General features: G+C 51.7%; 1 protein-coding gene, 1 long non-coding RNA gene and 1 pseudogene across 4 annotated transcripts; 1 reads left to right on the top strand and 2 right to left on the bottom strand.

The window, feature by feature from the left end:
* Nucleotides 1–16,995: 16,995 nt before the first annotated feature.
* Nucleotides 16,996–35,031, bottom strand: AMDHD2 (amidohydrolase domain containing 2). The gene is made up of 13 exons (XM_065411739.1): nucleotides 35,013–35,031; nucleotides 33,316–33,434; nucleotides 31,574–31,678; nucleotides 30,741–30,877; nucleotides 28,729–28,868; nucleotides 28,018–28,072; nucleotides 26,766–26,978; nucleotides 25,087–25,175; nucleotides 24,425–24,569; nucleotides 23,203–23,310; nucleotides 22,394–22,462; nucleotides 18,748–18,849; nucleotides 16,996–18,101 (listed from the first exon to the last, which is right to left on the bottom strand). Exons 3-13 carry the CDS (start codon nucleotides 31,654–31,656, stop codon nucleotides 18,013–18,015), a joined length of 1,230 nt encoding a protein of 409 aa, XP_065267811.1. The 5' UTR covers nucleotides 31,657–31,678; nucleotides 33,316–33,434; nucleotides 35,013–35,031; the 3' UTR covers nucleotides 16,996–18,012.
* Nucleotides 35,032–35,195: 164 nt separating this feature from the next.
* Nucleotides 35,196–65,423, top strand: LOC135884569 (uncharacterized). Of its 3 annotated transcripts, none has more exons than XR_010561715.1 (5): nucleotides 35,196–35,259; nucleotides 47,325–47,534; nucleotides 59,595–59,749; nucleotides 64,184–64,343; nucleotides 64,760–65,423. It is a non-coding gene; the product is annotated as an uncharacterized LOC135884569 (long non-coding RNA). The 3 variants fall into 3 exon arrangements; XR_010561713.1 differs by having other exon boundaries at nucleotides 64,725–65,423; XR_010561714.1 differs by lacking the exons at nucleotides 35,196–35,259; nucleotides 47,325–47,534 and adding an exon at nucleotides 57,579–57,664 and having other exon boundaries at nucleotides 64,725–65,423.
* Nucleotides 37,893–48,303, bottom strand: LOC135884568 (matrix Gla protein-like; annotated as a pseudogene).
* Nucleotides 65,424–70,585: the final 5,162 nt, after the last annotated feature.

Genomic DNA, 70,585 nt, shown 5'->3' with positions numbered 1-70,585 from the left:
ACTGGGGGAGATACCCCTTGGGCCCGAGCGGGAGCTTTGGTGGGCCGGAAAGGAGGAGGGGCGGTTTCGGGCGCCGGGCAGCTAGGGGCGCCGGCGACGACGGGGCCGGCGCCCTGCCGGGGCTCGGGGGTCTTGGATGTCCCTCCGTGCCGGGCCAAGGGGCAGTCCCTCCGGACGTGTCCCATCGCCCGGCAGAGGTAGCACCGGGCCTCCCCTGTTGAATAATGCACCCGGTAGCGGGCCCCCTGGTAGGGGACCAAGAAGGACCCCTCAAGCGCCTCTCCGTCACGTGCCGCCGGCGGCAGTTGTAACTGTACCTGCCGGCGGAATGAGAGGACATGACGGAGGGCGGGGTCTTTGCAGCCCAATGGGAGAGGGCTGACCACAGAGATCGGCCTTCCCAGGGTAGAGAGGGCGGGTAACAGGGCGGCATTTGGAAGGAAGGGAGGGACAGAAGTCAGGACCAGACGGGCGCCCAGGTCTTCTAGCGGCTCCAGGGGGACGTACACGCCCCCCACCGCCAGGCCCTTCTCCACTGCCTCCTGGGCGGCGGCCTCCGATGCTAGGAAGAAGACGACCTTTCCGTACATCTTGGAGGCCGCCACAATGGCCGTGGGCCCCACCACCCTCGCCAACGCCCGCACGTAGGTCTCCACGTGGGGCGAGGCGGGTACCAGGAGGCAACGGACGCCGTGCTTCCTAGTCAAGGTGGGGAAGGGGCCCCGGCCGCTATAGATGGTAGCAGAGGCGGTGGATGGGGGAGATGACGTAGCGGCAGGCGGGGGGGCTGCCGCCACCTGGGCGTATGCCCTGGGGGCCGGGGGAGGGACACCCACAGAGCTGGTGGAAGGAACAACAGGGAGGGACGCCGCGGCCGGTTGCGGGGCCGTGGCAGTGGGGGCACCCCCTGCCATGGAGGGCCTGGCTTTTTTAGCGGGGCCTTTACCCTTCTTTGTGCCCTGGCCCTTCCTGCCGGTTGGAGGGACTCCCCCAGAGTCAGAGGGGGCGAGGGACGTGGCAGCAGCGGAGGTTACCTCGTTACCCACCGCTGCCGGTGCTCCAGCAGGGGTGGTAGTAGGTGGCTCGGCAGCGGCGGTTGAGGTAGAGGCTAGGGGGGACGACGGTGGGGTGGGTGGAGGAGGGGCAGCAGGGTCCGCCCGAGGGGTCTCACTCTCTTCGTCCCCTGCCATAATGAGGACGGGGGGAGAGCAAACACTGGAGGGGGGGTAGGGAAGGGGGAAGCAGGTCGACCACTCCTCCCCGCTAGGCTGTAGGCAGGGGAGGAGGGTGCCAAAAAAGGAGGGGTTGGATGGGGGGGGGGGGCTATCAAGGGCTAGGGGTCAGTCACCGACTCAGGGAAGGTTTCCGGCTCCTCTTGTTGCACCAAGGAAGGGAGGATAGAACAGCATAGGGGGGTGCAGTGAGACAGAATCAAACTAAAACGGGGAGGGGCACAAGCGCAAGGGAGGGGATATGGGCGCACGAGGGGAGGGGCTAATCAGGGCAAGGGGACTGCAGGGGGAAGGGAGCAACCAGGCGGGAAATGGGGCAGAGGAACCACGGGGCTAGCTTTAGAGGCTGGGGCGGGTCAAACAAACAAAGGCTGCAGAGGGAAAGGGCGGGGCAGGCAAACAAACTGGAGCTAGTAAGGGGCTGGGGCAAGGGGGAGGGGCAAAAGGCAGCAAGGGGCAAATGGGTAGGCAGCAGGGGCAAAGCTGGGGGCTTGCTGCACGGGGGGGGTCAGTCCAAAAGGGGGGGTACGTGCAGCCACGTGCGCTTGTAGCAAAAGAAAGTCTTTGGAAGCTGGCTGCTGTATCAGGCCCAATAGTGGCAACAGGGCGTGGCAAGCCTAGGTGAGCAGCTGAGTCCCAGAGGCAGGAGCTCGAGGCAGATGGTGAGTAGCCGGTGGGGGTGGTGGAGGGGGCAACGATGATGGTGGTGGTGGGGATTGGGGGGGGGGACACAGATGGACCAGGGGGCAGGCTCCACGCCACACCCCCTGTGTCCCCACAAACACAGTCTAGATCCCCACCACAAGAACACAGTTCAAAAGTTACTCAGTCCGGGAGGGCCCCCTCCATGGTGGTCTGTAGAATTCCTACGCGTTCCCCCACTGGCAGATGGTCCTCTTCTTCTCCTCAGGGCTCCAGCAGCTCCCCAGCAGCAAACGCAGCAGCTCCAGGCGGCAGTCTGGTGGCCAGCAGGAAAGACCCTTCTCAGGTGGTGGTCAAGGATGGTGGCATCCCCAGCAGCAGGAGCAATGGCTGGGGTCTCTCCCTCCCCTCCTCTGGGGAGTGGGCCAGCAGGCCCCTCCCAAGGGGCTTTAGCTGGAGCAGCAGCAACCAAGGGTGTGGGTGGGTCTAGCAGTCAGCCAGCAAGCAGGTAGTAGAGAAAGAGGAGGAGCAGCCCCCTATCTCCCTCCCTCTCTCCAGGCCAGAGGGCTACAGGAGAGTGATCAATTAGTCCCAGGTCAGACAGGGTTTCTGTTCTCTGAGTGACCAGACCTATTGGGATCCAGGAAGTGGGCGGGCGAAGCCCGCCCACTGCTAAAGGATCCCCCCCAGCCTAAGGGGGGGGTCCACAGGACCTGGAGACCAAAAAATTACGGGGGACAACTAATAAAAGAACAGGGACAGGAGTGAGGTCAAAGGGTCAAAAGAAGCGAACCAGACGGGGACACCGAGCAGAGAACCCCGGACAGCGCCCACTGCTCCTCGAAGGCGTCAAGGGAGCCAGTGGACGTCGCCCAGAGGAACTCTGCCCGGATACGTGAAAGAACGGAGGACCTGAAATACGCCCCACAGTCACAGGAAACTCCATCGGCCAACCTCCTCACTCTGGTTTCATAGATGGCCAGTTTTGCTAAGGCCAGAAGGAGGTTGACCAGGAGGTCCCGCAACTTTGTGGGGCGACGGATAGGGAGTGCATAAATAAAAAGGTGTGGAGAAAAGTGCAACCAAAATCTTAACAAAATATCTGTGAGGAGCCGGAATAGGGGCTGCAGCCTGGTGCACTCTAGGTAAACATGCGCCAGGGTCTCCCTCACGCCGCAAAAGGGGCAGGTGTCTGGGATAGGGGTAAACCGCGCCAAGTACACGCCCGTGCTTACGGCTCCGTGAAGGAGCCGCCAACTGATGTCCCCGGTGGGCTTCGGGATCAGAGCAGAATAAAGGCTGGCCCACCGGGGCTCCTCACCCTCCAGAGGTGGCAGAAGGTCCCGCCACTTTGTATCGGGGCGGGACGCGAGGGTGAGGACATGAAGAACATGTAGCACGAGCGTGTATAGATGTTTCCTTGGCGCGGTCCGGAACAGAACCGGCTGCAAATGGTGCAGCCGGCTCATGGCGAATGGACGGGGAGGGGGCTGGTTGGGTCCACGGGGCAAGGGCCCGATGAAAAAGTCTGGAGGGCTCGGAGTGGAGGGTGGGCGGGGCGTGCCCTCTCGCAGGACCCGGTCGAGATAGTCCCGAGCAGCGGGCGGCAAAGCGGCCCTCACCTCCTGAAGCACGCGCCGGGGAGTACGAGGTCTGGAGAGTCCCATGCGCTGAGCGAGCGTCAGGGGATCCAGCCAGTCTCCTCGGTCGTAGTCCAGGAGGTCTCCGACTTTGGTGACTTCTGCTAGGACCAACCTCTGGCGCACCATGGGGGACTCTGCCACCTGCACACGAAGCTGGGGGTTGTGTAGCAGGGGCTCCGCGAGGAGATCTGCCCCCACGGTGGCCGCCACGGACCTGGTCACTGAAAACAGTTTCCAGGTCCGGAGGAGGTCCTGGTAGAAGACCGGCAGCTCGGAGAGGCCTCGCGGAAGACCTCTCGGATGGAGACAAAGGAGCTGCCGGTCATATCGGAGCCCTCGGAAGCGGCGCAGGAAGGCGTGTGCCAATACGCTCCATGCCGGACTACCTGCACCATAAAGGAGCCTCTGCAGGGCCTGGAGGCGGAAGACGTGGACCTGAGCATGCAGACACTTCAGGCCCTGCCCTCCCTCCTCCAGGGGTAGATGGAGAACCCCCGCAGAGACCCAGTGCAGTCCTGACCAAAAGAACTCCAGAATCAACGTCCGGAGGGTGGTCAGGAAGCCCGGGGCCGGGACCAGGGTGTTGAGCCGGTACCAGAGCATGGACAGGACTAGTTGATTGAGCACCAGTGCTCTCCCTCGAAGGGAGAGACACCGGAGCAGTCCCTTCCATTTCCGGAGCCGCTCCGACACCCTGCCCTCTAAACCTAGCCAGTTCTCCGGCGGAGACGGATGTGTGGCAGAAAGGTAAACGCCGAGATAGAGCAGCGGACCCGCGCTCCACCGGATGGCCTGAAGCGCGGGTGGGAGGGAGCTCGCCTGCCACCCGTCCCCTACCACCAGGCCAGAGCTCTTGACCCAGTTGACCCGGGCGGAGGAGGCCGCCGAATAGATGGTCTGGCAAGCCTCCACCCGCACCAAGTCGCCCGGGTCCTGGACCACGAGGAGCACGTCGTCGGCGTACGCCGACAGGACCAGCCGCAGCTCCGGCTCCCGCAGCACCAACCCTGCCAACCTCCTACGGAGGAGACAGAGGAAGGGCTCGATCGCCAGAGCATACAGCTGGCCCGAGAGGGGGCACCCTTGACGTACTCCTCGCCCGAAGCTGACCGGTTCGGTCAGGGTCCAGTTGAGCCTGACCAAACACTCTGCGGAGGCGTACAGCACCTGGAGAAAACTCACAAACTGGGGCCCGAAGCCAAACGCTCGCAGAGTGCCCAGGAGATACCCGTGGTCCACCCTGTCGAACGCCTTCTCCTGATCCAGGGACAGGAGGGCGAACGACAGACCATCCCTACACCCGAGTTCCAAGAGGTCCCGGACCAGATACAAGTTGTCAAAGATGGTGCGGCCCGGGACGGTGTAGGTCTGGTCTGGGTGGATCACGTCCGCCAGCACGGACCCTAGCCGCAGCGAGATGGCCTTTGCTACGATTTTATAGTCCGTGCTGAGGAGCGAGATGGGACGCCAATTCCGTAAATCGCGGAGGTCCCCCTTCTTCGGCAATAAGGCGAGCACGGCTCGCCTGCACGAAAGAGGGAGGACCCCGCCCTGCAAGGACTCGGCCCAGACGGTGACAAGGTCTGGGCCGAGGACATCCCAAAACACGCGGTAGAACTCCACGGTCAGCCCGTCCATGCCTGGAGATTTATTGGTGGGCATGCGACGGAGGGCTTCCGAGAACTCGGCCAGAGTGAGAGGTAGCTCCAGCCAGTCTCGGTCGCCCGCGCTGACCGTCGGGAGTTCATCCCAGAGCATTCTGCAAGCGTTAGGATCGGTCGGATCCGGGGAGAAAAGGCCCGCGTAGAAGGCCCTGGCCCTCCCGCACATTTCCGCCGGATCCGTGAGGGGGGTGCCGTCCTCTGCTAAAAGGCAGGTGACGTGCTTCTTGGCCCCCCTCTTTTTCTCCAGGGCGTAGAAGAAGCGGGAGCCGCGATCCATCTCCCGAAGGAGGCGGATGCGGGATCGAACAAAGGCACCTCGGGCCCGATGGTCCTCGAGGGTCCGGAGCTCTTCCCGCTTCTCCCGGCACGCTCCGCAGAGGGATGGATCACCGGGGCTGGCAGCCAGACGCCTCTCCAGCTCTAAGACCTCCCGTTCCAACTGCCCTATCGTCGCATCCCTCCGTCGGCTGGCGCCCCGGGTGTAGTCACGGCAGAAGAGCCGGGCGCGCACCTTCCCCAGGTCCCACCACCGCCGCGCCGAGGGAAAGGCACGCCGCTGCCCTCGCCAGGCCAGCCAGAACTCCCGGAAGGACGCCACAAAGCCCACATCCTCCAACAAGCTATTATTAAAATGCCAATAGGCCGGCCCCGGCCTCTCCGCGCAAAGAGAGGCTGTCACGGTGGCTAGATGGTGATCTGAAAAAGGGGCCGGCCGGACGCTGGAGGAGTGGGCCCGGGAAAGATGGAAGCGTGACATATAGATGCGGTCCAACCGGGAGTGGTACGACCGATGGACCTCCACCCGGACAAAAGTGAATGTTGAAACGTCATCCGGGTGGTGGTCGCGCCAGACGTCCACCAGGGAGTGATGTTCGACGATCTCCCGGAGGACATCCGCGGCGGCCTGGTGCTGCTCGGTCCCCGAGCGGTCCCGTTCCTCAAGGGTGGCGTTAAAGTCCCCGCCCAGGACCAGGCACTCGCGAGGATCCAAGGTGCCGAGGAAGGCGGACGCCTGCTGATAAAAACACAACCTCTCCGGGCCCAATGTCGGGGCGTAAACGTTGACGAGATTAACCACAAGCCCCTCCATGCGGACCCGGAGGTGTAGCAGGCGGCCTGGCACAGCCTCGGCGACCCCCAGCACCTCGGGCCGTAGGTCGGGGGAGAACAGGGTCGCCACTCCAGCCCTACGAACTGTGAGGTGGCTAAAATAGACTCTGTCCCCCCACTCCAGCCGCCAGCTAGCTTCAGCGGCCGGATCCGTATGGGTCTCCTGCAGGAAAATCACAGAGTACCCCCCCTCCCGAAGAAAGGAGAGCACCTGGCTCCTGCGGAGACCCATCCTACAGCCCCGGGTGTTTAATGTTGCAAAGATGATCGGTGCCATGAGGAGGGCTGGGGGGGATCCTCGCCGGCAGAGACGCTCACGGCCTCCGTCGGGCCGCGCAACAATCCGTGACCTACCCCGTGGGCGATTAAGGAGTCACGGAAGAGGCGGACCCGTTGGTAGGCCGCAGCGGCCTGCCTCCCGGTCCTCTTACCCTCCCCCATGAGGGCCCTCGCGGCCCGGAGGATCTGATGAAAATCCCCCCATCGCTGGAGTGCAAGCTGTACCTTGTTGCGGGAGCCACGGACGTCCTCAAGGAACTCCCGTAGCTCCTCTCTCAGCGTATGGGGGGGTGGGGTTACTGATCTAAGGCTTTCCCCCAGTGGGGCCCCTGTCACAGCCCCGTGGCCCACCGAGACGGGCAAACAGGGGGCAGACCCTCGACGTGGCGTCCGATGGGCCGACGCCACGTGGCCTGCCTCAGATCCCGGCTCACTGGGGGGCGGCGGAGGGAAACTAGCAGCCCCTGGTGGGTCGGGACAGGGAAAAACAAAGGCCGCTCCTTGGGGGTCATCCTCTGGGATAAGGAAGGAGACAGCCCCAGGGGCGGCAAAAGCATCACGGGAAGTGGAGGGGACAGGGACAGGGTCGGTGTCAAGGGTAGGGCTGGAATCAGGAATAGGGACAGGGGAAGGGGTGATATTGGGATCGGGGGTCCCAGCAGCCAGGCCACTGGGTGGGGGGGGGTAACACCCCGCAAATGGGTTCAGGAATTTGCGGGGAGGGAGGTGGGCCCTCTGCGATGCCAGGCTCGTGCTCCAAGGCAGATGGTAAGGCCACGGCATCTGTAGGTGGAGAAACAACGGTGGGGCCCCCACCCGGGAAGGAGGTCGGCTGCCCCTCAGCCATGAGGGAGTCCCCTTGTGACTCAGGTCCCGGTTGCATGGCACTGGCCGTCGCCTCAAGAGGCTCGGCGACCGCTAGCGGGGTGCCATCTGCAGCCGGGTTGGTGGAAGAGTCCAGGGGCTCCTCGGAGGCGGGAGCGGAAGCAGTGGGTAAGGGGACGGAACATGGGGAAAGGGGGGCTGAGGCGAGGTCGCTCAGATCGAGGCCCGCTGGCAGAGGGTCGTCCTCCCCCTGGGTAACCGGGGTCAGACCCAGGGCCTCGATCTCCTCATAAATGGAGGGGAGATCACCTTCCACCACCCCAGGGCTCTCCCCGTCTGTACCCAAAGCAACGCTCGCCTTGGTGCATACAGGGGCTACAGATTGTAAGGGGGCGAGAGGGGCTCCATCAGGGGCTTCCATAGGAAGGGACACCGGAGGAGGGGTAGTGCTTTCCTCCGATGCTGCCACGTCTTCCCTAGCCGGTAATGGTGGACAAAACCCACCCGGGGGCAAAGCGGAAGGCTCAGCATCGGTGCCCCCCTGCCTGGTCTTCCGGGGGGCTACCGCATCAGATGGGAGGAGCGGAGCTCGAGCCTTCCGCTTGCCCCGCTTCCCCTGTACTAAGGACCAGCCCTCCATGGCATCATCTGGGGGCTGGCTAACAGGTGTTGGGTCAGGGAGCAAGGACGAAAGCTTAGGGACTCGGGGAGGTAATGGTGGGGTAACATGTAGGAGGGAGGATTCTCCCTGGGGCATGCCCTCTTCTATGCCCGGAGGTATCCCTACCTCACCCTCCTCTACAGGCCCTGCCAGAACGCAGGAGGCAGAGGCGTGGCCCTCCCGCTCGTCTAGGCGCACTGGGGGAGATACCCCTTGGGCCCGAGCGGGAGCTTTGGTGGGCCGGAAAGGAGGAGGGGCGGCTTCGGGCGCCGGGTAGCTAGGGGCACCGGCGATGACGGGGCCGGCGCCCTGCCGGGGCTCGGGGGTCTCGGATGTCCCTCCGTGCCGGGCCAAGGGGCAGTCCCTCCGGACGTGTCCCATCGCCCGGCAGAGGTAGCACCGGGCCTCCCCCGTTGAATAATGCACCCGGTAGCGGGCCCCCTGGTAGGGGACCAAGAAGGACCCCTCAAGCGCCGCTCCGTCACGTGCCGCCGGCGGCAGTTGTAACTGTACCTGCCGGCGGAATGAGAGGACATGACGGAGGGCGGGGTCTTTGCAGCCCAATGGGAGAGGGCTGACCACAGAGATCGGCCTTCCCAGGGTAGAGAGGGCGGGTAACAGGGCGGCATTTGGAAGGAATGGAGGGACAGAAGTCAGGACCAGTCGGGCGCCCAGGTCTTCTAGCGGCTCCAGGGGGACGTACACGCCCCCTACCGCCAGGCCCTTCTCCACTGCCTCCTGGGCGGCGGCCTCCGATGCTAGGAAGAAGACGACCTTTCCGTACATCTTGGAGGCCGCCACAATGGCCGTGGGCCCCACCACCCTTGCCAACGCCCGCACGTAGGTCTCCACGTGGGGCGAGGCGGGTACCAGGAGGCAACGGACGCCGTGCTTCCTAGTCAAGGTGGGGAAGGGGCCCCGGCCGCTATAGATGGTAGCAGAGGCGGTGGATGGGGGAGATGACGTAGCGGCTGGCGGGGGGGCCGCCGCCACCTGGGCGTATGCCCTGGGGGTCGAGGGAGGGACACCCACAGAGCTGGTGGAAGGAACAGCAGGGAGGGACGCCGCGGCCGGTTGCGGGGCCGTGGCAGTGGGGGCACCCCCTGCCATGGAGGGCCTGGCTTTTTTAGCGGGGCCTTTACCCTTCTTTGTGCCCTGGCCCTTCCTGCCGGTTGGAGGGACTCCCCCAGAGTCAGAGGGGGCGAGGGACGTGGCAGCAGCGGAGGTCACCTCATTACCCGCCGCTGCCAGCGCTCCAGCAGGGGTGGTAGCAGGTGACTCGGCAGCGGCGGTCGAGGTAGAGGCTAGGGTGGACGATGGTGGGGCGGGTGGAGGAGGGGCAGCAGGGTCTGCCCGTGGGGTCTCACTCTCCTCGTCCCCTGCCATAATGAGGACGGGGGGAGAGCAAACACTGGAGGAGGGGTAGGGAAGGGGGAAGCAGGTCGACCACTCCTCCCCGCTAGGCTGTAGGCAGGGGAGGAGGGCGCCAAAAAAAGCGGGGGGTGGATGGGGGGGGGCTATCAAGGGCTAGGGGTCAGTCACTGACTCAGGGAAGGTTCCGGCTCCTCTTGTTGCACCAGGGAAGGGAGGATATAACAGCACTGGGGGGTGCAGTGAGACAGAATCAAATTAAAACGGGGAGGGGTACAAGCGCATAGGAGGGGACATGGGCGCACGAGGGGAGGGGCTAATCAGGGCAAGGGGACCGCAGGGGGAAGGGAGCAACCAGGCGGGAAATGGGGCAGAGGAACCACGGGGCTAGCTTTAGAGGCTGGGGCGGGTCAAACAAAGGCTGCAGAGGGAAAGGGCGGGGCAGGCAAACAAACTGGAGCTAGCGAGGGGCTGGGGCAAGGGGGAGGGGCAAAAGGCAGCAAGGGGCAAATGGGTAGGCAGCAGGGGTACAACTGGGGGCTTGCTGCAGGGGGGATGGGGTCAGTCCAAAAGGGGGGGGTACATGCACCCACGTGCGCTTGTAACAAAAAAGAAAGTCTATGGAAGCTGGCTGCTGTAGCAGGCCCAATGGTGGCAACAGGGCGTGGCAAGCCTAGGTGAGCAGCTGAATCCCAGAGGCAGGAGCTCGAGGCAGATGGTAAGTAGCCGGTGGGGGTGGTGGAGGGGGCAACGATGATGGTGGTGGTGGGGATCGGGGGGGGGGGGACACAGATGGACCAGGGGGCAGGCTCCACGCCACACCCCCTGTGTCCCCACAAACACAGTCTAGATCCCCACCACAAGAACACAGTTCAAAAGTTACTCAGTCCGGGAGGGCCCCCTCCATGGTGGTCTGTAGAATTCCTACGCGTTCCCCCACTGGCAGATGGTCCTCTTCTTCTCCTCAGGGCTCCAGCAGCTCCCCAGCAGCAAACGCAGCAGCTCCAGGCGGCAGTCTGGTGGCCAGCAGGAAAGACCCTTCTCAGGTGGTGGTCAAGGATGGTGGCATCCCCAGCAGCAGGAGCAATGGCTGGGGTCTCTCCCTCCCCTCCTCTGGGGAGTGGGCCAGCAGGCCCCTCCCAAGGGGCTTTAGCTGGAGCAGCAGCAACCAAGGGTGTGGGTGGGTCTAGCAGTCAGCCAGCAAGCAGGTAGTAGAGAAAGAGGAGGAGCAGCCCCCTATCTCCCTCCCTCTCTCCAGGCCAGAGGGCTACAGGAGAGTGATCAATTAGTCCCAGGTCAGACAGGGTTTCTGTTCTCTGAGTGACCAGAGCAGGGGCTGCACTAGAGTAATCAGGAACCTGCTAGAACCAGTTAAGGCAGGCAGGCTAATTAGGACACCTGGAGCCAATTAAGAAGAAACTGCTAGAATCAATTAAGGCAGGCTAATCAGGGCACCTGGGCTTTAAAAAGGAGCTCACTTCAGTTTGTGGTGCGAGTGTGAGGAGCTGGGAGCAAGAAGTGCAAGGAGCTGAGAGTGAGAGGGTGTGCTGCTGGAGGACTGAGGAGCACAAGCGTTATCAGACACCAGGAGGAAGGTCCTGTGGTGAGACTAAGGAAGGTGTTTGGAGGAGGCCATGGGGAAGTAGCCCAGGGAGTTGTAGCTGTCATGCAGCTGTTACAGGAGGCACTATAGACAGCTGCAGTCCACAGGGCCCTGGGCTGGAACCCGGAGTAGAGGGCTGGCCTGGGTTCCCCCCAAACCTCCCAATTGACCTGGACTGTGGGTTCTTCCAGAGGGGAAGGTCTCTGGGCTGTTCCCCAACCCACATGGTGAATCTCTGAGGCAAGAAAATCCACCAATAAGCGCAGGACCCACCAAGATAGAGGAGGAACTTTGTCACACTGGTGTCAAGAGTGGGATCTTGGGGTGCACAGTGCGGCAGAAGAAGGAGGGTGATTTAAAAAACAAACAAACAAAAAAAAAAGGAGAGGGTTTATTTTTTTTCCCACCACAATGGAGGACGTAGTGCGGGCACTGATACAAGCTACGGCGGCCCAGCAGGAGGCTACCCGTGTCCAGACAGCCGCCCAACAGGAGCAGTGTGGCTGCAGCAAGAGACTAATCACCTGCTGATGGACCAGGCTGCTCAAGACCGAGCTATGTTGCGGGAACTGGTAAACCAGGTAAAGTCCCTTACAGAGCTGAATCGCGGCCATGATGGGACGCGGCTCATACGGGCCAGCCATTGGCTGCAGAAAATGACACGGGAGGATGATGTAGAGGTATACCTTCTGGCCTTTGAGAGGACAGCCCTACGGGAGGCCTGGCCTCGAGATCAGTGGTCTGGCATCCTTGCCCCATTCCTGTGTGGGGAGGCCCAGAAGGCCTACCATGATCTGCCTGAAGAGGCTGCGGCAGACTATTCCCAGCTGAAAGCAGAGATCCTGGCCAGATCTGGGGTAACGACAGCAGTGCGGGCCCAGCAGTATCACGGTTGGAAGTACCAGGAAGACAAAACCCCGCGGTCCCAATTGTATGACCTCATCCATCTCGCACGAAAGTGGTTGCAAACAGAGTCCCGGAGTCCGGAAGAGATACTAGCGGTTCTGGTCATCGACCGATACATGAGGGGACTACCACCAGACCTTCGTGCCTGGGTAAGCCAGAACGAACCCTCCACCTATGACGAGGTTGTCGCCCTGGTAGAGAGGCGAAGGACAGCGAGGGAGCTGACCCGACCAGTTAAGGAAGAGGCACCCCGGGTTAAACTAGCAGCACCAAGCCCTAAAGTTTGGGTGACTGGGCCACCAGGAGGGCCCAGGTGGAAAAAGAGAGAGGCTGAAGGCCCATCAGAGGCCACAAAGAGTCGGAGCTCTGAGGGAAAAGAGGATCGTGATGTTAGACTGCCCAAACCAAGAGACCGGGGAACACGTAGGGCTCCATACAGATGTTATGCCTGCGGGGAGTGGGGACACATAGCTGCACAGTGTCCCAATGCTGAGGAGCCTATGCAATGTAATCTGGGGAACTGGGCAGATCCATGCTCCCTAATCCACCTTGTGGGGGTCTCACTAACCCCACATATGTATACCAGACCACTGAAACTAAATGGGGTAGGGACCACGGCACTGGTTGATTCGGGGAGTGCTATCACGCTTATCTCAGGGAAGCTCGTGAAGCGTAGTCAGCTGCTGCAGGCTAAACGTACGGGGATAACATGTGTCCATGGGACAGTTAGTTACTACCCCACCATCCCAGTAAAAATCGAGATCCAAGGGAACACTACTGAGGTAGCAGCAGGTGTAGTCCCTAAACTCCCATACCTGGTGCTCATAGGGAGGGACTTCCCAGGGTTTGGAAACTTACTCCCAGTAGGGGGATTGGAGAAAGATGGGGACCCTAAAATTGATGAGGCATCCACAGCAGACTGTCAACCCCCAATCTTCTCTGAAATATCCCCAGATTTGTTCTCCACTCCCAGACAGGGTAGAAAGACAAAAAGGGAAAGAAGGGCAGCTAAGGCCTTGGGAACCTGAATACTGACCCAAAGCCAGAGGGTTGCTCTTGTAGGTAGGCGGACCCACGCAGCTGAAAAGGAGGCCACGCAGGAGGGAGAAGCACCTGAGTCTGACCCCCACCCTAATGCTTCTGAACCAGTAGAGGCAACAGAGACTGGGCCCCTAGATCTTGGGCAGATTAGCCCCGGGAGAGGAAATTTTGGACGGGACCAGGCAGAAGACCCAAGGTATGACAACATTAGGAAGGAGGTGACTGAAATAGATGGGGTCCCCATGGAAGGGAAAATCCAGGGACCAGGACCCTACTTCATAATGAAGAAGGATCTCTTATACCGGGTTGCACCAGTACAGGGGCAGAAGGTACAGCAGATCCTAGTACCTCAAACACCAGAACGCTGTATTAAGTCTTGCTCATAGTCCTCTATTTGGGGGTAGAGAAGACCCTGGCATGAGTCCTACGACGGTTCTTCTGGCCCAGAGTACATGAAGAAGTGCGGAGGTACTGTGCCTCCTGCCCGGAGTGTCAGGTGCACAGTCCCCGTCCCCACTTGAGGGCACCTTTAGTACCCCTTCCCATCATAGAGGTCCCCTTCGAGCGAATAGCCATGGACCTAGTGGGACCCCTGGAGAAGACGGCTCGGGGCCACCAATATATACTTGTTGTTTTGGACTATGCTACTCGCTACCCAGAAGCCGTCCCCCTGTGGAACACGGCCCCTAAAACTATAGCCAAAGAGCTGGTGGAGATCTTTGTCCGAATGGGGCTACCCGAAGGAGATATTAACCGACCAAGGAACCCCATTTATGTCGAAGCTAATGAAGGACCTCTGTACGCTGCTCCATATACATACCCTGAGAACTTCGGTCTACCATCCGGAGACTGATGGGTTGGTAGAAAGGTTTAACCGAACCCTCAAGGCTATGATAAGGAAGGTGGTAAGTCGGGACGGGAAGGATTGGGACACCCAACTACCCTACCTTATGTTCGCTATCCGGGAGGTACCACAGGCCTCAACTGGGTTTTCCCCCTTCGAGTTATTATACGGGCGTCACCACCATGGCATACTAGATATCGCCAAAGAGATCTGGGAAGAGGAACCCAATGAGGGGAGAAATATAATAGAGCATGTAATGCAGATGCGAGACCGGATAGCCCGGTTTACCCCTATTGTATGGGAACATTTGGAGAAGGCACAGGAGGCCCAGCGAACCCATTACAATCGCCAGGCAAAAGTGCGACAGTTCCAACCAGGGGATCGGGTTATGGTGTTGGTACCCACAGCAGAAAGAAAGCTTCTGGCCCAATGGCAGAGGCCCTATGAGGTGGCTGAACCTGTGGGGGAAGTAACCTACAAGGTGTGGCAGCCAGGACGCAGAAAACAAGAACAGATTTATCACGTTAACCTTCTAAAACCCTGGCATGCACAACGGTCCAAAAAGACCTAACCCAAGAAAACAAGCCTTCCAAACAGGTGAGAGTGTCTCCTGATTTAACACCAGACCAGAAGAATGAGGTGTCTGAGATGATCTTCCAGAACCAAGATGTGTTCTCGACAAAACTGGGTCGAACAACTGAGACATATCACCACATCGTCACGAACCCTGGGGCCAGAGTAACAATGAGGCCCTATCGGGTGCCAGCGGCAAAAAGGGAGGAAATAAAAGAAGTAAAAAAAAATGCTGGCATTGGGGATCATTGAAGAATCCCACAGTCAGTAGTCCTGCCCAATTGGGCTGGTGCCCAAACCTGATGGCACCACAAGATTTTGCAATGACTTCTGGCAACTAAACGAAGTATCCCAGTTCGACGCGTACCCCATACCTCGCATAGATGAGCTAGTGGACCGTCTGGGTAATGCCTGGTACTTGACTACCCTAGACTTGACAAAGGGGTACTGGCAGATTCCCCTTGCGGAGGACGCAAAGGAAAAGACTGCGTTCTCTACACCAGAGGGTCTTTTTCAATATACCGTCCTCCCTTTTGGACTACATGGGGCCCCAGCTACCTTCCAGTGCCTCATGGACAAGCTATTATGCCCGCATAAGTTATGCTGCTGCCTACTTGGACGATGTGGTCATTCATACCCCAGACTGGGAAACCCACCTGGAGAAGGTGGAGGCAGTCCTCGATACCTTCAGGCGAGCTGGCCTTACAGCAAACCCTGCCAAGTGTGCTGTAGGGTTTACAGAGGCCAAATATCTTGGCTACATTGTGGGAAAAGGTCTGGTAAAACCCCAAGTGAACAAGTTAGAAGCCATCCAAAATTGGCCCCGACCAAGTCGCAAGAAACAAGTCCGGGCGTTCCTAGGTGTGGTGGGGTATTACCGATGATTTATCCCCCACTTTGCCACAAGGGCAAGCCCCCTGACAGACCTAGTGAAAGCCTGTGGACCTGATCTGGTGAGATGGTCTGACGCAGCAGAGGAAGCATTCACAGACCTACGGACTGCCCTCTGCAATAACCCCGTACTGATAGCCCCTGATTTCACCAAGGAGTTTATCCTGCAGACGGATGCATCGGAAGTAGGGTTGGGGGCCGTTCTATCACAGATGGTTGGGGAGGAGGAACACCCAATTCTATACCTCAGTCGGAAACTCCTTCCAAGGGAACAAAAATATGCAGTGGTGGAGAGAGAATGCCTTGCTGTAAAATGGGCCATGGAAACATTGCGCTACTACCTGCTTGGGCACAGATTTGTCCTCGTGACCGACCATGCCCCTCTTCAATGGATGCAGCGGAACAAGGAGAAGAACACAAGGGTGGCCAGATGGTTCTTATCCCTCCAACCTTTCCAGTTCCATGTGCAACACAGAGCAGGGAGCCGTCATGGCAATGCCGATGGCTTGTCACGTGTGCACTGTCTGGCGTCCCAAGCTGCCCAACCCCTTGGCGTTGAGCAGGGGGGAGGGATATGTGACAGACCCAGACCAGTGGGGTACAGGAGTCTGGTAGAGGGCAAATATACTGGTCACTGGATGAGTAGTTTTCTGTTTCCTGAGTGACCAGAGCAGGGGCTGCACTAGAGTAATCAGGAACCTGCTAGAACCAGTTAAGGCAGGCAGGCTAATTAGGACACCTGGAGCCAATTAAGAAGAAACTGCTAGAATCAATTAAGGCAGGCTAATCAGGGCACCTGGGCTTTAAAAAGGAGCTCACTTCAGTTTGTGGTGCGAGTGTGAGGAGCTGGGAGCAAGAGGCGCAAGGAGCTGAGAGTGAGAGGGTGTGCTTCTGGAGGACTGAGGAGCACAAGCGTTATCCGACACCAGGAGGAAGGTCCTGTGGTGAGGATAAGGAAGGTGTTTGGAGGAGGCCATGGGGAAGTAGCCCAGGGAGTTGTAGCTGTCATGCAGCTGTTACAGGAGGCACTATAGACAGCTGCAGTCCACAGGGCCCTGGGCTGGAACCCGGAGTAGAGGGCTGGCCCGGGTTCCCCCCAAACCTCCCAATTGACCTGGACTGTGGGTTCTACCAGAGGGGAAGGTCTCTGGGCTGTTCCCCAACCCACATAGTGAATCTCTGAGGCAAGAAAATCCACCAATAAGCACAGGACCCACCAAGATAGAGGAGGAACTTTGTCACAAAAGGTATTGCAAGGAAGAAGAAACCTAACTGAAACCTACCAGATTTAAGGTTTCTTTATGAACGCCAAACTTGCTAAGATTCACCACAGTTTAAGTCCTATCATGGTCTGATTGACCTGAAGTATCTCAGACACGGTCTCCTCTACCTATGAGGGGGCATTTCAGATACATTTTCTTGGTGGTAAGTTCAGAATCAAGATCAGGATTAGAATGGAAACTCTCTCAGCCTTCTATAGAGTCAGAAAGCTAACTGACACATCAAGTGAAGATAATTATGAGAATGAGCAGATAAGCAATCATCTAATCCCATACAGAGCTTCTAGTGAGGACATAAACCCTGAGAGAACCCCGCACCTCAAGATGGAATGGTGTCCAGTTACATCACTGCCATTTTGGATACATTCCCTACAGCAAAAGCATCTCACCTCATCACTGACACAAAGAAACTAACAGACCAGCAAGCTGTGTAGCGTCCTCGGGAAGCTCTCCAACCATATTAGTTTAATAGAGATGGGAATATATACTAGAGCCTGTAAGACCCACTTTGCATGTGTATATAGTTCAAGAACAACATTGCTTTCTGTTGCAGAATGAAGTCCATGCACCCAGCAGACAAAATCACTGCCCACGCAGCAAGACAGCACAAGGAACCAGCAGCTCCTGCTTTTCATGGGTTTGTACACAGCCCTGAGGATTCAGCCCAGGAGGAAAGTTGGTGGTGAGGGTCTCATCCCAGGGAGCAACACAAGGCACTAGGGCTGCCCATGGCCTTAGCGAGGTGGTGAGTACTCTGCTTCGGGGTACAGGAGATCAGGGGTGTGACATGAACTCACGGCCCTTCGCTGACAGTGCCAGGTAGAGACATCGCCCCCTCCCCAGGCTCCCAGCCAGATTGCAGGCTGTCAGCAAAGCTGCTTCAAGGCCACTGGGATTTCTCTAGAAAATGGGCAGATGAACATTGGGAAGTCGACACTCTGGCATTAAGAGGCCTATTCTGGGAAGTGAGGTGTGTGTGTGTGTGAGTGAGAGAGAGAGAGAGAGATGCACATAGGCCTATGTGGGCACATATCGACACAGAACAGCGCATGGAGCAGCTTCCCTTTCCTCTACAGCAGGGCTCAAATCCAGTGCTCAAGAGAGAGGACAGAGACAGACAGGCACCTCATCCTTCAGGTGGCTCCATCGTAGAGTGATCCCAGCAGCAGAGCTCCACCCACTCTTTTACCTCTTGTCTAGCAGAGAGCTGACAAACTCATTGCAGGCAGGGCTGGCAACTGAAAGCAAGGGCTGCTCTGGAACACGCAGTTCTTTGGTACTTTCAAGGGTGACCCAGGAGGAAGAAACACCAAGGTCTTAAAAAAGCGTTCTTTGAGAGGGAGAGGACAATGCGGCTGCCAGCGACCACTGAGCATGACGCTTGGGGGAGCTAGTAGTTGGCACCAGGGTTGGGGGAGTGCTGCCAGTCCCAGGTGAGTCTCTGGTTTCATATAGTGAAGGTGTCCTGACTCCAGACCCGTTCACCTGCGATGTACGTGGCTCGCACCTGTAAGCTGTTGTCCAGCAGCAGGAAATCTGCAGCAGACAGAAGAGAGGAAGCAGGAATCAGAGGCAGCAGGAGGGGTGCTTGATCTGTTGGGGTTGTCATGGGAAAGGACTGTAAGGGTTACATTTCCTGCTGATGGAGGAATCATTCCAATACCCATGGAGACTGCAGAGGATTTACAGTAAGGCACGTACCCCAAACAGTGGTAGAACTGCCCCTACCCAGGCTGGCAACTCCGCCATTCTGGGGAGGGGCAGTTGCATCTTGAGTCTGTACAGGGGGAGTGACCTCCCCTGGTTTACAGACTGCCACAGGGACTAGACTGCACAAGAGGACTGGATTCAAACAGAGACAATAGGAACCAAAGGAGCCATTTCCCAATCCAAGTGCCAAGGCCAAGCTTGAGAGGGCATGTTACTGAGCCTCAGCCAGCAGACCCCAGCTATGCCAGACCCATCCTGTATCAGTAGGAGGCGCTGTAGGGAATGGTGTAGCAGCCCCAACGGTGAGGGAGCTCATAGGTACGTCAGCCTCAGCTCCTTCTAGGAGCCACCCCCATGGGGAATGGTGATGGTGGGCTGGGGAGCTCACTGCTACTCCAGCCCTAGCCTCAGCCACCAGACGACACTGTGGAGAATGGTGAAGTGGTGCATCAACCTGCAATCATACCGATACCTGCATCGTTGTCATAGTTCAGGGTCCCCTTTCGGTGCTCAATTCCCAGGAGCTGGGCAGGATGGAGGGATGCTGCCTCCAGGGCTGTCTCCACAGTGCATCCTTTGGGGAAGAACAGCACCTTGTTATGGCAGTTAACAGACATCTTCTTTCAGGACCTCTCCACTGCTTCCCACACCGGGCAGCCCTTCAGACAAGGCAGGGCTGCTGGAGCAAGGTGCCAGCTGAATCAGGGTCCTGCCAAGATACTGACAGCCATCTCTGTGGGAAATGGAACAGCAGGGGGCTGCTGGCTGCTAGCCAGCCACACGCTGAAATCAGACACACGGGGTCTGTTGTGACTACTGGGCCCATAACATTTACCCCCGTGGGAAGCTGAAATGTACAAAAGCACGTGAAAGCTCATAAGACGACACGCTAACCAACAATTTTTGCCTACTTGGAAATTAACCATGAGCAATAGGTTAAGTTGCCAATAAATGATTATAAACAAGTGCAAAAGAACCAGACAAAGAAGCTAGGCTAGTCCAGACAAAGAAGCTAGGCTAGTCCAAACATAAGGAGACCTGATGGTATGATTCAAGGACTGTGTTGAAATCATCCTTGGTAAAAACAGAAGATGTGGAACCAGAAGTTAATGGACCAAAATTGGTGTGAGGGATATTGGGTCTAATTGGTAGAGAAAATAATGGGGGGGGGGGGGGGAGATGAACTATGCCACCAACATTTCCCCTTGGGGGATTTCCTTTAAAAAAAAAAAAGACTCTCTCCCCCCCCCCCACCCTAGAATATCAGGGTTGGAAGGGACCTCAGGAGGTCATCTAGTCCAACCCCCTACTCAAAGCAGGACCAATCCCCAATTTGTGCCCCAGATCCCTAAATGGCCCCCCTCAAGGAGTGAACTCACAACCCTGGGTTTAGCAGGCCAATGCTCAAACCACTGAGCTATCCCTCCCCCGCGCATCTCATTTCATCTCCCCTCACCACAAGATAGAAGGAGCAAACCAGACTGAAATACTTTCTTCCAGGCAGAATGCCAGCTGGCCTTGCTCTCCATTAAGGAACTTGATTTTCAGAACTCTCAGGTGAAAATAATCACAGCATGATGACACCCAGTCCTCAGCCCATCAGTGGGGATACTTGATTGCCAGCATCGCAGAGATGCACAAGATCCTGTTTTGTCTCCCTTCCTTTCATGTTGTTCCCTGCACCGTCCCTCCTCCTGTCCTCTTTCTTATTCTCTTGGCTTTCTATCATCCTGAAATCAGCTGCACTGCATCAGCACAGCGAGATCAGCTGACCACAGCCTTGCCCCATCTAAGGAGAAAAGACCCAACCAGGTGACATCCCTGACCGGAAAGTGAACCAGGGTCCAAGCAACAGGGGCTGTGGTCAACCTGCCAGCCAAAGCATCCATTTGAGACTGACCAGCCATCCAGGATTCCAAAGACATCAACAAAAGCCGTTGTGACGTTGCTCCATATGATTTTATGGAAATATGCTGATGAGTGTGAATATAATGTAACTGGAATATGCTTTATGCAAAAGGTCTCTTGTAAGGTATCATTACAAAGCTTATAATCTACTGAGTGTGTTCATCCTACTTGTATGTATGTATCGTATCATTCCTGTATCTAAAACTAGAAATAGGAAGTTAACTCTGAGGTCCTATTGTAACTATGCAAAGTGTGGGCCATTAATGGTGGTTTAGAATCTTGATGGCACCCATTGACTAGGACAATTGGCTGTAGATGGTTTATTTACCTGCAAGCCTTCTTGTGGATGTGGGGACCAGCCTGTGGGTAATGAAGAATGAGGTTTTACAGTGACATGTGACCATATCACCTGATACTGTAATCCATCTTAAACCTGGTGCTTTTCCATTTAGAAGGAGGGGTGGGAACCCAGAGAGACACAGGATTCCCGCCTTGGGCCAAAGCTATAAAAGGGGGTGGAACAGAACAAAGGGGGCTGCAGTCATGAGAAATCCCCCAGCTACCACCTGAGCTGGAACAAGAACTGTACCAGGGGAAAGGATTGGGCCCAAACTAGGAAAGAGTCCAGTCTGTGAAAGAAGCTTATTGGAACATCTCTGAGGTGAGATTTTATCTGTAATCAGTTTCTTAATGTATTAGGTTTACACTTGCATGTTTTGTTTTATTTTGCTTGGTAACTTACTTTGTTCTGTCTATTATTACTTGGAACCACTTCAATCCTACTTTTTATGCTTAATAAAATCACTTTTGCTTATTAATTAACCCAGAGTAAGCAATTAATACCTGGGGAAGCAAACAGCTATGCATCTCTATCGGTGTTATAGAGAGCAGACAATTTATGAGTTTACCTTGTATAAGCTTTATACATAGTAAAACAAATTTATTTGGGGTTTGGATCCCATTGGGAGCTGGGTGTCCGGGTGCTAGAGACAGGAGCACTTCTTAAGCCATTTTCAGTTAAGTCTGCAGCTTTGGGGTGCGTGATTCTGACCCTGGGTCTGTGTTAGAGCAGACTGGTGTGTCTGACTCAACAAGGCAGGGTTCTGGAAGCCCAAACTGGCAGAGAAAATGGGCTCAGAGATAGTCTCAGCACATTAGGTGACAGTCCCAAGGGGGTCTCTGTGACTGAACTCATCACAGCCGTATGTTCCCCACCTTTTCTGTCCTATCTCCCCTCCACCTTGTGTGGGTCTGTCAGTCAGACACAGGAGAAATGAATACCCTTTTCACATCAGGACTGAATGTAAATTTAACCCTTTTCTTTTCTCAAAGAAAGGTTGTTCTGAAAATGAGACTAATATTTTTCTCCAAAAGGAGAGCGACTTTAAAGGGTTTGATTAAGCTTGTTTTGCGTAATCACTCAATTTCAGTTTCAGTATAAATGCTTGTTTTTATTTCTTGTTCTTTCTTGTTCCTGATCAATAAACATTCAGTTTTAGAATGAATGCTTTTGCGTGTTTACCAAGAAATTGAATACACCGAGGCCCCGGTCGAGAGACCCTGGACCTCTTTGCATCACTCATTTTATGTTGGACAGTGGAAGAGTTTAACACTTTATCTCTTCTGACCCTTGAAGTTAATATGACAGGTCCCAACCCAGCCTGGTAACCCCCTTCTCCACCCCCCTTTTCAGGGAGCAGAGTGAACAATCATACAGAGAGATGGACACTTTGCTGAACCACTGGGGACACAAGGGACACACGTGTGAGCAACTCAGACATAGCTTTTTAATAGTTACTCTTGGATGATGCTTGCGGGGAAAGGCCCAGAGGGGTTGCAGGAGAGGGATGAGCAGTTGCGGTGTGGCTGGAGAGAGGAAGGGAGGAATCAGAAGTTGTGGACAAGATTATTCACCTTTGGTCCCTTTGCACCTGTGACTAAGGAGGAGCTAGTTTGTTCTCACTGTGGTAACAGTAAAGCCTAATCTCTCCCTGGCTGGCACCCAGTGTGGCTCTGCCTGCTAGCTGACCTGGGACTCCAAGAGGGCTTGGAAAGAATGCCCATAGCCAGCCTTGTCTGGGGAGAGGATCTCCCTCCTACGCTCTCTGGATATGTGTAGAGACCTTTGGCCCTAGGAGAAGTGATAACAGCAAGGGGCACTGTTCTCCATCCCAGAGCCCGCAGGCAGAGAGTAGGTGAGTTGGGCTCACCTGTGGCTTCCAGGAAGTGCCGAACACAGGAGTCCATGGTTGCTACGCTGCCACTCAGGGTCTTCGTCCCTGAGCAGGAGAAGAGACAGGAAACTGAGCAGATCCACCAGCCATCTAACAGCAACGATCCCCGTAGGGTTACAATCCTATTCCACAAGTGGAATGAGTCTGAGGGCTCTCAGCCTCGGCTCCAGAGAAGCCATGGCAGATTTTGGCAATAGGCTGGGGTCGCAGGAGGTGTGACAGGGCAGGACTGAGGAGTATGGTTGGAGGGAGGTTCTGGACCGGAAATTACAGGTTGTTAGAGGTGCATGGCCAGCTCCCACTCACACCATGCCTGACTCTGGCCAGTGCTCCTGGCACCTCACTTTCATGGGCACCACAATCCTGGGAGGGGGTTGGGCTTTAATGAGGGATGAAGTAGATGCTATTGTCCCACATAGTGCAAGGAGACCTCCCATAATGGCAGAGGGTGTGCCTCATACCAGTGCCCAGTGCCACTTGAGATGTGGCACCATTTTCTCATATGTCCTCCCCAGCCTTTCCCCTTACAAGGTACCACACCATCAGGGGTCAGGATTTCAATCAGCCAGCAGCAGGTGAGACACAGCCAAAGGGCGCTCCCTTCTGGGCCAGGCGACAGCGGGCTCCCTCATGGCACTGCCAGCCTTTGCTAGCTCAGCACACACAGGGCTCACACCTGCTCTGCAGCCAGTGGAGCCATCTGGAAGGCCCAGGGATCTACCTTAAAAACACACACGGCCCTAGGTGGGGGCTGAAGGTGACCAGGCTGCGTATGGAGTGCTCACCTGCAATGTATGTGTTCAGCCCGTCCACCTCGATCACCTGCTGGCCCAGGGTGTGCCTCCCTGGGGCCAGCCCCATTCCAGCAATGGCGTCTGTCACCAGCACCAGGCCTAAGGGGACAAGGAGGGGCCACGTTAGCTCTAGCCTTCAGCCCAGCTTTGCAAGGGGTTTCTCTCCAGTTCTTTGGCGCAAGTCCCAGGCATTTCGCTCTGCTGGGAGTGGTAATGGCAGCAGTCAGGATGTCTGTGACCCAGCAAGGAGGACTCTCCCGAGAGCACTGCGCCTTCTGGGTGCAGGGCTGACTGTAGCTTAGGAAAGTGGGGAGGAAAAGAAGATGGAGAAGCGGGGAGAAGACAGACTGTTTCACAAGACAAGCACAAAGCTTTGGGCAGGTCACACAGAGGTTTGGGCTGAAGGACCAGGCTATGAGCTGGGTAATTCTGAGCCACAGGGAATGTGTAAGTGCAGTAGTGGGTGGGGAATGACACTGGACTCTACTCGTGAGGGGCCATTGACACACAGGATTCCTTTCACACAGCACTGGAGAAGGGTGCAGGGGTGCCCTGGTGCCTGAAGTCCCCTGGTTATCCGCAGAACAGGTAGAGCATGGGCAGTGACAGAGCCACTCTTCACCTCACATTGGGCTACCAATGGGCCTCCCCCAAGCTGGGAGGCCTCATCCCCAGGGCAAGAACTTGGGACATTCTCTGGGCATTTCTCCTGAGATGGTCAACAAGGGTGCAGTTAGCCCCACTCTCCATGACTGTGTGCTATGCAGACACCCATTCTTTGGGAGCTGGAGGGAGCCCCAACAGCACAGGCCATACCTCAGAGAGACTCCGGGAGCCTGCTCCTCCCCACACTCCTGACCATAGAACAGCCTTTGGGCACCTACAGCAACTGCTCACATGGAAACAATAGCAATGAATCATGGGTTTTCAGCTTCTTTTAGCAGGAACAAGGAGGAGAAACCAGCACCATGTGATCAGGAAATGATGCACAGGCCGTACTGGTCTGAAACCAGTAACCTAGAGGTGAAAGCTCCCACTATCCAGAGCCAGCCAGGCCCCTGACACACACCATTCTTAAGTGGAAGTAATCCCATCTGGTACCATTTGAGAAGGATGCTGCACGTCAGCTGGGAGAAAAGCAATCCAGATGGGCACAGCATTTGGGTTCAGAGGTGCTGTGCTGTCCAGACCAAGGGGATCCCCAGTGATTCACCTTTGGGGTGCGCTCGATGCGCAATTCTCAGAGCCGCAGGGTTGGTGTGGATCCCATCTGATATCATGCCATAGAACACCCTCCGCCTGGCAGGAATCTGGAAACTCGTCAGCAGCCCCACAATCCCAGGATCGCGATGGTGGAACTGTGCAAAGGGAGAAAACAGGTGTGATGCCTGCCACGAAGAAACCCACAGGCTGCCAGTGTCCCGTAGATGCCCCAATTTTATAGGGACAGTCCCGATATTTGGGGCTTTGTCTTATATAAGTGCCTATTGCCCCCCACCCCGTGACCTGATTTTTCACACTTGCTGTCTGGTCACCCTAGTGCCCTGGCTAGGGGGTGCTGCCATGAAGGCAGCAGCTGGACGTAGTGACAATGAAGAGGCATGCATGGTGATATAACCCAGACCCACTCAGGGTGGCACTTTATCCCCCACTAGTGGTGGTTGGTCCATGTATAAAGTTTGATGAGGCTGCTACAGTCTTAGCTAACAGAGCCGTGTCTTCATTTCTGGCAATAGTTGCTTGTGCGTTTAGACCCAGAGTCACTTCCCCTTGCCGACAACCCACCCAGATGCGTGGCAGAGAATAAATGTCCGTGGAGGAGAAGACAAGCCAGAGTGAGCCACGGGCAGGCAGTGGGCTCCCTCGGTTACTTACAGGTAACATGGCATTGAAGAGATGGGTGATAAAAGTAGCACCATGTCGGACAGCTTCCTCTGCCTGAGACAGATTAGCCACAGAATGTCCTGCGAACAAAGAGCACCAGGTGACTTCTCTTGCTATTTCCCCCTTTACTCTCTCCATTTACTCCAATAACACCCAGGGGCAAGTGTACTCAGTCCACAAATCACTAGAAGTTTGCTGGAAATCCACCTATTATTCAATCATGCTACACTCCAGTTCTGACAGCCCCATTCAGAACCTAGCTGGAGCATGGAAGTTCCAGTGCCAGTGGTTGAGATGAATTTGGATCCCTACTGCAGTGTACCATGGCTTCCAAGGACTTCAGAAGAGAGACAAGGTGGGTGAGGTAATATCTTTTACTGGACCAACTTCTGTTGGTGAGAGAGACAAGCTTTCGAACTTACATGGAGCTCTTCTTCGGGTGCTGAGGGTGCTGATGAGACCTCCGGGCTTTGTTACAGCAATGGAATGAGCTTTTGTTTTGCCCAATGAAGATGAGAACCATAGTCCTTTCCAGGGGCCCCGAATCCCACTGGAGGCAGAAATTTGCCCTTCTGGATTTTTTTTTTTATATGGCCTGTAGGGCAGCGAACGCTATGGCCGATTATATACAGATTTGTTGCATAAACCCTTCTTTTGCATGGTTCATCAATTTCAGCCCAAAGAAGAACAACTCAGGGGAAAGGTTAAGTTTTTCTATCCTTGATCTCAGCACCAAAGGGGAGCTTGTGAGGAGAACATGAGAAAAATACAGCCAGTGCTCTGCACACATGGCTTCCACTAAAAAAAAAAAAAGGACTGTGCTAAACTTTCCAGAGATTAGTGATGCCTCCATTTTTGGGTGTATAACTTGAAACACAGTAAGAGGCCCTAGTTTTCAGAGGGCAGGTATTCTGCACTTTCTAGAAAGCAGTCCCATTTAAGGTGGCTACAGCTGGACACTTAAGCCTTTTTGTGCAAGGAGAATTCAAACAGGTTAACTTTAGAAGTTGAACCTTTGCATGTGGTTGGCCCTCACTGGGGTCTTAGCTAAGTTTAAGACAAGTAAAGGTCAGGATCATATTCTGTCCTCAAATACAGATGGCCCACCCACCCCACTCCTACATCTTGCTGGGGTGAGAGTTGCTCACTTATCAAAGTGGAATTTGGCCCTTATTTACAAGCACTATGAAACACTAAGATACGCACACCGTCAGATATGCCCACCCAGTTTAGAGCCATGTTACAGAGATGACCTTTTGTGCTTCTGTTTCACTGCAGGGCTCCAGAGCTCTGAAGAACATTGACTCTGCACAGTTGTGGACATGAGGAGTGGAAGCAGAAAGATTTTCCTTTGAGGTTGGAAAAAGACAGAGGGAAATCCAATGCAGATAGCTTGCACTAATGCACCATTACAGTTACTATGCAGCTGATAGCGTTCTCATATCCATGTTGGCTTGAACACACTGCATGCACTTTGCACTACAGACAGTGGCCTGATTTGCTAGAGTAACTCCATTAACCTCAATGCACCTGCACTGGCATGAGACCAGTGTGACAGAGCAGAGGATCAGGCCCAGGGTGAGCAATGTGAGCAAACAGATTGGGCCTTTAAGGGACTACCCAGACCCACCCACGCAGCCTACCAAGCCCTAGCCAACAGACACCCTTACCCAGCGAGACACAGATGCCCCGTCTGGTGAGTTCCTGGATCACCTCACTGCTCCTCTTCATCTCAGGGGCCAGGGTGACAATCCGGACGCAGTCCAGGTGCCTGTAGGTGGCAAGCAGGTCCTGGAAAGCTCCCGATTCAAAGGTGCTGAGGTAGTGCTCTGGGTGCGCCCCCTTCTTCTCTTTGCTTATGAAAGGCCCCTCCAGATGGGCCCCTGCCCACCAGGGAGAGAAAAAATACCCATAACTGTTTCCCTTTCTTACCCCAAGGGTGAGGATACCCACCGCCCTACCTCAGCCCAGCCAATCCCCTCTCCTGGCCAGCCCCACCCTGGAACTTGCCAAACCCCACCCCCCTCAAGCTGGCTCGGAGAATGAAAAAACAGGCGGCTGCAGAGTAGGAGAAAGTCAAGGCTTCTTTGTATCTCCCTGTAGGGTGACTAGACAGCAAGTGTGAAAAATTGGGATGGGGGTGGGGGGGTAATAGGAGCCTATATAAGAAAAAGATCAAAAAATCGGGACATCTGGTCACCCTATCTCCCTGAAACTGTTATCCTGCTCTATCCCCCACCCCAGACTCCTTCCCCTTACCATCCCACTCTTGCCTGGCTTTACTTGACCTCACCAGCTGCTGGCACCTATAATCTTTATTGCCCCAGCTCACACCTCCCCACAGCCCCTTCCTGCTGCCTGTTTCCCACTCTCCTCTTCTCAACGAGCTTGCCCCAAATGCCAGCAGCTCAGTTTTAAGGACCAAAGCGAGGTCCCTGAGGTGCGGCCTTCCCTGAGGTGCCTCACCCCCAGTTTTCAGGCAGAGATCTCCCCACTCCTCAGAATGATGGAGGCCCTTGGGCTGCTCTCCTCAGCATGGCACGAGAGATGGCATTGCTGCCAGCATGGGCAGTCTGCTCACTCACAGTGACCCACTGCCACACACTGCCCAATTCCAGCAGGGCCGACATGTTGGATGCAGAGCCCAGCAGAGAGGAGTGCAGTAGTAAGTGCCATGGGGTAGAGCTGCGGGAGGAACATGGCAGCCAGCATACAGAGCTCTCTGGGAGTCATGGCCAGGCTGCATCTGGCCTTGCACAGAGTAAAAATCTCAACGCCACCCCCACTTCTCTATGGCACAACACTCTCAGCCACAGTGAATGCTTTCCACAGCAGCTGCTTCTCCTTCCTCCACAGAGGAGCGAGTCTCCACACAGCAGAGAGGAGAGGGGCCAAGAGGACAGGACCTTGCTGTTCACTTACCCAGGATACCAGCTCCATGAGGCCCTCCATTTCTTACGCTGATCTGAGGAAGAACCTAGGACGGGGACGTGTTAGAAGCCTCACGGACATAGTACCCAGCCTGCCTGTATTAGGGCCCCTAGCATAATGCCTATGAGTGCCAAAGGGAACTATTTCACCCACTCGGCCCCAAGGCAGTGAGAGAGAGGTAACTACCCCTGCTGGAATGGTAAAAACTGGCCCCAGGGTTAGATGTGCTTTCCTGCTGGGCATGGCCTGTACAGCTCTCCTAGTGCTAGGGCAGACTGATGAGTTGGTCTTTAGCAGAAAGGGTTAATCTCTGCTGGAGGGGAACACTATTTCAGAACCCACCCTCTTGTGGGCCCATGTACCCCAGCTCCCCAGTGCCTGGTTCTCAAAAGAACCCAAAACAGATCACTGTGCATGACTTGCGATACACTGTGCTCGGAGAAAAAGCAGGTCCCAAGCCCTGTATAACTTGTCTCATGGGACCCTGGGAATATTGCAGCATCAGCTGCCTAAATGTGCGGAGAAGCCATCTGGGTTTAGAACCCAGGTCCTCACACCCCTTTCCCTTCCCAACAGGCCACTGCCATCACAGAGCCCACACATTCCACTTCTGTGGTGAAGCCCCCAAGGCTTAGCCACCTGATCCAACGGTGCCATCCCCACTGCCGTGAGTGTTTTGGTGCCCTGTGGGGCTCCCCTTACCTTGTGATAGACGGATGGCGGGGAGGTCACCAGGGTTGGGCAGAAGGAAGTCACGCCATGGGAGAGAATCTTCTGACTCACCAGAGAGATCCCTGATTGGACATCATCCGCAGCCAAGGAGAAATCCACCCCAAAGCCCCCTGCACCATAAAGGAAACAAGGACAGCAAGTGGTGACATGGCAGTTGGCTCTAGAAACCAGGGAGGCCAGCTCTGGAGGCAGCACTGTAAATGATACCTAATATAATGTGCAACTGAAGATTAACTTTGAGAATAAGGGGAGTGCTACAAGCAAGTGGGGTGGGGGAGGATTTTGGTTGCACAGCAAGCCCCTATAAAAGGAGATGTGGAGTACCCGATTGCACTAACCGTCCTGGGAACTAATCCCCAAGGGCAAGCAGGCAAACCCACCAGAAGGGTCCTGATCTCTCTATTTCATTCCCCCACACTGCCCCATACTCTTTCTTAGGTACTTACCTGGCCCCCATTCCCACAGTATATGAGCACCTCATGAGCTGTAATTCATTTAACCTTATACACACACCTGTGAAGCAGGTTAAGGCTCTGATCCCATTGAACTGAGGCACAGAGAGGCCCAAGATAATGCAAGAAATCTGTGGTGGAGCAGGAACTTAACTCCTAGGTCCTTGGCTAGTGCCCTAACCACTGGACCATCCTTCCTCTCTGATCCTTTATGCCACACTACACATCATCCTTCAGATCCCTCCTCAAAACCCAGCCCATCTCCACAATTCTCCCAATGGCAACCCACCTGGCTTTGCTACCTCCTAACTTAAAACTCTAGTGTAGACATGGACTGTCAACAAAAGTTATGCTGCTTTAATTAAACTGCTGCTGCCTGCCCAGACTATGCTCCTTGTGTCGGCAGAGCACATCCACACTAGCCGCTCTTGCATCGACACAGAGAGCAGTGCACTGAGGGTAGCTATCCCACTGTGTAACTGGCCACAGGGTGCTTTGGGAAAGGTTTGCAATGCCTCATGGGACAAGTATAGCGTCACATGATGCAGGTTTCTCAATCCTATGTTCCATGGGCATCCTACTAGATTTCAGTTGAAAAGTGACTGACAGTGTATGCATGGGGGAGGAGGGGGAGTGTGTGAGACAGGGAGTGTGTGGTGGTGGGGGGGCAGGAAAGGAGAGACAGAAAGAGTGTGTTAGGGAAGTGTGTGTGTGTTGGTGGAGAGTGTGTCTGCATGCTGTCTCTAAGTTCAGACAGCAGCCTGAGCAACCAATCCCGGAAGAGGGGACACACACCCCATATCAGCCCCCGGCTCTGGGAGGGGACACCCCCCCGGCTCTGCACAGCACAGCAGTCTCTCCCCCTCCTCCTCCCCACAGCAGCAGCCCGCTCTGTCTGCATGCCTATGGTTCTGGGCTTCCCTCCGCATTCTCCTACAGCAGCTCTGTGAGCTCTCCAGGCTGAGGAATGTCAAAGCTTCCCAGAGCTTTGAAAGGGGAGAGGCATATCTGTAGGGCAGCGAAGTTCAAAACAGTGAGCAGAGCAGCCATGATGGGTATTGTGGGATACTGGAGGAGGCCAATTATGTCGACATAATGAACGGCATCATCTACACTGGGTCTCTGCCACTTAAACTTTGCTGCAAAAAGCTTTATGCCTCTTGTTGAGGTGGTTTTATTTTATTGGCAAAACAGCAGAGTTTTGCATCAAAAGTAGCTTTGCAGTGTGTACACCTCCATTGTTTTGTTGGCAAAAGCTGCCTTTTGCCGACAAAACTGTACAGTGTAGACAAGGCCTTAAAACAGAGAGCCAGCCACAGACTGCTAAACTAGAAGCTATGTAAATCTTATCTGATGACGCAGCTGATCTCCCAACAAAGTCCGTTTTCAGGAAACAGGCGCACTGTGAGTCAGAGTTCAAACGGCAGGAGGGGACGCGTTTGTGCTGGAACTCATCAGTCTGTTTCTAAATGGCACACGTGGAGCCTGGTTCTCACTGAGATCTGCTCTAGATCAGCTGGAATGCCTTACCATTAATCTGCACATCAATGAATCCGGGGGCGATGATGCTGTCCTTACAATCCAGCTGAATATCAGCAGATCCCTTCTCATCAAAGAACAGCTTTTCTGGGTTGAGGATCTTCCCCTCTCGCACCCACAGATCCTCCCTGACAGAAGAACCATGCAGAATAAAAGATCAACCATTCCTCCCAGCAGCAGGGGAGGGGGCCTTGACTGCTTTCCACACTATTCAGTTCCCCCTTTACCTATTAGGAAACCCAGCACATAGACCACCCCAACACAGGGACTGGCGGCTAACCCACCATGTGCTGTTATGGCAAGCGGGGCAAGAACCAAATCAGCACCAGGCACTCCCGCCCCAGGGAACTGCATTTGTCACCTCTAGGATGTTTCCCACATGCCACCCCAACATGAACAATGTCTATACAGTCTCATTGGGAGGGCTGGCGTCCTCCGAGTCCTTCCTCTCTCCCTGAAGAGGACAGATGTGGGAAGAGGATAGCGTGGATCAAATGAGCCTGGTAAGAGTCTATGCCTGTTCTGATTGTTACCTAAGTGGCAGACTAACACATAGTTGAGACCTCTTGGTCTCTGCTACAGGGAACAACTGCAGCTTTACAAAACAGAGGGAAGTTGGGGTATTGTCAGAACCAGCAGCCCTGTGGTTGGTACTCTTTGCTGCCATGCAAGAGATCTGCATAGGTTCAACTCCCAGGCCTGGTTTTTCCAAAGAGCAGCACTCTGAGGTCCAATATTTTCTATACCTCGCATTCCACGGCATCGGAGGAGCACATTTTGGTATGCAGGCAGCCATCCCAGGGCAAACAGACGCATCTGCTCACCTTTGCAGCTGGTGACTCCTCAGAATCCTGCAGTTAATGAACTGGAAGATTGGCGCATCCGAGACAGACTTATTAGACGGCATCGTCAGGGCCTTGAGAAAACACCTGAAACAGGGAAAGGGAATGATGCAGAGGATGGGATACTTCCAGTAACCCTCATAGAGGCATAGACAGAAGAATGAGAAAGAAAGGGTGGTTAGCACACAGGGCTGAGACTCAGGAGACCTGGGGCAGGTTGGTGCAGAATGAGAGCAAGGAGGTGCTGCTTTGCAAAGAAAAAAAAACAGAGTGAGAATACAGTAGACAGAGGTCAGCCGGATGGGTCAGGGATCATCAGAGAGTTCGAACAGTGCCTAGTGCAGTGGGATCCTAATCTTGATTGGGGCCCGTGTGTGCTACTATGACACAAATAAATAATTGTGGGCCAAAAGTGGAGATAATGTGTTGGAGATGGAAGTAGGAAACAAAAGGGGGGGAGGGAAAAGCAAGAAGAGAGACAACTTAATTTAGTGAATATTTGTGCTCTTTTGTTTTATTGTACTTCCAGGACCATGATTTTCCAAGCTGCTCCACAGACCCTTAAACCTGCATGGAGCTCTTATGAAGTCAATGAGGCTCTGGGGGGCATGGATCAGCATTCATGTCATGCTCCCCATCAGTACCAAGCCAAGGCCAGGGAAGCTAAAGATCCAACCAGTGGACCAAATTCAGTGATGAGTCCTGGTCACATGCCACCTGAGGCACATTGTGCATATGCTAAGAAGAACGAGGCTCCAAGCAGTGGTTCATCCATATGGAACTGTGGATGGGACAGTTACTCAGAGCCCTTAGGCTGCAGTTGCTCACCATGCTGGATTCTAGAGATAAATATTTGGAGGAAGACAGAAAATAACCTGATCTCTGTCAAACTGCACACAAAATGCCCTGATAGGTGGGGGGTCTGATTGCTCCAGGGCTCCTTATTTATTTAGAGCATTTCCCCACCGAAAGGTTTCAGGTGTTTGCAACTCCACCAGGACCTTCACAGCTGCAGCTTGGCTCCACTTGTCCAGCAGCCGGAGGGGAGGCGATGGTCACCAACACACATGTTTTGTTTCAAATGAGTCTCTGTTTAGAAGCACCGCAAATCCTAAAGCCCTGCTGACAAACAATTGATCCAGGCTAATCTTAAAACACCCTTCAATAGTCACACCAAATTAGAGTGGTTTCTTTGGTTAAACACACACTTTTGTGGGCACAACTTGTGTCATTTCAGCCAGGTGGGATTTAAAATGGCCAGTCTAGATGCCCTTAAAATGGGGTCTAATGGAAGTAGGGTGACCAGATGTCCCAATTTTATAAAGACAGTCCTGATATTTGGGGCTTTTTCTTACATGGGTGCCTATTACCCCCCACCTTCTGTCCCCATTTTTCACACTTGGTATCTGGTCACACTAAATGGAAGTGCTACGGGCCTGATGCAAGTCCATTGAAATCAATGGAGGACTTTTCACAGGCTTCAATGAGCTTCAGATCAGACCACAACAGACCGTTTACTAACATATTTCTACCCCTAAGGGCTGCTAGAAATAATGAAGTAAGATGCTCCAATTTAGGATTCTGTGAACAGGATAAAGAAGCTGACAATGCAACCAAACTGCTCCAAACTCTATGATTTTGAAACACAACATGATACCATAGGAAAGTCAAGCACAGAGAGTGAGGATAATGAATAGAAGTCATTTGATTTCTTTTCAACTAACCTCAGTTCCTGGGAAGATCAATCTGAGCTCTTCAACCTTTTCAACTTGTGAAACCGCTCCTCTCGCTCAGCATCCCATACTGACTTTGGAGGAGGACTGCACTGACAGTCTGCTGGTACCTGTGGAAGAAACTGTTAAGTATAACCAGAGGTGAAAGTAAGCCGGTCCGGTCCGGCGTACCGCCAAGAGCCAGTACGCCGTGCTGGACTGCACCGGCTTCCGCGGCTGGGATTAAAAGGGCTCTGGGCTCCCCGCAACGGCGGAGAGCCCAGAGCCCTTTAAATCCCCCCGCAGCTCCAGCGGCAGGGCTGGGGCCGGGAATTAAAGGGCTCAGAGCTCCCCGCCGCTGCAGGGAGCCCAGAGCCCTTTAAATCCCACCTGCAGCTCCAGCGGCAGGGCTGGGGCCAGGATTTAAAGGGCTCGGGGCTCCCTGCAGCCACAGGAGCCCCGAGCCCTTTAAATCCCAGCTGGAGCTGCAGTGGGGATTTAAAGGGCCCAGAGCTCCACGGCGGCCAGAGCTCCGGGCCCTTTAATTTGCCCATGAGCCCCGGGGGCTCCCAGCCACCTCTGCAGCTGGGAGCCCCGGGCTGATTTAAAGGCCCTGGGGCTCCCAGCCACAGCCGGTGCCCCAGGATCTTTAAATCTTGAGAGGCTCCGCCTCTTCCGGTTGAGGCCATGCCTTTTCTGGATGAGGCCACGCCCCCCAGGACTCCGGCAGTACAGGTAAATCCTGTAAATTACTTTCACCCCTGAGTATAACACAGTGGAAATGAAAGCAGAGAGTCTCTGCATATCCCACTCCTTGACTATCAGTTAGACCAGACTCCGCTTATAGTAACTGAATACATGATAGCACTACACTGCACTGGGGAAAGAATCAAAGAAATCAGCTAGCCTACCACAAACTTTACCCCTGTCAGAGACTACTTATGAATGGAATTTGATACTTTCACGCTAATGCCATTATTTACTTTTGTATTACGGTAGGGTCTAGAGGCCCTGGAAGACATCAGGGACACATTGGGCTAGCACTGACAACACAGAATGAAAAGATAGTCCTTGCCCCTTTATTCTCTCTTTCCCCACTTTCCATATTTTTGGGTCCCCCAGGTAGTTTCAGTGGCATTACAGCAGTTCTTCTTTTCAGAGATACCCCGCTAGGCCGATGAGAGGGATTATGCAGTCCAGCGCAAGTCCCACTACTGCTGTCCTACTGGGGGCGGGGGGAAATCCACCCCCCTCTGTATCCAGGCACGGATTGGTAGACAGTGTCTCCGCAAAGAGCCAGCACAGTGAGAAGGCAGCAGCAGACAGAGCTGGGGGCAGGCACAGAGAGGGTACTGTGGAAGGAACTCAGACCATGCTTCCTCGCTGGTGGCACCCCATAGCTCTGGTAGCGTAGCCAGGAGGCAGCATTAGCAGAAAACGAGTGTGGGTGGGAGGTGCAGCTCAGCTGAGCTCATGTCTATCTCCCGGCTCCCTAAGGCCCCGCTAGCGCAGGGCAGGAAGCTGGAGGGGGAGAATGGAGATCCTTAAGACAGCTTAGCCCGGGCCTCGCTTCTGTGGGTTCTTACCGGGGCGGGGTCAGCTCAGCCCGGGCCCGGTTCTCCGGGCTCTAACCGGGCGGGGGTGCGGGGGCAGCTCAGCCCGCGCCCAGCCATACTACCCCCAGCGCGGGGGCAAGGTCCCCACCTTACCCCTACGGTTTGCCCACTCCTGCTCCAGCGGCTCCCGCAGCGCCCGGTCAGGTGAGTCTGCTCAGCTGATTGGGCAGGAAGGCGAGGTTACCCTGAGCACGTGATCGGCAGCGAGGGACTGCCATGATGGGAAGGGCGAAGAAAAGGAGGGTAGTCAGCTGTTGTCGCCATCTTAGGGAGGTCGCTCGCGCGTAAAGCCGAAGGGAGCAGATAGGGCGAGTGACGAGTCGCTCGACGCTAGGAGCAGGTTTGACGGCTGGATTGCTGGGAGGGGGGGTGAGTTTGGGGGGCGGGTGGGTTGCTGGAGGCAGGTGGGTTACTGTGGGGCGGGTAGCTGGGCCCCTGGGCCTTGTGCGCACCAGCCCCAGCCTCTTGGTCACAGAAGAGCAGGAAGGGAACTGGAAGCAGGCAGGTGGGGGCCTGGGGGCAGAGTGTGGGCGGGGCCATGCAAGGCTGTTTGGGGAGGCACAGCCTTCCCCTGCTTATGCTACCTGCCGCCCATGCTCCTCCCCCTGCTGCTCTGCAGCCGCGTTGCTCCTGCCCTCTGCCTTGGAGCCCCTGGCCAGCTGCTCCTGGGACCCTCCTGCTTACTATGCAGAGCAGGGGGAGGGGGGGGAAGTTGATGTCAGGGTGTCCCCCTCCCCCTGCCCATGTACCCCATCTCTGCAGAGCAGGGGAGGGAGGACAGGGCTCAGGAGCAGGATGGAGCTGCTGGTGGCTGCTGCTGTCTGAATGAGCCTACTGGTGAATGCTGCTGTGCTTAAAGAGACAGTGCACGGTCTCTCATAGACTCCGCCAGCAGCCAGCACACACACACACACTCTGTGTCTGTCTCTCTCACACAAACATATACACACACTCTCTCTGTTTCACACACATATATACAAACACTGTCCCTGTGTGTGTGTGTCTCTCTCTCTCACACACAGTCTCTGTCTCACACACACATACACACACAAACACACCCTCTGTCTCTGACACACACACACTCTATCTCTGACACACTCACCTCCCAATACATACCTGTGTTATTATTGTTCTTGTTACTTCTTGCAATGCACATATAGCCTCTAATTTTATTCTTTCAAAGTGCTGTTATTTTAGTTTATGCCTTTCATAATTTTATTTCTCACTTATGCTTAAATTTAATTCTTTGTGTAGTGAGTTCTAAAAAGCCTAACCTGTCCTGGCTGGAGTAATTATCCCTATGGTAACTTTTAAAAAATACAGTATACATTATATCTAGGTTTTTTGTTTCTACTGGTGGCACACATCCGCACATTACCTCGATATTGGTGCACATAACAAAATTCATTCTGCACATGGATGGAAATAATTAGAGGGACATTGCTGCTGTCCCCTAAAACAGTGGCTCTCAACCTTTCCAGACTACTGTACCCCTTTCAGGAGTCTGATTTGTCTTGCATACCCCAAATTTCCCCTCATTTAAAAACTACTTGCTTACAAAATCAGATATAATAATACAAAAGTATCTCAGCACACTATTACTGGAAAATTGCTGACTTTCTCATTTTTACCATATAATTATTATTATTTATAATTATAAAATAAACTGACTGGAATATAAATATTGTACTTACATTTCAGTGTATAGTATAGACAGCAGTATAAACAACTCATTGTCTGTATGAAATTTTAGTTTGTACTAGCTTCGCTAGTGCTTTTTATGTAGCCTGTTGTCAAACTAGGCAAATATCTAGATGAGTCGATGTACCCCATGGAAGACCTCTGAGTACCCCCAGGGGTATGCATACCTCTGATTGAGAACCACTTCCCTAAAAGGTACAGTGAAGAATACAGTAGGTTTACTCCGAAGCATCTACCACAATATACCTGCACATATATGCAAAATGTGTACAATGTGCCCTGAGGCTCAGGTCTTTTTCTATCCCCTGGGGCCTACAGATTCCAGGAGGCAGCAAGAGAAAGGAGGGATATATTATATGGGTGGTATTTTGCCCTGTGAGCTCTGTCTGATTTCCCAGCACAGCAAGAAAGAGGAGCAGAGCAAGAAAGAATAGGATTTGTTTCATACAATAGTTTCTCATTTTATCATTTCAGAGAAAAGGTGAGATGATTAAATACAATGGAAGTGGTGGAAGTTCCATCGCTTGAGAATAAACTTTGGGCTGTAGATCGCTTCTCAGCTCTCTGTGAGCTGAAGGGTGAAAACATTATTCTGTAGCATACAGAACAGACCTGCATCATCACAAATGGGGAAGTTGTATGGACATGGTGTTATTTAGCAGGTCTTTTCCATCATTAACTTCTCTGCCTACATTTTCACAAGTGATTAGTAACTTTGGGTCCCACTTGAGACACCTTGAAGGGGCTTGATTTTCAGAAAGTATTGAGAACCCATTCACTGAAAATCAGGCCTCTTAAAGATGTCTCAAGTTAGGCACCCAAAATCACTAGTAGTCACTTGTGAAAATTTAAGCCGATTTCAGACCCCAGAGCAGTGGTGGACAACCTGCGGCCGTGGGCTGCACACAGCCCTTCAGGGTAATCCGCTGGCGGGCTGCCAGACAGTTTGTTTACATTTGCATGACTACCTGCAGCTCCCAGTGGTCGCGGTTCGCCATTCCCAGCCAATGTTCGTTGCGGGCAGCCATGCAAATGTAAACAAACTGTCTGGCGGCCCACCAGCGGATTACCCTGACGGGCCACAGGTTGCCCACCACTGCCCCAGAGAATAGAGGTCAGAGTCCTGATTGTGTTACAGCCTTTAAAACACATCTGATTCATAGATGTTCAAATTTACCACAGTACTGTTGTCGAGTATAGAGAGAAAAACTAACCCTCCCTGTAGAAGATCCCCGAAGAAAAACACAAGGAAACACAGAGTCATAAAGAAATAGTATCAAACCAGCAGTTTATTTTCTAATAAACACCCACATCCTGGCTCCTGTCCAACCTCCTCTATAGCGGCATTGGGCTAATTAACACAAAATCTAGGAATCCCTGGTTACCGGGGAGTGAAGCAGAGGGCAGGCAGGATAACATACAGTTAACAAGCAACTTAATAGGTTTCAGAGACGTCGCTCTTTCTAGGTACAGAACCCAGGCTCCAGGCACCGGGGATGAGAACTTGTTACTCGAACTTGCCCCTCTGCTGCCCAAAGTAGTGCTTATAGGCAGCGATGTAGCCATGGCGTAGCGCTCACAGGGGTTGTAGTCCTCGCAGGCGTTCCTGGGGGGGTCTTATTGCGTTCTCTGATCCTGCATATGCAAGGAAGGGGAGGAGAGAGCAAGTTGTCATTTTAAACTTTGCTGTTTGTGGCCAGGTCCTCCTGCCCCACCTTCTCACACATGCCTCTACAGTTCTTTCAGCTCTCCTTGGCTCTGCCAATGCAATAACCCTGCACTGAGCCCTTTCCCAAGTGCCATTCACAGCAGATGGGGCCTGTAGAGGCTTATGTTGGCGGAGGAGTGGGTCTCACTTCCCCAGTAGCTCAAACCTGCTGCCATAAGCTCTTCAGATCTTTAATGTTGCCAGGGATAGGGAAGGGAGCTGGAACATCCCATGAAGGGACCATCTAGCCCTTTCATAGGGGGTCATGTGAACTCATCGCCTTCTTTAGAAGAGTACGTTCACAGGGCTAACCTAATTACAGTGAACTTTCTTTCTCTTATTCATTTGACATAGCCACATGGAAATCTCATAACAAGGGCACCTTCCTCCTGTCCGATACAGGGACAGATACACCCAGAGTCAGGGAGGCCATTCCCTTTCTGGTGCCAACACAAACTATTAGAGAAGAGTTTTGTTTTGGGAAAATGCTGTACGTACAACCTGGACCTGATTCTGATCTCTGTTCACTTCTGTGTTCCAGAGTAGCTACACTGAAATCAGTGGAGTTATTCTAGGTTGACAGCAGTGTAAGAGATCGGAGCTGCCTTTGAGTCTCTCTTACACAGAACTGTGCATTTCAGCTCTGGGTTCCTCTCTTCTTCTCTTTCAGGCCTCATCCCCAATCCCTGTTTCTGTCTATTTTAGGGATTTGTATGGCCCCCAGCACAGCACTGTAGTATCTGAGCACCTCCTAATCTGTAAAGTGTTTATCCTCTCCACACTCCTGAGAGGTAGGGCAGTTCTGTTATGGGGAACTGAAGCACACAGAGACTAACTGACTTGACCCAAAGGAAGTCTGTGGTAGAGCAGGGAACTAACTCGGGTCTCCCCAAGGCCTAGACTGGTATCTAACTATTGGACCATCCTTCCTCTCAGGATTTACACCAGTGATTTCCCCACCCTCCTCTAGCGCTTTCTTCAGACTGATTAGTTAATGCCCTATGGGCACTGAGAAGAGTTCTCATACTCAATAACACTCCAAGTTAATCTCCCTCTATCTTCAATCAGTTTTGGGTTCCCCAGTGGAACCCCCAGGCTGAGAGGGAAATTCTGTCTGCAAGCTAATAGCACTGGCCTTCCTCAATGGCAACAACTTAAACTTGCTTAGGAGAGATCTTCATCTCCCCAAGCCCCCTCTATCCATGTCCTAAGACCCTATGAAAACATACCTCTCCTGCACCATGAGGTTTCGTCTCGGCTGAGCTCTCACGAAGTCGTTGGCATTTCATCTGTTAATGAAGGGATCTGATGAGGTGAGAGAATATTTATTTTTAATCAATGTATAGTTGAAGTGAAGATCATCAGCTACTTACAACAAATCCTGCTCTGACAACGTCCCATTCTCACCTGTCCTCCCATTCACAATGGATTCCTGGACCCCATCAACCTTCTATTTTCATTAGCCTCTGGTACTCCAAAGTCCTGTAAACTACCAGCCTCTCATTGTCATGGGCACCCCATGTTCCTCTAGCCTGCCATTCTCATCAGCCTCCTATTCTTCATGACTTCATGTTCTCTACCAACCTGCTACTCTTATTCCATAAATTAATGATGGAAAGAGTCCACTGGATCACTCTGTTCATCCAGCCTCAGCTGCTTGTTTCTTAGAGTGCATTCTCCAGATCAATTTTAAATACCCAATCAATGGGTCTTCCCTCATTTCTCTAGGGAGATTATTCCCCACTCTAATAGATCACATAACTTGATCTTTTTCTTTAAAATTCAGCCTAAATTGTCTATTGTCTAGTATCATCTCTTTGAACCACACTAAACAGGTTCTTCTCATCTCCCTTTATGAGGTTTACATTTGTCAAATACTTATCCATGATTATCCTGTTTCCCTTGGCTGTCATTTGGCCAAGGTACCCAGATCTAGTTCTGTTAGGGAACTCACCCCCCCACTGCCTTCCCCTTGTCACTACAAGGAGCAGCTAAGATTGGCAGGCATGAGAGCATGGAGCTATTACTCATCTGGAAAAAGGAGTAAGCAGCATGTTGATTCAATTTGAAGAGGATGATAAATTTGGGGAAGGAGCAATAATAGAGAGCAACCTAAGCAAGTTTAGAATATAGATGGGTTGATGCCTCTATAGATACAGCCCAAAGTCATAGTGGTGCTCTCTTTTTTTTTTTTGCTGCCACTTCATATTACAGGATTATGCCCAGTTTTTGGATCACTATGAACCTAAGATCTCCTTTGTAATTTACTGCTTTCCACGCGTCCCCCTGCCACTGAAGATCTATAATTTGAATTATTTTTCCCCAAATGTACTAACTTGCATTTGTCCAAGTTAAATCCCTTACAAAAATAAAAAATAAAAATTCTACCCATCTATATTCTAAACTTGCTTAGGTTGCTCTCTGTTATTGCTCGTTCCCCAAATTTATCATCCTCTTCAAATTGAATCAACATGCTGCTTACTCCTTTTTCCAGATGAGTAATAGCTCCATGCTCTCATGCCTGCCAATCTTAGCTGCTCCTTGAAGTGACAAGGGGAAGGCAGTGAGGGGTGAGTTCCCTTACAGCATCTAATTAATGGTTTAATATCAGATGTGGCATTGATCTCTGCTGCACCTCTTAGGCAGCTCTTCCCAAACTCAGTACATTGCTATTTAGCAATAGCATTTTTTAAGACCCTTTTCAGGGAATATGTCAGTGGTCAAAGCTAATTCCAGTTAGTTTTCAGGTAAGATTTTGTAAGACATTATGTCATATGCTTTCCTGGATTCAACATGTATTTTATCTTTTTTGTTCCCCCTTCCACTCATCTGGAAATTCGGTCACCAAAGAAATCCAATTTAGAATCATAGAATCATAGAATATCAGGGTTGGAAGGGACCTCAGGAGGTCATCTAGTCCAACCCCCTGCTCAAAGCAGGACCAATCCCCAGACAGATTTTTGCCCCAGATCCCTAAATGGCCCCCTCAAGGATTGAACTCACAACCCTTGGTTTAGCAGGCCAATGCTCAAACCACTGAGATTTGTCTGGAGTGGTTTATTCTCCCCTTTCTAATTTCCACCAGTCCCCCACTCTCATGCCTGCCAGGCTCAGCTGAACTCCTAGCAGAGTGGTGAAGACAGTGGAGTACGGGAGTCCCTTAGTTCCCCTCTAATTTAAACAAAGTAGTAAAATTGTCTCTTACTGACAAACTCATGGGATTCCATACTCTCGTGGGACTCTGGAGAAAGAAGAGAAAAACATTCAGTGAGGCACTGTAGTTATGGAACACAGAATTTTTCACTCACCATTAATAAACCGAAGGGAAGAGAGACTGAGAAGTCTCATTCACTGATTAAAAGGAAAAGCAAGGAAAGGAATAAGGCAACCTAGTGGTCAGAACAGAGGACTGAACCACTGGGTTCTATCTATGGCTGTGCCACTGATTTACTATGTTATCCTTGGGAGCATCACTGACCCTCTGTTCCTTTATGTATCCCTCTATATAACAGGTATGACACCTATTTACTTCACAGTGGAGGCAGGCTGCTTAATTAATGAATTCATATTTGTAAAGCCTTTTGAGATCTTTAGATGGAAAATGCTATAGAAATACAAATCACCATCAAATATGCATATTTCAGTGCAAGGTCAGATCGGTCCATTAATAGGCAAGTGTATGCATTCTAGAGAAAATGGGAGAGACATTCAAAAGGAGAAAGGGAAGGTGGGTGGAAAAATCTCGCTCGCCATTAACAAAGGAAAGGCAAGCAGCTGAGGATGCAATAGAATGGCAAACCAGGGACAGTTCAGAGAGTCACCTTCTTATAGGAAATAGGGCCTGGGATCTATATAAGGAATTTCCCTTACCAGACCCTGCATCACTTTGATATGTAAACAGCACCTGGGATCTCCCCTCCAGTGCATCCACAAGTTGTGTTGACTAAGGAAGGACTAATTTAGGTTTCTTCCATCTCCTCTTTCTATGATCCACACAGATTGGGATTGTTGAGGATGTGGGGATAGTTTGCAGTGGTGACAGAATGGTCTGTGGTAAAGAGGAAGGGTCTGAAGTGCAGGCGGCTCTAGACTGGAGGCAAAAGTATCTAGGTGATTGAGCTCTGGAGTAGAGGCAGAGCGGTCTGACACAGTGGTAGAGGGAGTGGATGGGCAAGAGGACAGCAACAAATAAGGGGAGATAAACATCAAAGCAGAACATCTGAACAGACCAAGAGGTGTCTGTGACTGGCTGCCACTCCAAACAAGCTCCAATAAAAGAGGTCACCTACCATAGCAGAAAGCTGCCACCATCAAAACATCCAGGAGCGTGAGGAGGATGAGGGTCCGCATTGTGTGGGAGTCACTCTCTCTTGCACTCTCTCGCTCTCTGACTTACTCTCTTTCCACCGAGGGCAGCGGGAAATTCTGGACAGGCTGCAAAGTTAGCAGTGGAGTGTTTATTATGAAAGCAGCAGCTGGGAGGGGAGGAATCAGATGAAGGAGCCTGGGGAAGGTAGGGCCTGGCTGGCACTCATCTTCTATGGGACTGTTACAAAACACCCTCTATAAACCGGTCTAATCAGGCTTTGGTGGTGGGGTAGGCACAATCCCTTCCCTGCCCTTGCTGCAGGGGGAGGGTGCCAGAGTTCAAAAGGAGGTGAGCTGTTAACACTGCATGTCCAGAAATGTTGAACTATATGAGAGTAATTCCAGACACCAAGGAGGACCACACGCTTGCTTCCCTAATTCCTCCTCTGATCTCCCCTCCTTGCCGTCACCACCCTTGGTCCAGACACACAGAGCCCGCACTGTCTGTCAGCTCCATGGCTGGAAGGAATGGGACCAACCCCCTGCTTCCTGGAGAGATGGGGAAATTTGATCTCAAATGTTCCATCCTTGGTTTCCCCTCAGACTGGTCCCTAATGTACCCCAGTACTGCTCTGGTTGAACTCCATCTACCAGGGGAAAGATAGAAGTTCAATCCTGTTGTTTTCCCCCATACACACCCTACTGTGCCCTTCATGGTACTCAAACGCTGATGGGATCCCCGTCCTCTGCTGGGATTATTGTTAGTTCACATGTATATTGCAGTAGCCCCTAGAAACCTATCTCTACATTTATTCTCTGGGGTCCCACACAAACACTGATCCCTAAGTAGAATGGGGCCACCTCTTCTTTGGGTGAAGGATGGATCCTTCGCTCTGAGCTGCTGACTCTTGGAACATGATTTGGTGCTAACACTCTTACCTGCCATACAGGGGACCCAAGTTCAAACCAAATCTATTGCTCTGCAGGCTAGCAGGAGCCAGAAGTACTTCACAGTCTGCTCCAGTGGTTCAGCAAACATACTCTGACTTGCTATGTGGGAAACTCTAGTCCAGTTTCCAGCACCAGGCTAGCTGGCCCTGGGGGGGAATGTGCGCTGCCGTCTGTAGCCTCATGGCTGCCAACTCAAAGAGAAGAGAGATGGGATCAGTGGTTTCACTTAAACCACATGTGAAGCCAGGGCCAGAGCAGCGTGTGTGAGGACAGGGTGCACTGGGCAATGGCTGCAGCTGAGCTGGGCAGTGGTAAGAGGCCACTGCAACCAAATGGAGCTCACTGAGGAGCTCTGACGTAGCTCCCCTTGCACCAGGCCAGCCTGTGGGATTGCATGCAGTTTTCCAGGAGTCTGGAGCTGTCACACAGCCTGGGCAGTGGGCACAAATCCAGCTCAGTTCATTCTCTGAGGCCAGTGAGACAGTTGCTCAGTTGTCGCTGTTACTCCTTGCCATTGGGGTTACATGTGTACAGTCCTCTCCTGGAGGATTCACACACTGCATGTGCCTGCATGGAACAGGGACCCTATAATGCACCAGAATTTTGCCTGGAACCAAATGATTCCCTACTGGGCTGAGCCTTGGACCTGTGAAAGGACCAGATTACTCTGGGCTTTGCCAATCACCCTACCAATGCCAAGAAACAGTTAACTCCAAACTCACAGCTCTTGTCCAGATCCTCTGATCCTCAGCGGGAGAAAAAGACCTGAAATCAGTAGAGCCTGTAACCAGGGGCCCCCAGTGAGAATAAGGTGCTTTTCTTCCTCCTTTTGCCCAACACAGGAGAGGATGACCACACATCGCGCCTTCCCCCTTTCTACCACCAGCCCCATTCCAACTCACACCCATGCACCGATTCCTCATATACAGTGTTCAGCCTGGGATGATGAGGAGCCCCCAGTTACTCTGTGGTAAAGAGCAGAAATGGGGTCTGATATGCCCTGCTCCCGTTCCCCTCTGATCCCTTTTCCCCAGCTCCCTTTCCTTTCCCTGCACCCCAGCACCTCCTGGATTTGAGAGCAGTGGTCGCCCCTTTTTAAGGGAGCCTCTGGGCCTGGGTAAGGATTTGTTGCATTCCATGCGGTTCAGGGGTTTTTACAGAGTGTGGGCTTAAATCATGGCCAATCCAGCAGCCTGTGGGAAGGCTGAAGTGAAAGGGATAAGGAGTGAGCCTGGAGAGACAGTGACTGGCACACAGAGAGGGAGATGCTGGAAGGACATGCAGAGAGAGGTGATGGTGATGAGGTCGCACAGTGATAAATGCCATAACCAACCCCACCCCATGTACCTGTCCTGTCCTTCAGTGCTGAGTCCTCAGGGTCACTGCCCCAGCCTCTGCTTTCTTCCCGAGTCACTCAGCGCTCCCAGAATGCCTGTGGCATCACACACACCGCCACCACAGAAGTGAGGGTATGTCATAAACGGGCGTTAGCCCAAACACTTCGCTTTTATCCACAAACAGACCTTATTGGAAGTCAAATTAACCACCCTTCTGCGCTGTCCCAGGGTGAGCGCCTCCGTTGTTGCTGTGGGAACTGCATTCACTTGGCTCCTTACACACACATCCATCCCTCCCCGGGGGCTACACCCTCCTACCTCACCAGGTGAAGCCACAAATGCTCACACCCCATGGTGGAACACACCCAGCCCAACATCAGACTCCCAGCCCTTGCTATCTAACAGCATCCTCTGGTGTGCAGTAGTCACAGAACAGGAGCTAATATTAACTGCCTGCAAACTCTGTGGAAATTTCTGCAGTCCCTTGGTAAGGGGTAGCGCTGCAAAGGCAGCCCTGGGGCCCTTGTCATGGTGGATGAGATAATAATACATTCCATAGCATCTCTCTAACATTTTCCTGCTGCAAAGCACTGCACAGACATTAATAACTAACTAACTACAGGGAGGTCTCTGCATACTCACTCTGGACTTGCTTCCTCTTCAGTCTGCAGCTCTTGTCTAAGGGGGAGTTCTCCCAGCGTCCTGTAGCATTAACTGGAGAAGAGGGGGCCTTTTTATTTATTATCAGTGATCAGTGACTCCTCCTCTTCTCCCCCGCTGGATCCACCCTCTACCCCCAGGCTCCCACCTTCTCTGCCAAAAACACCTTCTGCCCTCACTCAGGAAACCAGAAACCTCAGGAAATTGAGCCAGGAGAGAGGGGGGAGCCAGAGCGGATGCCAGTGGCTAATGGGGTCGAGGCTGCGTCTAGAGCAAGCTATCTGGGTCCAAGCCATTAACCAGCAGTGTGGGCAGAGGCTCCCTAAATGGAGGTCTAGACTCTTTCCTTGATGACTGAATTTACCTCCTCCTCACTAACTCTTCCAATAATCATGCACTGAGTCAGAACCACTCTCGGCAGAGCTGGTCAGCAGGAACACCTGCAATACACTGTGGGATAAGGTCAGAGGCTGCCCCCTCCCTCATCCCTTCCCCTCACACCTCCCGCACTGTTGGTTGGAGTCCCTTCTTAGTGGCACAGTAAAGTAGGAGAGAAAAGCTCAGGTGATGTGAGCTCTCTGCCTTGGAGGGGCCTCCAACAATGATTTTCTTTTTCCTCCATTAACAAATAGATGCCTTAGATGAAGTGAGAAGTACCACACTGACAGAGTGAGCTCAGAGAAGTTGGAACGGGGTGGGAGCTTGTCAGGGTGGCAGCTTCTAAATGAGCTGTTAGTGGGATTAAAGTAAAGAAAATCTATTACAAGCATTAAGCAAACAACTAAAAACCTTAGCTTCCCATTTACAAAGAAAGATTAAACTTAGTCCAGTTTAGTCACAGAATAAAAACGGCAGGGTAACTATTGACTTAGAGGACCAGCAATAGATTTATATTTATATGGGGGCGCCCCAGTTTATTGTAGAACCTATGACTACTTGCTGGCTAGCCAAGTGGCATGACCCACTGCTCAGTGTGTGTTCCATGTCTCCCCTGCCCAGTACACAGAGGAGGTGAGACAGTTACAGCCTCTGTTACAAAGACTGGCTCATTAGCTCAAGATGTAGTGAGCGACTCGTGCTTTTAGCTTGAGAGGCCTCCGGTGTGTTGGCCAAGATAGCAGCTGTCGCACATGTTCCTGGTGCAAGCACCTTCATGGCCCTCACAGCCCAGGCACAGCATCTTGAGGCCAGAATTTCCGAGCTGGAGAATGAGGGGATGATGCAGTTATTCACAGAGCCAGCTTGAGGCTGGAGCAAGGACCCAGGATCTGGCCCACTTATTCTTCTAGGGCTGTTCCTTGCATAATAGAGGAGAATGATGTGCTCCCCTCCCCCCACCCCAGTGCACTGTGACTGGCCCCATTCCACAGGCCAGCGCAGAAGGACGGAGGGCATGGCCTCACCTGCTCCCTGGGGTAGGGATCGAGGGGCAGAGCCTCACCTTCTCCAATGCCATTTATCAGATAGCAATTTTCTGTGTTATTCTGAGGCTTTAGAACAGGGCACAGTTCATAGACTCCACTTTTTGTGCTAGTGGATGGTGGAGGACTTCCTCCTGTCCATAGACAAAAGAAGCACATCCATAGTCATCCTGCTGGGTGCCTCTTTGGGGCATAGATCTCGAAACACACCTGTTCCAACTCCAAGAGGCTGCGAAGGTGAAATGAAACATCTTGAGATGGCTCAACTTTTCCTCTTTGACCAAACCTAATGGATGGTTATGGGCAACTGTTCCTCCAGGTGCAGAGTCTCCTGCCATGTTCGGTCCACTCCCCATGTTAGTCAACATCAAAAGGAAACAAGAGGGACAGCTAGTGGGATGACCAAACTACCCGGACAGCTCCCAGCTCAGCATCTCCGCTACATGAAACATAAACAGCACCATCTCCCTTGAAGTCAAACTGAAATCAGCACCTGGGTGAAGACCAACTGGCTAAAGCTGAAACCAGGGTAAGACCAAGTGATGCTGGTAGGATGAGGAAAGTGCTCTGAGGAACTGCCTTCAGTTCATTAAGTTGTTCTGCAGCCATGGGATTCGTTTGGACTACTCCCTGCTGTTGGATGCCCAAATAGCATGTGGTTGGTACCAAACCCAGCAGTCCTCTTGTGTAGTAACACAGGTCATCAGGAACACATTACCCCATTGTTTCATTCCTGCACCATCTCTCCATTGAATACAGAGGCCAGTTTATGCTTTTTATCCTAATATTAAAAGCTCTCCATGAGATTGGCCCTAGCTACATGATAGATCAACTCTCTGTCTATGACCATGACTTCCCACAACAGCTTCGTTAAATTGAAACAGTAAAGCTGTTACCAATGGGGGGGGGGGGGGGGAGAGGGTCGTGAGCAGAGGAGACAGACCTTTCACAAGAGCTGGACCTAGGTTGGGGAGCTCACTCCATAAACTGATATGAATGCCCATGAGCCTCACCATATTCAGAACTAAGTGCAAACTTCATCTCTGTACTTGGCTTTCCCTCAATGAGCTCTTCACCACACACACCCAGGCAAACTGATCAAGCTATTTCTCCTTCAGCCTGGGAAGGAAGAGAAGATTGCTAATGTTATTTTTGTTTTACTAATTGGCTGGAGCTCACACACTATGGCATAGGCATCCCTATGAATAACTAGACTGAACTTGTACATCAAGCAACACATAAAAATTAGGTTAAAAAAACAAAATCAAGACTATTACTGTAAAAACACAGGATGCTGCTGAGCTGAGCTCCTGTGGGATGGCAAAACAGAATTCCTCCCTCCTCTGCACTTTCCCTCCCACCTCCTGCCCCTCAAGTTGCGCAATGTCATGATCTGACTCATTCTCTGGAGCCAGATGAGTTTAATCCAGCCCAGTTTCCTGTCCAGACTTGCAGAGAGATAAGAAAGTGACTGTGACCGCACTCTGTTCAAAGCCAGCATCTTTCACTCATCTGCTGGATAAAGAGAATCATATTGGTTGTTTTGGACCAAAGAACCTAGATAGGTTTTTAGATCCAAAATCTGCAGTTGTTTTGAGATGCAAAATTGGATTGAATCTATTATTATAAGAAACACCCTATTTTGTCCATCTGGAATGGAAATAACAGTGCCTATACATGCATTTTACCCTCAAGGTCTGAGGTGCAGGACCGACTCAGGTCTATGCTACCTCTGAAAAGCCCTCACCCTAGATTTCCTCTTTCATAAGGAAATGAAATTTGCTGTACCAGATCAGACCAAGTCTGTTTTTAGTCTGTTTGCAGCCGGTGCCTTCAGGGGAAGCTGTGGGCGAAGAGGGGAGGCATAATATACCCAGCCTATTGTGCAATGCTCTGGGGGAGTAGGAAAAAAAATCCCTATGCCCTGAAGCATGAGATTGGATTACTCTTATCTTCATATGCATAACTATACATGGTATTAATGCCCATAACATTAAGTTCCAGCAAAAGTATTTGACCTGATGACCTCCGATGATAGTGAATTCCACAGGCTAACTACATGCTCTTTGAAGAAGTATTTTCATTATTATTATTATTATTTGTAGTAAATTTACCAGCTGTTAATTTTTATCAAGAGATTCCTTGTTCTCGTAAAATGGGAGAGGATGAAAAAAGATGAGGGTCTGATCAGTTTTCCCTATACTGCTATGAACTATTTCTCCCTCCTGCCTTGGGACTGGGGCCCAGCACTAAATATGCCACAGTCCTGATTTTGTTTGAATAGGAAACAGAAAGGCTGCCAATGGTTTAATTTTACTTCAAGCCCCTGGTGTATAATAATCCTCATCCCAAAACTAGCTCACACAGTTCTGCAGGGTTTGTAGTTGCTCATGTAGTGGGAAAATTCTTTAATCTTGGAGACCAAGCTCTGTCCAGCTCTAGCTTGGAGTCCATTGGTAGGACATGGAGAGAAAACCCATGAGAGAATAAGCATGGAGAGTGGAGGAATGGGTGCTGCTCTATGTGCAGAGATTGGTGACACTCTCGGGACTCTCTGGTCTTGGGGTACATGGATGACTGTCTGGTAGGGTTACCATACGTCCGGATTTTCCTGGACATGTCCGGCTTTTTGGTCCTCAAATCCCCGTCCGGGAGGAATTTCCAAAAAGCAGGACATGTCCAGGAAAATAGAGAGGCATGGTAAGGGGACCGCCTCCTCCCTGGGCTCTAACTTTCCCGGCTCCCACCGCTCTCCACCGTGGCGGGGGCCGAAGCAACTTCCCCGCAGGGGCCAGGTGGTGGCTGTTTGTTCTCCCCACCTGGGCAGCCGGACTCAGGAGCAGCCGCTGCTGCAGCTCCCACTGCCGCGGGGGGAAGCGTCCAAGCATGTGGCGCTCAGCGGCTGCGGTTCTGGCGCCCGGGGCGTGAACCCCCTGAGCCCGGGCCTGCTGCGGGGACCCAGCTGGTGCAATCCTGTGGGCAGCCCTGGAGTGGGGGCAGCAGGCCCCAGCTCCCCCGTCCTACTCGGGTCCCTCAGGGGAATGAACGGGGCTGCCGATACCTCCGCCCCGGGGCCGCCCGCGGGATTGCACCAGCTGGGCAGCCAGCCCAGACGCGACTGGCCAGGGGCTGGGCGCAGCGTGTGCGCTGCTGGGTCCCCACAGCAGGCCCAGGCTCGGAGGGTTCGGGCCCAGGCGCCAGAGCCGCCGAGCGCCACGTGCTTGGCCACTTCCTCCCCCCGCGGCAGTGGGAGCTGCAGCAGCGGCTGCTCCCGAGTCCCGCTGCCCAGGTGGAGAGAACAGCCGCCGCCTGGCCCCGCGGACCGCTCCCCTACTCTCCCTCCAGATACCACGCCCGAGTCCTGCCTGCGCTCGGGGCCAGGCCGGACTTACTCACCCTGGCCCTGCGCTCCCCCTGCGTCTCCTGGGCCTCCCTCCAGCGCTTGCAGAGGGAGGAGGAATGGGGGGGGGGGTGTTGGTTTTTTTTGCTCTGCTGCCGTTTTTTTTTTTTTTGCTCTGCTCCCCCCGCGTCCCGATATTTGACCTGGGTGATCTGGTCACCCTAGGGGGCGGAGTTGGGGCGGGGACTTTGGGGAAGGGGTGGAGTTGGGGCGGGGCCGGGGCCCCTTGGAGTGTCCTCTTTTTGCAGTATTGAAATATGGTAACCCTATGGGACAGGTTTGGGAGGGGTAGCTTGGGGGCAGGTTTAGAGGGCAGCTAGTTGTGGGCATATCACTGGGGTTGATTTGTGATGGGCTGCCAGCAGGGTTCTGCCAGGCAGAGCCAGAGCTCCTCAGGGGGGCTGGGCTTAGAGGGTTTTGGGGTTACAGGGGATGTGGGGGAGGGAACTTGGGTTCATTTGACCCTTTTCTGAGTTTGTGAGTGGGGTGAGCTCTGCTGCCATGAGAGGAGGCTGTGTCACCGGTCACAATAATGCAATGTGATGAGGGGCATCAAAGTCACATAACTGAAATCAAGTTGCCAGCATGTTGTAATACAATGCTCTGCTTTTAAAAGCATCTTTATTCACTTTTCTCAGCTCAGTAGACTAGAATAGGGACAAGCTACCTTTGCCTTTACAAATGCAATCATGTTACCAGGATCTGGAATGGTCCCCTGCCCTCATCTCAACGCCCTTTGCAAGCAGCCCCTGGTGAGGTAGGTATTTTTGTTCCATCAATATAATGATTGGCCAAAAGTCACATGACAAGTCAGTAGGCTTTAATTTTTTACCTCCTCAGAGATCAATGCTACCGCGCCAGTCACTTCACAAATGTAAATAAAGTATTTGGAATTAGGTTGACCACATAGCAAGTGTGAAAAATCGGGATGGGGGTGGAGGGTAATAGGAGCCTATGTAAGAAAAAGCTCCAAAAATCGGGATTGTCCCTATAAAATTGGGACATCTGGTCACCCTATTTGGAATGGCTGCAGTCAGTTCCGTGAAAACTCTCCTCTACCGACCCATCTATGGCTGCTCAGTTCCTGTGGAGATCAGGCCACGGATGTGGGGAGGATTGAATTTGTTTGGTAATTTTGTATTGCCAGAGAGCCAGGGCTATGCGGGGTGGCTATCAGGAGGGGATTTTGCCTGAGGCTGCATGGGCTGTTTGGAGAAATTTCTTTTTAAAAGCTTTTTTGATAGGGGATTACTAGGGCGTTGCGCACAGCCTATAGAAGTAATGAAGTGTGCATTGCATTCCTCCATCCCACCCCACCAGCCTCCTCTGGTGCCCTCCCATCCCCCTCTTTCAGGGAACCACCTCCACTCCCTTCCCCCATACCACTGTCTTTGACTCCCCCACTCCTTACCATGCCAGGGGCTTGGTGTGTTCCCCAGTCCTTCCTCTCCCCATACGGGGTCCCCCATTCTCCACCCCCCATGTGCCGGGGCATGTGTCTTTTATACCTTTCTTCCCCTGCGGATTGGAAGGGACGGGCAGATGGTTGGTGCCATCTCTCTTTTTCTCTTTGCCTCCACCACTATGGAGCAGGCTTAGGGGGAGGCAGCACACTCAGATGGAGGAAGGAATGAAGCCTCCTTTACACCCCTTTCCCTCTGGCTCCCCTGACAGCTGAGCATCCAGCTCTTAGCTAGCTCTCCACAGGCAGAGCCAAGAGCAACTTTTTAAGTGAAAACAGCTTTTCCGGTTGTGACATTACACCCCATATTCTTCATAGAAATATTGTTCTGATATGAATATGGCATGACTAAGATATGTTTTAGGCAAGAGGGGTGTAAAGGGGTTTGTTAGGGTCACCCCTCTCCAGGGCGACTGGGAGCCAGGCCGCCTCACTACTGAGGTCCGCTGAGGCAGGGAACTAGCCAGGTGAGGCAGGAAACAGTCAAGGGCTCAGGCCCTCAGGTAGGGGCTGAGCAAATAGTTCCAGAACAAGCCCAGGCCCTGGATCAGGGCGGGGCAGCAAACAAACAGGGGCTCAGGCCCTCAGGCAGGGGCTGAGCAAATAGTTCAGGAACAAACCCAGACTCCCGGTTCTGGCGTCTGGGGCGAGGGGGGAGACTGCCACCCGTAAGTGGGGTGACAGGGGGGACGCAGGCCTGCCCACTCCACTGCGTCCCAGCCCGGGGCCCTAACAGTGGCAGGCAGCCTGCTGCTGTGTCAGTGGGGATCCTGGCCGCAACACACTGACATAGGCTCTGGGTGTGCCTCAGCCAGACCAGGGTCGGCTGCCCCCGGGCTACTTCCTACCTCCCCCTCTAGCAGTACCTGCGTCTGGTCAGTGTCCTCCACGGAATCAAGCACCATGGGCTCCTCAGGGTACTCGGCGAGCGGTAAGCTTGGCAGCTCCTCTGGGTCGCTTTCCTCCGGTAGGCTTAACAGCTTCTCCAGGGTCTGGTCGTCCTCAGGCCTTGACTGGTATGGCCAATCCTCAGGTCGGTCACAGGCTGCAGAAGTCTCCCCAGCGGAAGCTAGACCCCCAGCATCTGGCTTCTCCGGCGGCCAGGCAGCTTCTGAGCCCTGGGATGCGGCTTTTATACTTCCGGTCCTGCGCTTTGACCTTTGGGAGGTGGGCGCAGGCTCCAGTGGCTCCGCCCACTTTGGCATCCAGGGAGGCTCATCCCTCTCTGGGGTGGCTGGGAGCCAAGGCCGCCTCACTACAAGGGGTCATGTGAGGTATTGAAAAGGTTATGATCTACTGAATGTGTTTATCTAATTTGTATGCATTTATCATTTTTGTATCTGAAGCTAGGAATATTGACCATGTATCTGTATTTCAAATGTGCTACTTTGGGTGACACCCACAACTAGCCCTTCAGGTACAACAATGAAAAAGTCAGACAGCTCCCAGTCAGCTGCACTGGGCAACACAGTATGGGGAGGAGGTGAGCAGCCCTCAGTGGAGAAAGAACAGATTAAGGACTACTTAGAAAAGCTGGACATGCACAAATGTGTGAAATGTGTGAGGATGTGACCGTACGCTTTCCAGCTTATGGCTGCTCCCACTGCTAAGCCAAAGTCCTTAGCTTAAGAACAGGGCCCCAGACTGTCACAATGAGAGAAGGCCCTTACACAGGCAGTGATTTTGATTCTTTCTTTTATACCTCTATAACTAGCTAAATGATAAACATATACCGACATTCTTAAAGTATAGGCCTTTACAGACAGGCCGGAATTTATATCCTAACAATAAATTTGTTTTGTTTATTATTAAACCCAGTTTGTGCAATTTCTAACTGGGGGAGGGGGAAGGCAAGAAGTTGTGCATTTCTCTCTTCATATTGAGGGAGAGGGCGAACTTTTATGAGCTTGCCTTATACACAAGACATATTGTGCAGGACAATATACCTTAAGGTCTGCACTCCAAGGGAGGTGGGCACCTGAGTGCTGGGGCAAGTCCCTTAAGCTGAGTCTTCCCAGAGCTAATCTCAATGTCTGTCTTTCTGCAGCTGGGTGTAGCAGAGGAGGCTTAAGAGCCTGGCTCAGCAAGACAGGTTAAAGGGGGCTCAGGCTGGCAGAACAGGCGGGCTCAGTAGTATCTCAATACATCAGGTGGCACCTTGAAGGGGGGCAATCCGTCAGATCAGTGTTCCTGATTTTCACCAGAATCAATAGAGTTCGGCCCACTGATACCTAGAACATCCCCTGAAAATTTTGGATTGATCAGATATGATTTCAAAAGTTATCATGTTACACCCAGACAAACAGAGAAATGCCATTGGATTGAGCATAGGACCTTGTTTAATTTGGCCAATTATCATTAGTATTGTGGTAGTGCCGCTATAGAGCCCCAGGCATACCCCATTGTGCTAGGCACTATACAAATACAGAACAAAAAGCTGACCATCTATGTGTGTTTTATATTATGTAAATGCCTAGAGAGCTGGCTCGCTATGCCCACTAATGAACTAACATAATTCAGTGAAATGTTAGCCCTTTCTTTGTTTATGGAGCAGAGGTAAATATGTGATTCCAGAACCTCTAACTTCGTTTCTCCAAGAATTTTAGGTCCTTAGGAAAAATATCACACCTTTTGAAAATCATGGCCACAGGTGATGTCTGGAACTTGGGCAAGGCAAGTTATTTTTCAATATTATTTTTAACCTGACTGTGTCCCTTTAATAGTGACTTTACCTGAGGTCACACAGTGAGTCGGTGATAATCTAAAATAGAATCCAGGCGTTCTGACTCTCCGTTCTAACTGCTAGTTACCTGCTCCTTCCTCTCCAGTGATCATGATGATGACAGCAAAAGGGTTCACTTTTATAATGTTTTCAATCTTTCCATTGACTTCAATGGGAGTTGGATCAGGCCCCAAATGTTTCAAACAGGTAAATTACAAGCTGGGGACGTCATCCATATTTCCCTTCAGTTTAAGCAAGTGTCCCAAATAGTCCACCTGCTAGCTCCTTCGTTTCGCTTATGTTCTTCTTGCCCCTTAATTGATGGTCCCCTGCATGAGATGGTTCTTCCTTCTCAAGAATTCTTTAATATGTAATTTTTGCTTGTCCACTTGCCTGTTGGTTCACACTCCAGCAACACTGCATAGAAAGACAAGTTCCTTATCAAGTTTTGTATTTGGGCAGGGCACTGATGCAATCTGCTGTCTGGTGAATCACATTGCACACAGATAAATGATAAGGAATTGAATTATGTGTGTGTAACATCTCAGGCTGGCCAGCAATCTAATATAGGTAAGGTTTTATACTGCGCTCAGCACCATAGTAGCTGACAATGATGTCAAAGTCCTCATCTACACTATGGAAACTACCCCTTGCTGCCAATGGGTGACAGCAGCAGGGCAGCTGCAAGTTCAGCCAAGGAAAAGCCATGCTCAGCAGTGTGTCGGAAATCCTTAGTTAAGAATTGCTCAGAGCAGGTTTGGAACAGTTTCTGAAAGGGTGTGGAACACAGGTTGTTCCTGCCCTAATAGGTAGTTAAACCATGTTCAGTGGCACCCATCACTGACCCTTTGGGACTTTTACTGGAGTTTAACCCATTACTGAGCCCAGCTGTTGTCAGTAATGGTTCATTTTCCAGCATGGGCATAAGCTGAAGAAACAGGGAGGCCATTTGGAAGAGAGAAAATGCCATCCACAAATACATTCCAATGCCAGGCTGTTTGCTCAAGAGGGAGAGTGCCTTCTGAAGGTGCAATATTGTGTGTATGCATAAAAACGTGAGTGTGGGCTTCACACTCTACTATGAGATCAAAAGGACATGTTGGTATGTGCAAATAAATGTGAATAGGCTTGTTCTACCTCCAGAGCCAATTTGGGGAGAACTTCCCAGTTTATGGAAGAGAAATTTATTTAAAATGTAAATATTCATTGCTTAAAGATGTTTAAACTGCGGTTAGGGATGGTCTAGGTATACTGAATCCTGCCTTGGCGCAGGGGGACAGACTAGCTGTAATCCCTTCCAGCCCTGCATTTTTAGGATTCTGTTTAATATCCATTGATTAAGGATGTCCTGACTTGATCTGGCATATTAATAAGACTTTTTTGACACCTGCATGACATAAGTTCTAAATATGGCAGGCGACCAGCTTGGCTTAACAGTGAAATCCTTGCTGATCTTAAACGCAAAAAAGAAGCTTACAAGAAGTGGAAGATTGGACAAATGACCAGGGAGGACTATAAAAATATTGCTCAGGCATGCAGGAGTGAAATCAGGAAGGCCAAATCACACTTGGAGTTGAAGCTAGCAACAGATGTTAAGAGTAACAAGAAGGGTTTTTTCAGGTATCAGAGTAGCAGCCGTGTTAGTCTGTATCCGCAAAAAAGAACAGGAGTACTTGTGGCACCTTAGAGACTAACAAATTTATTAGAGCATAAGCTTTCGTGGGCTACAACCCACTTCTTCGGATGCATATAGACAAGCACCTACAAGATCTCTATCAAGCATTCTTAAAACTACAATACCCACCTGCTGAAGTGAAAAAACAGATTGACAGAGCCAGACGAGTACCCAGAAGTCACCTCCTACAAGACAGGACCAACAAAGAAAATAACAGAACACCACTAGCTGTCACCTTCAGCCCCCAACTAAAACCTCTCCAGCGCATCATCAGAGATCTACAACCTATCCTGAAAGATGATCCTTTACTCTCACAGATCTTGGGAGACAGACCTGTCCTCGCTTACAGACAACCCCCCAACCTAAAGCAAATACTCACCAGCAACCACACATCACTGAACAAAAACACTGACCCAGGAACCTATCCTTGTAACAAAGCCCGATGCCAACTCTGTCCACATATCTATTCAAGTGACATCATCATAGGGCCTAATCACATCAGCCATACCATCAGGGGCTCGTTCACCTGCACATCTACCAATGTGATATATGCCATCATGTGCCAGCAATGCCCCTCTGCCATGTACATTGGCCAAACCGGACAGTCTCTACGCAAAAGAATTAATGGACACAAATCTGACATCAGGAATCATAATACTCAAAAACCAGTGGGAGAACACTTTAACCTGTCTGGCCATTCTATGACAGACCTGCGGGTGGCTATCTTAAAACAGAAAAACTTCAAAAACAGACTCCAACGAGAGACTGCTGAGCTGGAATTGATATGCAAACTAGACACAATCAACACAGGATTAAATAAAGACTGGGAATGGCTGAGCCATTACAAACATTGAATCTATCTCCCCTTGTAAGTATTTTCACACTTGCTTCTTATCAAACTGTCTGTACTAAGCCATCTTGATTATCACTTCAAACGTTTTTTTTTCTCTTACTTAATTGGCCTCTCAGAGTTGGTAAGACAACTCCCACCTGTTCATGCTCTCTGTATGGGTGTGTATATATATCTCCTCAATATATGTTTCACTCTATATGCATCCGAAGAAGTGGGTTGTAGCGCACGAAAGCTTATGCTCTAATAAATTTGTTAGTCTCTAAGGTGCCACAAGTACTCCTGTTCTTTTTTCAGGTATGTTAGCAACAAGAAGAAAGTCAAGGAAAGTGTGGGCCCCTTACTGAATGAGGGAGGCAACCTAGTGACAGAGGATGTGGAAAAAGCTAATATACTCAATGCTTTTTTTTGCCTCTGTCTTCACGAACAAGGTCAGCTCCCAGACTGCTGCACTGGGCAACACAGCATGGGGAGGAGGTGACCAGCCCTCTGTGGAGAAAGAAGTGGTTCGGGACTATTTAGAAAAGCTGGATGAGCACAAATCCATGGGGTGAGCGCTGCATCAGAGGGTGCTAAAGGAGTTGCCGGATGTGATTGCAGAGCCATTGGCCATTATCTTTGAAAACTCATGGCGATCGGGGGAGGTCCTGGATGACTGGAAAAAGGCTAATGTAGTGCCCATCTTTAAAAAAGGGAAGGAGGAGGATCTGGGGAACTACAGGCCAGTCAGCCTCACCTCAGTCCCTGGAAAAATCATGGAGCAAGTCCTCAAGGAATCAATTCTGAAGCACTTAAAGGAGAGGAAAGTGATCAGGAACAGTCAGCATGGATTCACATGCCTGACTAACCTAATTGCCTTTTATGAGGAGATAACTGGGTCTGTAGATGAGGGGAAAGCAGTGGACGTGTTATTCCTTGACTTTAGCAAAGCTTTTGATACGGTCTCCCACAGTATTCTTGCCGGCAAGTTAAAGAAGTATGGGCTGGATGGACTATAAGGTGGATAGAAAGCTGGCTAGATTGTCGGTCTCAACGGGTAGTGATCAATGGCTCCATGTCTAGTTGGCAGCCGGTATCAAGCGGAATGCCCCAAGGGTTGGTCCTGGGGCCGGTTTTGTTCAATATCTTCATTAATGATCTGGATGATGGGATTAATTAATTGCACCGTCAGAAAGTTTGCAGATGACACTAAACTGGGAGGAGTGGTAGATACGCTGGAGGGTAGGGATAGGATACAGAGGGACCAATACAAATTAGAGGATTGGGCCAAAAGAAATCTGAGGTTCAACAAGGACAAGTGCAGAGTCCTGCACTGAGGATGGAAGAATCCCATCCACTTCTACAGACTAGGGACCGAGTGGCTAAGCAGCAGTTCCGCAGAAAAGGACCTAGGGGTTACAGTGGACGAGAAGCTGGATATGAGTCAACAGTGTGCCCTTGTTGCCAAGAAGGCTAACGGCAGTTTGGGGTGTATAAGTAGGAGCATTGCCAGCAGATTGAGGGATGTGATCATTCCCCTCTATTCAGCATTGGTGAGACCTCATCTGGAGTACTGTGTCCAGTTTTGGGCCCCACACTATAAGAAGGATGTGGAAAAATTGGAAAGAGTCCAGCGGAGGGCAACAAAAATGATTAGGGGGCTGAGCATATGACTTATGAGGAGAGGCTGAGGGAACTCAGGGGGAGGGATAGCTCAGTGGTTTGAGCATTGGCCTGCTAAACCCAGGGTTGTGAGTTCACTCCTTGAGGGGGCCATTTAGTGATTTGGGGTTTTAGTTGGGGATTGGTCCTGCTTTGAGCAGGGGGTTGGACTAGATGACCTTCTGAGGTCCCTTTCAACCCTAAGAATCTATAATTCCATGAACTGGGATTGTTTAGTCTGCAGAAGAGAAGAATGAGGGGGGATTTGATAGCTGCTTTCAACTACCTGGAATGAGGGGGTTCCAATGAGGATGGATCTAGACTGTTCTCAGTGGCACCAGATGACAGAACAAGGAGTAATGGTCTCAAGTTGCAGGTTTTGGTTGGATATTAGGAAAAACTTTTTCATACGAGGGTGGTGAAGCACTGGAATGGGTTACCTAGGGAAGTGGTGGACTCTCCTTCCTTAGAGGTTTTTAAGGTCAGGCTTGACAAAGCCCTGGCTGCGATGATTTAGTTGGGAATTGGTCCTGCTTTGAGCAGGTGGTTGGACTAGATGACCTCCTGAGGTCCCTTCCAACCCCGATATTCTATGATTCTATGAAGAGGTTGCAAGCCAAAGGGTGAGTCACTGAACCTGCTGAAGGGTGCATGCATAATAGCTTGAAGCTTTCTCCATGCTGCTGGAAAGAGCAAAGCAGTCTGTGCTTAGATGTACGACTTTGAATCCTACCTAATCACTAGGCTGTAACTACAGGATTCAACCTACCTTTGCCCAGTTTCTAGAATATTTAATTCTGCTTAACTTTTGTCCGTTTCAATTTTCTCTTTATTTTCAGTGCCACATTGACTTTATTTGAGAGGATCAGAACTGCCAACTGTTATTGGAAGTTTCTGAAAGACCTGAGATTAATGCATCAGAGGAGGCCAATGAGAGAGAAGGATGCTAGTGTGAGAATGGATCAAAAGTATGGGGAAGGCTCATCTCCAAAAGGTACTGATAAAGCTGCTAGCTGTGACCTGATCTCTAAACAGTTTGCAATATGTACACTCTAGATTGTTCAACAATTCCAAACCAACCAACATGCCAAAGGGATCTCAGCTTCTGATCTCTCATGTACACTCACTCAGGTATCTAAAAAATAGTCTTAATCCTTAATATCTGGTCTGAAACTGGTTTCATGGATGACCCGGGGAATACATCAGTCTGGGACTCTCATGCTTTCTTGGGGTTTCATCTCAGTATGCACGACCCAAAGGGGAAAGAGGTTTTTTAGGCAGTAATTATAATTTTTAACCCCTTGTCCCCACAAAAGGAACAGAGGCTGACAGTCAAATTGGCAGCCCCTATGGAGGGAACGGCATAAACATGGCAGCCTGAAGTGCTGACGAAGAGCCATGATTGAACCAGTCAGCATGGCTGCTAGGCAAGTGAGAATGGGAGAGAAGACTTCAGTCTATGCTACATGCACCTGGTTACTTCTAGAAAAGATTGGACTGAGCCAACTCTTAACCAAGAGCAGGGGTCTCAAACACACGGTGGCCCATGGAGCTCTTCCCTGCAGCCCGTGGAGCTCCCCACGCGCCCCTCCCCCCGTTACTTCCTGTCGCCGCCAAACTCCCCTTACCCCCGCCCCCCCCCGAGTTATTTTCTGTGCCTGTTAAGCTCCCCGTGCACTGCTCCCCAATGTTTGGGGCACCTGCCACCCCCACGCGCCCCCCCCCCACGGAGTGTCTCCCGGCACCCACTTGCTGCCTCCTCACTGCCCTGGAGCCTGCAGCACATGGTGACTCAGGAGCCTGCAGCACACTTGAATCCGCTCCGCTCTGCAGGCTGCCGGCTTCCGGCAGGTCCTAGTGTCCCTGTTTACTAGGGCCAGGGCAGGCTGCCCTTCCCCTGCCCTTCTACCCTAGTCCTGAGCCTCTCTCTTCAGTGAGGTGTTGCCACCCTGGAGTCGCTCTAGGTAAGCGGCGCCAGGCCGGAGCCCGCACCCCGCACCCCAACCCCCTGTCTGGAGTCCCCTGCCACATCCCACATCCTCCTGCACCCCAACTTCCTGTCCTGAGCCCCCTGCCACACCCTGCACCCCAACCCCCTGCTGCACCTCTCACCTCTCCTGCACCCCAACTCCCTGTCCTGAGCCCCCTGCCACACCCTGCACCCCAACCCCCTGCCACACCCCAACCCCCTGTGGCACCCCGCACCCCAATTCCCTGCCCTGAGCCCCCTGCTGCACACCTCCTGCACCTCAACTCCCTGCCCTGAGCCCCCATCACACCCCGCACCCCTCCTGCACCGCCTGGGGGCAGAGAGGGGGCAGAGTTGGGGTGAGGACTTCGGGGAAGGGGTTGGAATGGGGGCAGGGAAGAGGTGGGGCAGGGGCGGGGCCTCATGGAAGGGGTGGAGTGGGGCGGGGCCGGGGGCAGCAAGGGGTGGGTGTCAGTGATGCAGCCCTTGGGCCAATGCACTAGTCCTCATGCGGCCCTCGTGGTCATTTGAGTTTGAGACCCCTGACCAAGAGTCTGATCCTTCAAAGTCAATGAGAGTTGCAGATGCTCAGCATTTTGCAGAAGACATTTTAGATTATCCAGGATTGGGACCTATAAGAATAGCTGTACATACTAGGTGCAAGGTGTTGCATTATAAAGCTTTTTCAGGGTTTTCTAATGCTTTTATTGATGTTATTTGTCATTTATTATTTGTATTATCATACCACCTAGGAACCCCAGTCATGGACCAGAAACCTGTTGTGAGAGGTGGTGTGAAAACACAGCAAAGCTAGTCCCTGCTCCAAAGAGCTGACAGTCTTGGATTTGGAACATCAATACCAAAACCAGCTTGACCTAGAAACAAGACTCATTCAAAAATTTTAAGGACCTAACATCTTTAGCCAAAGAGGCTCTACTCCTGGGGGAATTCTGTGCCACTGTGCATGTGCAGAATTTATGTCCTCCGCAGATTTCTTTGCATCCCTACAGAAAAATGACTTTCTGATGGGGAAGCAAAAGGAAGCCATGAGAATGGTCATGCAACACTCCCCAGCAGTATGTTTTGGGTGCCCAGGGCAGCTGGCAGAGAGGTAAATCACTGTGGGCTAGAGGGTGGGACTGGGGAAGACCTAGCTGGTGGCTCCTACCCCACGCCAGGCTCAGCTGCTAGTCCCAGCCGGGCTGGGGAGGATGGGATTTCCTCTTCCCGTGCATGGTATCTGGGGCTGGGTCAGACCCACCCCGAGGTTTCTCCCCCAGCTGCAGGAAGCTCTACAAATTTCCCCCTTCTCTCCCCGTCCCCGTTTCCTGCACCCATCACTCCTCAGTTGCAGGGGGAGGGGTCCCTGTCAGAAGCATAGCTGGGGGGTTCAGGGGAAGCAGCTGCTTCCCCTCAGCACATTTTTCAAAAGCAGTGCCTGCCGGGCCAGCGCTGGGCTCCTGCAGGCAAGGGGGGAGGCGGGCAGCATGGCCGGACTCCAGAGGAACCATTGGGGAGGGCGGCGGGCGCGGCCGGAGGAGCGAAGGGGCCGGCTCCTTGGCCATCGTGCCCAACATCGCCGCGGTCGCCTCCTGCGGCAGCTCAGGGCTCGGCGGCCAAGCGCTCCGCAGCTGGTGGGCAGATCCCCTCTCCTCGGCAGCTTCCTGCTTCCCTCGGCCCGGGCAGCCCGCAGCTTCCTGCTTCCCTCGGCCGAAGGGAAGCAGGAAGCTGCCAGGGAGAGGGGATTTCGCCAGCTGCTGTCTGCCCCACTGCTCTGCTCCCCCCAACCCCCGGGAGAAGCGAGCAGCGTCCGTCCGCCACCCCTTCCCCGCGCCCGGCCCCCTCCCCGGACCGAGCCCCTCTGGGGGGGGGGAGGGTGCAGCATGGCCGCAGTGTGGCCGGAGGAGCCAGGGAGGGCGGGTGGCGCAGCGCAGCGCGGCTGGAGGAGCCAGCCATGGGTGGGGGGCGCAGAGCAGCCGGAGGAGGAGCCAAGGGGGGCGTGGCCAGAGGAGGAGCCAAGGGGGGCGCCTTTTTTATGTTTGCTCCCCCTGCACTTAGAACTTGGCTACGCCACTGATCCCTGTATAGGGATCTGCTCCCCCATCCACCCAACCCCCATGCATCCAGACACCCTCATCCCCAGACCCTCGCACCGAGCCTCACCCCCCTGCACTCAGAACCCCCCATGATGAGCCTCACTTCCCCTACACCTGGACCCCCACCTGAAGAGCCACCCACACCTGGATCCCCACCTCACCGAGCCCCAACCAGCTCTACCTGGATCCCCACCCCACTGAGCCCCCCACACCTAGATCCCCCTGCCAAGCTCTATCCCCCCCACATCCAGACACACACACACCCCCTCTGATCCCCAGCCACCTTCACCTGGACCACCTTCACCTGCAGAATCCCATTGCTGTTGCACCCAGAACCTCCCAACAAGGCCCTGTGCATTCAGATCCCCTCTACACCTGGAACCTCCACTGAGCCGCCTGCACTCAGATTGCCCCACACAGAACCCTCTCAACCCACAGCTGGCTCCCCCCACACTAAGCCCCTCCACACTTGGATCTTACCTTGCTGAGCCTGCCTTACCCACACCTGGTGCACCTGGCAAGGAGGGGCAGGGCCCTGGGGTGTTTCTGGGGCAGGCCTGGTCCTTTCATTGTGTGTCAGTTGTGTGCAGCCTCACTGCTGAGTCTGTGTCCCAGGGGGACTGCACAGTGATCTCCTACCTCTGTGCAGCCAGTGGCCTGTGCTCCCCAGTGCCATGCTGGAGCCTCCACATTTATTTGACAAATAAAATTTGAAGAATTTTAAAATATTGTGTGCAGACATTGATTTGTACAGATTAGAATGTTCTAATGATTTTTTCCTTAAGTAAATTATCTGACTTTCATCTGAATGATTTCTTGTCTGAAAATTTCCTAAACTTGGAATAAATGTATCAAGGAAAATTAAGGGACCCTGCAATGCACAATTATTTATATTAGGTAAATTAGATAGCAGTTAGTCCTATGCGCTTCTTAGTCTTTCAAACCAGGCTCTTTACTCCTGAGGGCATTCTGCACCAAAGAATTAAAAATTCTGCGCCAAAAAAATAAAATTTTTAGCCTGTGAAAGGAATACCTGGGGTTTTAAGCTGCAAGCAAGGGCAGTTGGCCCCAAGAATCACTGCAAACTGCTTAAATAATCATTTAGGGTAGGAATTTGCTACTCGTATCCAATTTTGTAGTTTATTTAATTAATTTATTTAGTTAGTTCTTTCGTTTTGTTTATTTGCTAGGTAATTTGCTTTGATCTGTTTGCTATCCCTTATAATCACTTAAAATCTATCTTTTGTATTTAGTAATTGTATTTAATAAATTTAATATTTGTATAGATGATCATAATGGTCCCTTCTGACCTTAAAGTCTATGATTCTGTAATAAACTTGTTTTTGTTTTTTTCTAAAACCAGTGTGTGGCTATTACAACTTGGGGCAGAAGCTGTTGCATATCTCTCTCCACATTGAGGGAGAGGGTGAATTTCATGAGCTTATGCTGTACAGGTCTCTGTGCAACACAAGATGGAATAATTTTGGGTTTACCCTCCAGAGGGGTGTGTGCCTGAGAAGCTGGTAAGTGCTCTAGCTGTATAGCCTTCCCATGTAGGGGCTGGTCAGAAAGCCTGTGTGCATTTACAACAGTGGGCTGTGTCCCTGTGTGTATACCGATTGAAAGAGCAAGATTGGAGAGCTTAGCAACTTGTCACAGCAATACAGTGTGAGAGGGAGCCCAGGCTGGTGGGTCAGGGGGGGCTCAGTGGTACCCCAGTTCCAGGCTGCACTCTGGGAGGAACCCATCAGACATCCTGAAAGAGGTGAGAGAGAGGAGGGGTAGTCAACTAAACAAGACCATTGTGTATGTAGGCCGCGTCTGACACCCATCATCTCTCAACCTGGCCTAGCCAGAGTGTGGGCTGACTGTTAATGGATGTTTATCATTTTCTATCTCCTCAGATCCATCTGTTCTATTCTCTCTCCTATCTCTGCAGAGTTGACTCATGCTGCTGTACTCCGAGAATGGCTGAAATACAGGTTCACAGGCAGGCAATCTGCTGTGGTAGAAAGAACTATTTATATCCCCCTTTAAAATTGGGCTCTCCAGAGCCTGTGGATTCTTTACCAAGGGTCGGGGTGGAGTCTCTGTCAGACAATTGTTAAATCAAGATTGATGTTTTGCTAAAACCTCTGCTCTAGGAATTATTTTGGGGCAGTCTCTGGCCTTTGTTATGCAGGAGGTCAGCCTAGATGATCACAATGGTCCCTTCTGGCCTGGGAATCTATTAATCTAACTATACTCAGACTCCTCAACACCTCATCCAAACCCTGAGTCCACAAGGCCCATCCCTGGCAGGTAGGTCAGCATGCTGATGGGGTACATTGCTGGAGCCTGTTGGGGGTAAAGGAAGGAGAGGTACTGAATGGTCCCTATAGTTCTCAGTGGTCTGAATCACTAGAGACATCAGCTGGTGCAACACATGAAGGACTTGAACAAGCTTATTCCTGCTTGGGAATGATCAGTGAGAATCACCACAGCCGGGCAGTTAGAGGAACTGCACTGGCCAAAATATAAATTCAGAGGCACGCCTCTGAACTTGTTTTTCTTACTGCTATTTAACAATTTGTAGGTACTCAAAATAAATTACCCTCACCTTGTGTCCTCTGCTCTCTAGTCCTATTGATGCATGCATAGTTAAATATCAATTACCTACCATGGGAGATGCCTGGCTTTCTAACCCATTAGACCAAAATGTTAGTCATAGGATCACAGCTATGTTTAGTTATGCAGGAGTCATATTATAGACTTATTATACCTGGTCCTTGTAACCTTTACAGGCGCTTATAAGAAGGTGCAACTGAGTCAGAGGTGGTTAAGTTTTAGGACTTCTCTAGACCAGTGCCTTCAGTTTGCTGTGGGGCTTGTTCCATATGCAGCCATTACAGATTAAAGTTATTCCCAGCATTTACTATTGCTATTTCATGTGCAATTTGCTAATATGCTTTCCAATTGCCTAGATAACAGCCTGACTGTGGGTATTCCCTGAAGAGTGTAAATGTGGAGGATTTTGCATACATATCCCCAACTACTTTTAGGCCCTCCTCTAACTCTGCCATATGACCTGTATAAATCTCTCTCTGATGGCTGCAGGATTTTAATATTTGGAAGATAAAACTTAAATAGCTTGAGATGAGAAAATGTTAAAAAAAATTCAGCTTGTTCACAGCTCTGAACTGATGTTCTGTGCAGAAGGGTGATAAGAGATGATGCAGTTGTGCTGCTGGAAATGGATAATATAGGTCCTGTGCAACTTTAAGACCATTGGTCCAGCAGCAGTTTGGAGATTAGGACTCTGTCTTGCTGTGCTCACTTGGTCTGTTCAGAAGGCTTCAGAAATGTCAGAGAAATAATTTTTCCTCATGCAATTTGGTGCTCCTGGTAGAATTGTGGCATTTTCCACATTTTGCTTTGCCCACTGCACGCGCACACACCCACCCACCCCAGGTCTACACTACAGAGTTGTGCCAGCACAACTATGTTGGTCAGTGTTAGAAAGCTTATTCCTTCACTCTCCCACTTCCCTGGTCCTTCTCGCATGAACAGAGAGCAACAATGTCCGAAGGTGCAAACAATTCGATGTTTATTGAGGTGAACTTCCAGCAAGCTTAACTCCAAGTTCCTTTTTCCTTATTTTCGAATCCCAACTTACTTCCTGTTTGCCCCTAATTTATATAGTAATATTCACAGCTATACCTTAACCAATCATTCTACTGAAATTTACCTAACCAATCCTAACATATTGTAACATGATTAGCTAACCAATTATATCCCACCACCTTAATTAGTTTACACCCAGCAAAATTAATTATACAGCAGATAGAAACAATCACAGAACCAGACAGAGATCATGCAAATAAACATACAAAACAATACAGAAGCGAGGATTTCACAACTACATCTATAAAGACATAAGGGTTTCCCAGCTGTGTCTATTGATAAGTGAGCTCTTACCAGACAGAAAACTATCAAACTAAATTTCCTTTTACATCTTCTAGGCTCTTCCCTTTCTCTGGAGGTGATAGATCGGATCACCTTCCAATCGCCCCAGATTGCCTAATTTCAGTATGACTAAACAGGGCTTCAGACTGTCACAGTGAGAGAAGGCCCTTACACAGATTCTTTCTTTTATACCTCTATAACTAGCTAAATAATAAACATATACCTAAATTCTTAAAGTATAGGCCTTTACAGACAGGCTTGAATATCTATATCCTAACAGTCAGGGTGTGAGATTTGATCTCTGACCAACACAGCTGTGTCAGCAAAAGCCCCTACTGTAGACATAGTTATATCAGCTTATTTTGCTCTGGGGCATGGGGCTGGAATAAACTATGTTAGCAACAGTGCTGCCTGCATGCTAGGGGTGCTTTGCTGGTATAATATATCAGTGTAGCTATACTGGCAAAGCGGTCCTAGTATAGACCTGGCCTAAATGTACACTGCAACCAGAGGTGTAATTTGCAGCTTGTGTAGATGCACCTATGCCAGATACTATCTCGCTACCTTTCTGAAAGTAACAGGATATGGCAGTAAGGACTGCACCTGACCCCCTGAATTCATAACCCTCATTACTCACCTGCACTTGAGCCCATGCCACTGTGTCCTCATTGCCATTTTTAGCAAGCTAGGTCTCTTACAGCTAGTGCAGGTATACCTACACACATTGCACATTACTCTTCTGGGTGCAGTGTAGATGTAGCCAAAGCACACACTTTGCCACAAGAAAGGCACACAAAGCATGTGCTGGTAGTGGAAAACTTGTCCATTCCATGTCTTAAAATCAACAAAGACATTGAAATGAAAGCAACTGGAAGGGAGTCACCCCTAAAGCTGTGGTTATAGGGTATCTGGTCAGTTCAATGAAGCCAGACACAAGTCAGCTTTTAGCAAAGACTTGATTTCAAGTCAGGAGCAGTTTGTAACAATCTCAAACATGCCTTTGTGATGAGGCTGTGTTATTCTTTAGAGGTCTTAAAACCAAGCTCTACTTCATCTAGTTAGGATGGCAATTCTATTATTCCTTGTAATCCAGTCACCTTCAGTACAAGGAGTTACAAATTTTAAATGCAGTAAGTGTTTCTGCATCTTGGCTGAAGGCAGGGCCAGTGGGTAGGATTCTAACCTGGGATTTGGGAAACGGGGGTTCAATTCCCTGCTCTGCCACAGATTTCCATGTGACTGTGTGCAAATTACTTTGCCTCTCTGTGCCTCAGTTCTTTCTCTACAATGTGGATAGCAGCACTACCTTGCCTTACCTCACAGGTGTGTTGTGAGGATAAATACATTGACTGTGGTATTCAGATACTATAGAATCTATCCAGATAAATACCTCAGATAGCTGCTGCTTCCTGAGCAAGCCAGTTGGGAAGCTGCAGCCATCCTTAGAGAAGTATTATGTACATTGGATTCAGAATGTACAGACCCTCAGGGATTGTCCATGTTGGGAAACATTTGACACATTAGCTGCATGCATATAAAAGCAGGGTTTGAACCAGTGCAACTTAATCTGGTTTGTACTAGTGCAGCACTGCTACCATAGGTGCACAACACCCACTACAGACAAGCCCTCAAGTGGCAGAGGTTCTGCCAGGCTAGCTCAGAGATTCACTTGACAGCCAAGGTAAAAATGGAGGTGATACCACTGTTCTGGTTTTTAAAAGTGGATCATAGCTGAGTCACTAGTAGTCAGTGAAACTGCTTCTACTCCCAGGTTGGGTCTAAATGAAGTTTAGGGACAGATTTGGTTGAAGTTTTAACCAAAAATTAGCTCAAGTTCTACCTTTGAAAATTTGTGAATTTGGAATAATTTAAGGCTGATAACACTTGAAATACAGCTCTAGTTTTGCTAATCTGGGTTGTCATCTTTGTTGGAGGGTGGGATGTTTTCCAGATGAACTTTCTGTAAGTTTGATTTTAGAAGCTTGCAGAAGTTTCATGAGAAACACATGCAAGTGACAGACTGTTCTAAATTGGCAGGATAGAAAAGGCTTAGGTTTGCCAAAATTCCTGCAAGGTTTACTTCAGAGCCATCACTGCAGATACTGATTTTAAGATACCTTGGTTAAAACATTAAAGTGGTCCAGGTGGTTAGCTCATTGTTCAGGTGTAAAAGAGTGCATGGGAAAATATGCTACTCCTTGGAGGAGCAGGCTGGAGCCTACAGCATGTAGATAATCAGCAACTTGGTGTGGGTTGCACATGTGGGAGCCTTGAACCAGGCTCCAACTGAACAGTTTGGTAGTAACTTCTGACCTGTACCAAACCTGTTTCAAAAGGGATGTTTTTTTTCCCCTTGGGAAGCCACCACACTTTCTACCATAGTGGAAGTAAAGTGAATAGATTGCTCTAGGTCAGGGATCAGCAACCTTTGGTGCATGGCCCACCAGGGTAAGCCCCCGGCAGGCCAGGCCTTTTTGTTTACCTGCTGCGTCCACACATTTGGCCAATCACTGCTCCCCCTGGCCACGGGTCACTGTTGCAGGACAATGGGGGCTGCGGGAAGTGGTGGCAGCCGAGGGATGTGCTGGCCATGGCTTCTCGCAGCCCCCATTGTCCTGGAATGGTGGACTGGGAGCCATGATCAGCTGAACCTGCAGACGTGGCAAGTAAACAAACCAGCCTGGCCTGCCAGGGGGCTTACCTTGGTGGGCTGCATGCCGAAGGTTGCCAATCCCTGCTCTAGGTGATGGGGTACCTGCAGCACACACTGGGCCACAAGGGGGTGCTCAAGGCTGCTTGCACCTTTACATGAATCAGTTGTGTGACTTCATTGGTTCATTTAGTGTAGGGCTATAGACTCATTTAAAAAATCAGGACAGGGACATATTTAGCTTTTTATATATTTTGCTGTGAGAATATAACTGATAAAATATTTAATCAGTTACAAGTGGTTATGATAGTAAAACATGATTTAAGTAATGTGCTGCAAAGAGACATTAAAGAGCCACTGGCAGCCCATGAGCCTCAGTTTGACCATCACTGATCTACATTCACCAGTAGAAGCAATTACAAGAGCTTGTCCTTAGGGCAAGCCACAATAAGGAAGTAGCTGAAGACTTTGGCTCAGTTTGAAGAAGTCTCGGGTGTATGCTCTTTGAAAGCTGCTTCCACAGCACAAGAACATAAGTGCAGACATACTGGGTCAGACAAAAGGTCCATGTAGCCCAGTATCCTGTCTGCAGACAGTAGCCAGTGCCAGGTGCCCCCGAGGGAATGAACAGAACAGGTAATCAAGTGATCCATCCCGTTGCCCATTACCAGCATGGATGGACAAGCCATTCCTGCCACCCCCCACAGAAGCACGTACATTTCAGAGTTCATGCTAGTGCTGCAGTATAATCAGGAAGCTACCCAGTGATATTTCTACATAGCAGGGAGTGAACCATGGATAGTCTGTTTAAGGGCTATTGCCTCCCTCTGTTAAGTGTTTGTTTTGAGAGAACTCAAGCACAATTTTGTTCTCTTGTCATGTACTGTGTTTTATTATCCTTTTTAGGCTCAGGTTTACAGCAGAAAAGCTGTATTTAAGTAGCTTGCACACTGGGAAGTAGAGGGATGATGTATCAATTGTTAATTAGGGCTAGTCCTGCACCCTTTCCATTGCACCTGCACCAAGTAAGCCACAGCTATGACCCAACAATGGCACTGTGAAACCAGGCCTTCAGCATACAACATCCAGCCTGCTGCATATTAAGTCAGAGCTAACAGGAAGGACTGAGTGCATGAAGCATTGCTCTAGCCCCGTGCTGTCAGAGTGCCC

This window comes from Emys orbicularis, chromosome 10 (assembly GCF_028017835.1).
Source record: "Emys orbicularis isolate rEmyOrb1 chromosome 10, rEmyOrb1.hap1, whole genome shotgun sequence".
In the NCBI taxonomy this organism is placed as follows: Eukaryota; Metazoa; Chordata; order Testudines; family Emydidae; genus Emys; species Emys orbicularis.
The sequence above is the reverse complement of the archived record's forward strand: the minus strand, read 5'-3'. Positions and strand labels throughout refer to the sequence as shown.

Bases quoted from the DNA above. Each gene is read 5' to 3' on its own strand.
- AMDHD2 (XM_065411739.1), bottom strand. From the start codon at position 31,656: ATGCCGTCTAATAAGTCTGTCTCGGATGCGCCAATCTTCCAGTTCATT. The intron at 28,073-28,728 runs GTAAGGGGAGCC...TCCCCGTCCTAG, and splicing joins CGCCATCCGTCTATCACAAG to GTTCTTCCTCAGATCAGCGT. The intron at 18,102-18,747 runs GTATCGGTATGA...TGTCTGCTGCAG, and splicing joins GAACTATGACAACGATGCAG to ATTTCCTGCTGCTGGACAAC.